Source organism: Choloepus didactylus, chromosome X (genome assembly GCF_015220235.1).
Source record: "Choloepus didactylus isolate mChoDid1 chromosome X, mChoDid1.pri, whole genome shotgun sequence".
Lineage (NCBI taxonomy): Eukaryota > Metazoa > Chordata > Mammalia > Pilosa > Megalonychidae > Choloepus > Choloepus didactylus.
Window position 1 is genome coordinate 173,573,850 of NC_051334.1, and position 72,089 is coordinate 173,645,938.

The 72,089-nt window shown below is 38.4% G+C and overlaps 1 pseudogene; it reads left to right on the top strand.

Moving 5' to 3' along the window:
* The first annotated feature begins 15,713 nt into the window (after window positions 1-15,713).
* Window positions 15,714-56,006, top strand: LOC119522476 (annotated as a pseudogene).
* Window positions 56,007-72,089: the final 16,083 nt, after the last annotated feature.

Sequence of the window (72,089 nt, forward strand, 5' to 3'; positions counted from 1 at the left end):
ATTCTTTCTGGTAGAGGCCTGGGGGACTGAATCAGGATACTTAGGTTTGTGTATTTCTGTGTGTAGAAAGCAGCTCACAGAACTCTGTCAGAATGTTCTAGGAGAGTAGTTAAGTTGTGGCTATCTGGGTACATAACACTGCAGTGCATGCAACCCTATCCAGTAAATGTAGGGCCACATGTGTATGTCCAAGACAAAAAGCATGCACAGAAAGGATTAGGGTGGCCCCTAACTTTGGCCTTGAGCTCTTCTCTAAACTCATTGTGTGGATAAGTTCTGAAGGAACACTCATACCGGTCTATCTGCAAAGACTAAGAAAGGACCCCCTCTTTTTTTTTTAGCTCCTGGCATTAACACATGTCTCTGTGTCTAAATTCCAATGGTAACACATTAAAATATAATGTTCAGGTTTCAATAAAAGATTACAAAACATAAAAAGAAACAGGAAATTGGAGCCCAGGCAAAGGAGAAGATTAAAGCATTAGAAACCACCAATGAGGAGGATCGAACCTGGGACATTCCAGACAAAGACTTAAAACATCATCCTAAAATAGGCTAAGAGTGCAAAAGGAAAACATGGACAAAGAATGAAAGGAAATCAGGAAAATGATAGATGAACATAAAGAGAATATTCATAGAGAGATAGAAATTATGAAAGGAACCAAACGGAGCTGAAGACCACAGTAACAAAAATTAAAAATTCCTAGAAGCATTCATCAGTGGAGTTAAAAATAGTGAATTTGAAAATAAAACAATTGAAATTATCCAGTCTGAGGAGCAAAATGAAGAAACAATGAAAGTGAACAGAGCCTAAGGAAGCCTTGGGATACCATCAGGCATACTGTTCTGGTTTGCTAATGCTGCCATTTTGCAAAACAATAGAAATGGATTGACTTTTATAAAGGGGGTTTATTTGGCTACAAAGTTACAGCCTTAAGGCCATAAAGTGCCCAAGGTAAGGCATCAACAATAGGATACCTCCACTGGAGAAAGGCATCCGGAAAACCTCTATTAGCTTGGAAGGCACGTGGCTGGCATCCGCTTGCTCCCAGGTTGCATTTCAAATGGTTCTACAAAATGTCAGCATCAGCTTTCAATGCCCATCTTTAAAATGTCTCTCTAAGTTGTAGCAGCACTGAGCTCCTTCTGCCTGGGCTTTTTTAGGGCTCTGGTAAACTAATCAAGACCCAAGCTGAATGGGTGGGGCCACACTTCCATGGAAATAATCTAATCAAAACCATTACCCACAGTGGGGTGGGTCACATCTCCATGGAAACAACCTTATCCAAAGATTCCAACCTAATTGACACTAATATTTCTGCTCCCACAAGACTGCATTCAAGAACATGGCATTTTCGGGGACATAATACATCCAAACCAGCACACATACCAATACACACATTGTGGGAATTCCAGAAGAAGAAGAAAGAGAAAAGAGGGCAGAGAATAGTCAAATAAATAATGGCTGAAAACTTTCCAAATTTAACATAAGGCATGAATATACATATCCAAAATGTTCAACTAATTCCAAACAGTATAGACCCAAATAAACCCATAGTGCAACACATTGTCATCAAACTGTTGAATGCCAAAGATAAAGAGAGAATTCTGAAACCCACAAGAGAGAAACAGTGTATTATATACAAGGGAACCTCAATAAAATTAAGTGCCTATTTCTCATTGGGAACCACAGAGGCAAGAAGGCAGTAGGATGACATATTTAAAGTGCTGAAAGCAAAAATTGCCAACCCAGAAGTCTATGCCTGACAAAACTGTCTTTCAAAAATGTGGGAGAGATTAAGACATTCCCAGGTAAACAAAAGCTGAGGGAGTTTATCACTAGACCAGCCCTACAAGAGATGCTAAAATGAGTTCTGCAGGTTGAAAGGAAAGGATACAAGACAACTGAATGAAGCCACATGAGAAAAATAATGACATGAGCAAATATATAAATACCAGTACTGTTGAATATTAAATTTGTTAACTCCACTTTTTCCTTTCTTCAGGATGTAACAGACAAATGCATAAAATGTAATGATAAGTCAATAGTTTTGAACTCATAATGTATAAACTTTTCATTGTGACAAGAACTACATAAATGTGGGGGTATAGTAACATAGTTTCTGTGTAGTATTGAAGCTAAGTTGGTATCTAAGCAGATGAGATTGTTATAGATTTAGGATGTTAGATTTAAGCCCTATGGTACTACAAAGAAAATACAGTTATCCCTTCCACATCATGACTTTCCCCATTGCAGTTTTGATATGTGGGTCAGCATAAGAAACTAAATGGAAAATTTTGGGGAGTTCTACAGAAGTCGCAAAATGGTACTGTGGTTGGCCCCCATTATGGCATTAATGAATCAACCATAAGAGATATCAAGAAAAAAGAGAAGGAAATCCATGAAGCCATTGCTGCAACTATACCAACTGCAAAGCATTTACATAAACCACAAGATATCTGCATCTCATGTGTGTAGAAATTGCAATATTCTTTTTGTCAGGATTTTCATTTTAAAAGGCATTCTGGTTATACTCTTGCATCATATGAGAAAAGGCTAAGTCCTTATGTGATTCCCTAAAGGCAAATGAAGGTGAAGAAGGGTTGTACCCCTATGGATATTCAGGCCAGCAAAGGCTGGTTTGAAATTTTTTTTTAAAGATTTAACCTATGCAGTGTAAAAGTAATGGGAAAGGTAGTGTCTGTTGATCAAGAGGCAGCTAAGGAGTTTCCTGAAACCATGGATAAACTGAGGACTTCTCTGGTATGGAGGGAGGACCAAAAAATTTTACATGGATCTTCCAGATCATGGGTGCACTATGCCCCTAACTCCCATGATGTGGAAGGGATAACTCTATTGGAAAATATCCACACTCATATAAATAGAAACTAGGGTACAGTTTACCAGGGACAGGAGGCAGAGGGAATGAGGAGTAAATGGATAATGAGTGTAGGGTTTCAGTTTGGGGAGATGGGGAAGTTTTAGTAATGAAAAATAATGAGGATACCACATTATGAATATGATTAATCCCACTGAATGGTACACTTGGGAGTGGTTGAGATGGGAAAGTTTATGTTGTATAAACTCTTCCTACAACTATAAAAAAGAAAGACCAACTAAACAGACAATGACAATTAAATACAAAGTGTGATCCTAGACAGGATTTGACAAGGGAGGAGAAAAGGCTCAAAATGACATTATTGAGATATATTGAAAAAATTAGAATATAGAACATAATTTTATATCAATGTTAAAATTACTGAACTTGATAACTGCATTTAAGGTGATTACATAAGTGAATATATTTGTTTTTAGGAAATGTATATGCCAGTATTAAATGTTCAAGGTGCATAATGAATACAACCTTTACTCAAGTGTTCAGAAAATAGATTGATAAATAGGTAGACAGATAGATGAATTGATGGATAGATTGAATGATAAGGCAAATTTAGCAAAATGTTAACGTTGTGGGTATGAGTATCTAGGGCATATGGGTTTTTGGAGTTCTCTGTATGGGGTCTGTATTAATTTTTTAACTGTCCTGTAAGTTTGAAAGTATTTCAAAATAAAGTTTTTTAAAAGTTAAAAAAAAAAATCTAAAGGAACAGAATTTCAGGGACTAAATCCCAGAGTTAGCACTTTAAAATGTTGAAATGTACAGTGTAAAACAAAAATAACAAGACAAAGAAACAGGAAATGATGGCCCACTGAAAGGAGCAAGATAAAAATCCAGAAAACATCAATGAAGAAGACCAGGTTCCAGTTCTTTCCTCCAAACTTGGCTTCCTTCCACCCTCAGCCTCTTTGCCCACTAATAAAACTTGTGACGGAGGCGGGGCAAGATGGCAGACTGGTGAGCTGTAAGTTTTAGTTACTCCTCCAGGAAAGTAGGTAAAAAGCCAGGAACTGCGTGGACTGGACACCACAGAGCAATCTGACTTTGGGCATACTTCATACAACACTCATGAAAATGTCGAACTGCTGAGATCAGCGAAATCTGTAAGTTTTTGCGGCCAGGGGACCCGCGCCCCTCTCTGCCAGGCTCAGTCCCGTGGGAGGAGGGGCTGCCAGCTCCGGGAAGGAGAAGGGAGAACTGCAGTGGTAGCCCTTCTCGGAAACCCATTCTACTGATTCATACTCCAACCATAGATAGACTGAGACCAGACACAAGAGAATCTGAGAGCTGCCAGCCCAGCAGAAAGGAGACAGGCATAGAAAAAAAAAAATGACGCGAAAAACTCCAAAATAAAAGCAGAGGATTTTTGGAGTTCTGGTGAACACAGAAAGGGGAAGGGCGGAGATCAGGCCTTGAGGCGCATATGCAAATCCCAAAGAAAAGCTGATCTCTCTGCCCTGTGGACCTTTCCTTAATGGCCCTGGTTGCTTTGTCTATTAGCATTTCAATAACCCATTAGATCTCTGAGGAAGGAACTTTTTTTTTTTTTCCTTTTTTTTTTTTTTTTTAATCCTTTTTTCTTTTTCTAAAACAATTACTCTAAGAAGCCCAATACAGAAAGCTTCAAAGAATTGCAATTTGGGCACGTCAAGTCAAGAGCAGAACTAAGAGAGCTCTGAGACAAAAGGCAATAATCCAGTGGCTGAGAAAATTCACTAAACACCACAACTTCCCAAGAAAAGGGGGGTGTCTGCTCACAGCCACCATCCTGGTGGACAGGAAACACTCCTGTCCATCGCCAGCCCCACAGCCCAGAGCCGCCCCAGACAACCCAGTGTGATGGAAGTGCTTCAAATAACAGGCACACACCACAAAACTGGGCGTGGACATTAGCCTTCCCTGCAACCTCAGCTGATTGTCCCAGAGCTGGGAAGGTGGAGCAGTGTGAATTAACAAAGCCCCATTCAGCCATCATTTGAGCAGACTGGGAGCCTCCCTACACAGCCCAGCAGCCCAGAACTGCCCTGGGGGGACGGCACTCACCTGTGACATAGCACAGTCATCCCTCAACAGAGGACCCGGGGTGCACAGCCTGGAAGAGGGGCCCACTTGCAAGTCTCAGGAGCCATACGCCAATACCAAAGACTTGTGGGTCAGTGGCAGAGACAAACTGTGGCAGGAATGAACTGAAGGATTAGACTATTGCAGCAGCTTTAAAACTCTAGGATCATCAGGGAGATTTGATTGTTAGGGCCACCCCCACTCCCCGACTGCCCAGAAACACGCCCCACATACAGGGCAGGCAACACCAACTACACACGCAAGCTTGGTACACCAATTGAGCCCCACAAGACTCACTCCCCCACTCACCAAAAAGGCTAAGCAGGGGAGAACTGGCTTGTGGAGAACAGGTGGCTCGAGGACGCCACCTGCTGGTTAGTTAGAGAAAGTGCACTCCACGAAGCTGTAGATCTGATAAATTAGAGATAAGGACTTCAATAGGTCTACAAACCCTAAAAGAACCCTATCAAGTTCAGCAAATGCCACGAGGCCAAAAACAACAGAAAATTATAAAGCATATGAAAAAACTAGACGATATGGATAACCCAAGCCCAAGCACCCAAATCAAAAGACCAGAAGAGACACAGCACCTAGAGCAGCTACTCAAAGAACTAAAGATGAACAATGAGACCATAGTACGGGATATGAAGGAAATCAAGAAGACTCTAGAAGAGCATAAAGAAGACATTGCAAGACTAAATAAAAAAATGGATGATCTTATGGAAATTAAAGAAACTTTTGACCAAATTAAAAAGATTCTGGACACTCATAGTACAAGACTAGAGGAAGTTGAACAATGAATCAGTGACCTGGAAGATGACAGAATGGAAAATGAAAGCATAAAAGAAAGAATGGGGAAAAAAATTGAAAAAATCGAAATGGACCTCAGGGATATGATAGATAATATGAAACATCCAAATATAAGACTCATTGGTGTCCCAGAAGGGGAAGAAAAGGGTAAAGGTCTAGGAAGAGTATTCAAAGAAATTGTTGGGGAAAACTTCCCAAATCTTCTAAACAACATAAATACACAAATCATAAATGCTCAGCGAACTCCAAATAGAATAAATCCAAATAAACCCACTCCGAGACATATTCTGATCACACTGTCAAACACAGAAGAGAAGCAGCAAGTTCTGAAAGCAGCAAGAGAAAAGCAATTCACCACATACAAAGGAAACAGCATAAGACTAAGTAGTGACTACTCAGCAGCCACCATGGAGGCAAGAAGGCAGTGGCACGATATATTTAAAATTCTGAGTGAGAAAAATTTCCAGCCAAGAATACTTTATCCAGCAAAGCTCTCCTTCAAATTTGAGGGAGAGCTTAAATTTTTCACAGACAAACAAATGCTGAGAGAATTTGCTAACAAGAGACCTGCCCTACTGGAGATACTAAAGGGAGCCCTACAGACAGAGAAAAAAAGACAGGACAGAGAGACTTGGAGAAAGGTTCAGTACTAAAGAGATTCGGTATGGGTACAATAAAGGATATTAATAGAGAGAGGGAAAAATATGGCAAACATAAACCAAAGGATAAGATGGCTGATTCAAGAAATGCCTTCACGGTTATAACGTTGAATGTAAATGGATTAAACTCCCCAATTAAAAGATATAGATTCGCAGAATGGATCAAAAAAAATGAACCATCAATATGTTGCATACAAGAGACTCATCTTAGACACAGGGACACAAGGAAACTGAAAGTGAAAGGATGGAAAAAATATTTCATGCAAGCTACAGCCAAAAGAAAGCAGGTGTAGCAATATTAATCTCAGATAAAATAGACTTCAAATGCAGGGATGTTTTGAGAGACATAGAAGGCCACTACATACTAATAAAAGGGGCAATTCAGCAAGAAGAAATAACAATCGTAAATGTCTATGCACCCAATCAAGGTGCCACAAAATACATGAGAGAAACACTGGCAAAACTAAAGGAAGCAATTGATGTTTCCACAATAATTGTGGGAGACTTCAAAACATCACTCTCTCCTATAGATAGATCAACCACACAGAAGACCAATAAGGAAATTGAAAACCTAAACAATCTGATAAATGAATTAGATTTAACAGACATATACAGGACATTACATCCCAAATCACCAGGATACACATACTTTTCTAGTGCTCATGGAACTTTCTCCAGAATAGATCATATGCTGGGACATAAAACAAGCCTCAATAAATTTAAAAAGATTGAAATTATTCAAAGCACATTCTCTGACCACAATGGAATACAATTAGAAGTCAATAACCATCAGAGACTTAGAAAATTCACAAATACCTGGAGGTTAAACAACACACACCTAAACAATCAGTGGGTTAAAGAAGAAATAGCAAGAGAAATTGCTAAATATATAGAGACGAATGAAAATGAGAACACAACATACCAAAACCTATGGGATGCAGCAAAAGCAGTGCTAAGGGGGAAATTTATAGCACTAAACGCATATATTAAAAAGGAAGAAAGAGCCAAAATCAAAGAACTAATCGATCAACTGAAGAAGCTAGAAAATGAACAGCAAACCAATCCTAAACCAAGTACAAGAAAAGAAATAACAAGGATTAAAGCAGAAATAAATGACATAGAGAAAAAAAAAACAATAGAGAGGATAAATATCACCAAAAGTTGGTTCTTTGAGAAGATCAACAAGATTGACAAGCCCCTAGCTAGACTGACAAAGTCAAAAAGAGAGAAGACCCATATAAACAAAATAATGAATGAAAAAGGTGACATAACTGCAGATCCTGAAGAAATTAAAAAAATTATAAGAGGATACTATGAACAACTGTATGGCAACAAACTGGATAATGTAGAGGAAATGGACAATTTCCTGGAAACATATGAACAACCTAGACTGACCAGAGAAGAAATAGAAGACCTCAACCAACCCATCACAAGCAAAGAGATCCAATCAGTCATCAAAAATCTTCCCACAATAAATGCCCAGGGCCAGATGGCTTCACAGGGGAATTCTACCAAACTTTCCAGAAAGAACTGACACCAATCTTACTCAAACTCTTTCAAAACATTGAAGAAAATGGAACACTACCTAACTCATTTTATGAAGCTAACATCAATCTAATACCAAAACCAGGCAAAGATGTTACAAAAAAGGAAAACTACCGGCCAATCTCCCTAATGAATATAGATGCAAAAATCCTCAACAAAATACTTGCAAATCGAATCCAAAGACACATTAAAAAAATCATACACCATGACCAAGTGGGGTTCATTCTAGGCATGCAAGGATGGTTCAACATAAGAAAAACAATCAATGTATTACAACACATTAAAAACTCGAAAGGGAAAAATCAATTGATCATCTCAATAGATGCTGAAAAAGCATTTTACAAAATCCAACATCCCTTTTTGATAAAAACACTTCAAAAGGTAGGAATTGAAGGAAACTTCCTCAACATGATAAAGAGCATATATGAAAAACCCACAGCCAGCATAGTACTCAATGGTGAGAGACTGAAAGCCTTCCCTCTAAGATCAGGAACAAGACAAGGATGCCCGCTGTCACCACTGTTATTCAACATTGTGCTGGAAGTGCTAGCCAGGGCAATCCGGCAAGACAAAGAAATAAAAGGCATCCAAATTGGAAAAGAAGAAGTAAAACTGTCATTGTTTGCAGACGATATGATCTTATATCTAGAAAACCATGAGAAATCAACGATACACCTACTAGAGCTAATAAACAAATTTAGCAAAGTAGCGGGATACAAGATTAATGCACATAAGTCAGTAATGTTTCTATATGCTAGAAATGAACAAACTGAAGAGACACTCAAGAAAAAGATACCATTTTCAATAGCAACTAAAAAAATCAAGTACCTAGGAATAAACTTAACCAAAGATGTAAAAGACCTATACAAAGAAAACTACATAACTCTACTAAAAGAAATAGAAGGGGACCTTAAAAGATGGAAAAATATTCCATGTTCATGGATAGGAAGGCTAAATGTCATTAAGATGTCAATTCTACCCAAACTCATCTACAGATTCAATGCAATCCCAATCAAAATTCCAACAACCTACTTTGCAGACTTGGAAAAGCTAGTTATCAAATTTATTTGGAAAGGGAAGATGCCTCGAATTGCTAAAGACACTCTAAAAAAGAAAAACGAAGTGGGAGGACTTACACTCCCTGACTTTGAAGCTTATTATAAAGCCACAGTTGCCAAAACAGCATGGTACTGGCACAAAGATAGACATATAGATCAATGGAATCGAATTGAGAATTCAGAGATAGACCCTCAGATCTATGGCCGACTGATCTTTGATAAGGCCCCCAAAGTCACCGAACTGAGCCATAATGGTCTTTTCAACAAATGGGGCTGGGAGAGTTGGATATCCATATCCAAAAGAATGAAAGAGGACCCCTACCTCACCCCCTACACAAAAATTAACTCAAAATGGACCAAAGATCTCAATATAAAAGAAAGTACCATAAAACTCCTAGAAGATAATGTAGGAAAACATCTTCAAGACCTTGTATTAGGCGGCCACTTCCTAGACTTTACACCCAAAGCACAAGCAACAAAAGAGAAAATAGATAAATGGGAGCTCCTCAAGCTGAGAAGTTTCTGCACCTCAAAGGAATTTCTCAAAAAGGTAAAGAGGCAGCCAACTCAATGGGAAAAAATTTTTGGAAACCATGTATCTGACAAAAGACTGATAGCTTACATATACAAAGAAATCCTACAACTCAATGACAATAGTACAGACAGCCCAATTATAAAATGGGCAAAAGATATGAAAAGACAGTTCTCTGAAGAGGAAATACAAATGGCCAAGAAACACATGAAAAAATGTTCAGCTTCACTAGCTATTAGAGAGATGCAAATTAAGACCACAATGAGATACCATCTAACACCGGTTAGAATGGCTGCCATTAAACAAACAGGAAACTACAAATGCTGGAGGGGATGTGGAGAAATTGGAACTCTTATTCATTGTTGGTGGGACTGTATAATGGTTCAGCCACTCTGGAAGTCAGTCTGGCAGTTCCTTAGAAAACTAGATATAGAGTTACCATTCGATCCAGCGATTGCACTTCTCGGTATATACCCGGAAGATCGGAAAGCAGTGACACAAACAGATATCTGCACGCCAATGTTCATAGCAGCATTATTCACAATTGCCAAGAGATGGAAACAACCCAAATGTCCTTCAACAGATGAGTGGATAAATAAAATGTGGTATATACACACGATGGAATACTACGCGGCAGTAAGAAGGAACGATCTGGTGAAACATATGACAACATGGATGAACCTTGAAGACATAATGCTGAGCGAAATAAGCCAGGCACAAAAAGAGAAATATTATATGCTACCACTAATGTGAACTTTCAAAAATGTAAAACAAATGGTTTATAATGTAGAATGTAGGGGAACTAGCAGTAGAGAGCAATTAAGGAAGGGGGAACAATAATCCAAGAAGAACAGATAAGCTATTTAACGTTCTGGGGATGCCCAGAAATGACTATGGTCTGTTAATTTCTGATGGATATAGTAGGAACAAGTTCACAGAAATGTTGCTATATTATGTAACTTTCTTGGGGTAAAGTAGGAACATGTTGGAAGTTAAGCAGTTATCTTAGGTTAGTTGTCTTTTTCTTACCCCTTTGTTATGGTCTCTTTGAAATGTTCTTTTATTGTATGTTTGTTTTCTTTTTAACTTTTTTTTCATACAGTTGATTTAAAAAAGAAGGGAAATTTAAAAAAAAAAAAAGAAAAAGAAAAACAAGGAAAAAAAAAAGATGTAGTGCCCCCTTGAGGAGCCTGTGGAGAATGCAGGGGTATTCGCCTACCCCACCTCCATGGTTGCTAACATCACCACAGACATAGGGGACTGGTGGTTTGATGGGTTGAGCCCTCTACCATAAGTTTTACCCTTGGGAAGACGGTTGCTGCAAAGGAGAGGCTAGGCCTCCCTATATTTATGCCTAAGAGTCTCCTCCTGAATGCCTCTTTGTTGCTCAGATGTGGCCCTCTCTCTCTGGCTAAGCCAACTTGAAAGGTGAAATCACTGCCCTCCCCCCTACGTGGGATCAGACACCCAGGGGTGTGAATCTCCCTGGCAACGTGGAATATGACTCCCGGGGAGGAATGTAGACCCGGCATCGTGGGACGGAGAACATCTTCTTGACCAAAAGGGGGATGTGAAAGGAAATGAAATAAGCTTCAGTGGCAGAGAGATTCCAAAACGAGCTGAGAGATCACTCTGGTGGGCACTCTTACGCACACTTTAGACAACCCTTTTTAGGTTCTAAAGAATTGGGGTAGCTGGTGGTGGATACCTGGAACTATCAAACTACAACCCAGAACCCATGAATCTCGAAGACAGTTGTATAAAAATGTAGCTTATGAGGGGTGACAGTGGGATTGGGAAAGCCATAAGGACCAAACTCCACTTTGTCTAGTTTATGGATGGATGTGTAGAAAAGTAGGGGAAGGAAACAAACAGACAAAGGTACCCAGTGTTCTTTTTTACTTCAATTGCTCTTTTTCACTTTAATTATTATTCTTGTTATTTTTGTGTGTGTGCTAATGAAGGTGTCAGGGATTGATTTAGGTGATGAATGTACAACTATGTAATGGTACTGTAAACAATCGAAAGTACGATTTGTTTTGTATGACTGCGTGGTATGTGAATATATCTCAATAAAATGATGATTAAAAAAAAAAAAAAGAAGACCAGATATTGAACATAATGGACAAAGGCTTTAAAGAAATTATTCTTAAAAAGATAAAAGAAAACACAGAGAAAGAACTAAACAATAACAGGAAAACAATGAAAGCACAATATGAGAATCTCAATAAAGTGATAGAAATTTTTTTAGAAAGTCAAACCGAAATACTGTAGTTGAAGACCACAATAACTGAAATAATATTCCCCTGCAGAAACTCCTAAAAGATTGCAATAGCAGATTGGACCTGAATAAGTAAACTCAAAGACAAGAAATTGAAATGATGCAGGCTAAAGAGCAGAAAGAATGAAGAATGAAAAAGTGAACAGGCACCTGTGGGACACCACTAAGCATGCAAATATATGCATTATATGAGTCTCAAAAGGAGAAAAAAGAGAGAACGGAGCAGATGGAATTTTCAAAGAAACAAGTGATATGAATATGCATATTCAAGAAGCCCAATAAACCCTAAATAAGATAAATTCAAAGAGAACCATGCTCAGTCACATAGTAATCTAACTGTCAATTGCCAAGGACAAGGATCAAGTACTGAAAGCTGCAAGAGAAAAGCAACATGTTATTTACAAGGGAATCCCAATAAGATTAAGTGCTAATTTCTCATCAGAAACCATGGAGACAAGAAGGCAGTGGGATGAAATATTTAAAGTGCTGAAAGAAAACAATTGCCAACCAAGAATTTTATATCTGGCATGGCTCTTTCAAAAATGAGGGAAAGATTAAGACATTCCCAGAAAAACAATAGCTGAGGGCATTCATCACCACTAGACCTGCCATAAAAGCAATGCTAAATGGAGTTCTTCTGACTGAAAGGAAAGGACACTAGAGAATGAATCAAAGTGGCAAAAAGAAATAACAACCTCCAATAAAGGTAACCATGTGGGTAATTAAAAGTGCCAGTACTATAAGGACAAATATTGCAGGGTCTCACTGATAGGAACTAATTATAATATGTAAACTCATAGACATGAAATATAAGTTACCAAGGTATAGAACAAGGCTAAAGAATGGGGAGCAGTTGCTTAATATGAGCAGAATGTTCAACTAGGATGAATTTAAATAGTTGGAAATGAACAGAGGTGATAGTAGCACATTGTGAGAATAACTAACAGTGCTGAATGGTGCGTGAATGTGGTGGAAAGGGGAAGCTCAGAGTCATTTTTGTCACCAGAAGGAAAGTTGGAGGTTAAAAATGGAAATGTATAAAACAGTAAACCTTGTGGTGGGCAATGTCCAAGATTAACTGTACAAATATTAGAAATCTCTAACATGAAGCAGAAAAAAATGTATGACACTACAACTAGAGGCTATTAATAGAGGGTTATATAGGAAAAAATATATACCTATTGCAAACTATATACTACAGTTAGTAGTATTTCAACATTCTTTCATAAACAGTAACAAATGTACTATACCAATACTATGAGTCAACAATGGAGGGAGGTTGGTTAGGGATATGGGAGGATTTGAGTTTCCTTTTCTTTTCTTTTTCTTTTTTTCTTCTTTGTCTTTATTTCTTTCCTGGAGTAATGAAAATGTTCTAAAGATTGAACAAAAATTAATTGTGGTGATGGATGCACAGCTGTATGATGGTACCAGGGGCAACTGACTGTACACTTTGGATCTTTGGATAATAGTATGGTATGTGAACAATCACAATAAAAAAAGTGCCAGTACTATTGTATTTTTTGGTATGTAACTCCTCTCTTCACTTCTTCCAGGTTTTAAAATGCAAGTGCATAAAGAGTAATGATAAATATATGGTTTGGGATATACAATATATAAAGATTTAATTTGTAACAAGTGCAACAAAAAAGTGGGGGTTAGAGGGATATAAGAGCTGTGTATGTGTATGTTATTGCTCCAACCCAGCTTAGCCCCAAGACCAGAGAACACACCAGGCACAGAGTTAGACATGACTTTAATAGGACTTGCTTATAGGAGATATGGTTCCAAAGCAGCGGCCAGCCAGGAAAGATGGAAGTTAGGGCTCTGCAAAAGGAGGGTGTGCCAGGGAGGTGGTTTATAAGGGTTAGGACAAGGAAAGGAGGATGTGAGAACAGAGTTTTGGCAGGATCTTGTGACACAAGGGTGTGGAGATTTGTTATTAACAGTGTTAGTGAAGGGGAGTTTCAGCGCTTTGTTTACAAAACATTTTTTCCTCCCTTGGGGAGGTCTGATGACTTTAAACATCTTTCCCAGTAAAGTATGCAGCTATGTGAAATCACTATGGAGGGGAGGGGGCCTGAGCCCTGGGTCCTCACAATCTGCCCTGAGGCAGCAGACTATATTGACTCTCAGGCAGACTTTGCATCCATAGACAACAGAACACTAGAAGTACTCCCCACAGAGATAACTTCACAAAGGGATGCTGCCATAGCCAAGAAAGGGAATTGAACCATTTAGACAAGGACTCTACTAATAATTGCTGAATTCTTCCAGGCTGGCAGTGTATTCCACACAGCCAAATTTGCAGAGGTCACAGTCCAAGGAAGACCAGTAGCTCCTGAAGATGGCAAATCCATGCATACCTAACACTGGGTTCAATTTTGGGCATGAGTTACACAAGCCCACCATAAGAAGGTGTTTGCTAGATGAAAAGAAAGATGTTTATGAGGAGCAATAAGGGGTAAATCCTGCTGATCTACCAATGTACATGCTAGAGTTCCATTAGTTGACAACAAGTTACCAGGCAGAGGAAGATTATGGGGAGGTTTTGAATACCAGACATTCTACCTCTGCAAATCTTGGAAGTTTTCTACCATTTCATTAATTGTTAATCTGGACATAAGTCCACATCATTATGCATAAGGTTCCCATGGGAATAGGAGGCCCCAGATTGGTGATAAAGATTTTAACAGGCATTTAAGTCTTATTACAATATTTTGGGTAACTCCTATTCCCCAGGAACTTATGATTCCTAAGCAATGCAGTTGCATAGGCCAGCACCAAGGCCAGTTGACTTCACTTTCCCCATTTTGTATGGCCTGAGGTGCAGATAACAAAAAATTATTACTACTTCCCCACTTAGGCTGTAAATCAGCTGGCCCTTTAACTTTGATTCTCAATGCTTGCATTGGTCCTGCCATTAGCATTTCAATAGGATCTGGGGCAGCAGCTTTCAGTGCAGAAGTCGAGCGGGCTAGGGCCCAATAAAACCTTTTTGCTGCAAAGATTTCATAGTCCATAGCCCATGCTTGGGTCACTTGTCCAGTGAAAGGGGTCTGTGGGTCCCCACAGTTATTGAAGTTAAGTTGGTATCATACCAACATAATTGGTATAGATTTAGAAAGTTAAATTTAACACCCATGGTAATTACAAAGAACATAAATGAAAAATACATGCAGAAAAAATTAGAAGAAGCACATGTTACATTACCTAAATGAAGAAAAAAACAAATAAATATGAAAGTAGGCATTAATGGAAGAATTAAGGGGCCAAAAAGGTATAAGACTTACAAAGACCAAATAGCAAAATGGCAAGAGAAAGTCATGCATCATCAGTAATTACTTTAAATGTAAATGGAATAAACTCTCCAGTCAAAAGGCAGAGATTGGAATAATGGATAAAAAACATGATCCAACTATATGTTGTTTAAAAAAGACTCACCTTAAATTCAAAGACACAAGAAGGATGAAAGTGAAAGGATATAAAAAATATGCCATGGAAATAGTAACCAAAAGATACTTGAGGTTGCTAATGACAGATAAAATAGAACACAGGGGACTTCCAGGAAGATGGCAGAATAGGTGAGACAAAGAAAATTCCTCCTCCATCAAAGAAACTAGAGAAGGACTGGAGGATGCACAGGACAGCAGCTTCAGGGTGCAAGCAGCCATAGACAGACTCCTACAATAAGTGGTGGGGACTGGGATGAAAAAGTGAAGAAACTGCATCTCAGAAGTCAGGGTGAGTTTATTCAGCTTGGACCACTGCCAGGGGCTAGTAGTGGCTAGAAGGTCACCAAGCAGAGGAGTGAGTAGCTCTCCAATCCCATGCACCCATATCAGCAATTATGTGGGGAGATAATCCTCCATGGTCACAGAGCCAGGAGCTCCCATGAGGGAACCCAGAAGGCAGGAGACCAGTGTTGACCACATTTACTCTCCCTCCATGGAAGACTGTGGTGTGCACAGGAAAGAGGTTGGGATAGGTGAGGGTGCCACATGGAAGCACTGGGAGCCCCTCCCACACCCCAGAGGCTCGTGGATGCATGGCAGGCAGGGAGCAGAGCATGTTTGAGATGGAGGATGAGAATGTGCAGCCCCCAGAGCCAAGAGTGACCCACTCAGAGACCCAGGAATCACCAGACCCATGGTGCCCATGAGCAGATGTTCTGGTTTGCTAATGTTGCCATTATGCAAAATACTAGAAAAGGATTGACTTTTACAAATGGGATTTATTAATTTACAGATTTACAGTCCTAGGACCATAAAAGTGTCCAAACTAAGGCATCAACAAGAGTATACCTTCATTGAAGAATGGCCAATGGCATCTGAAATACCTCTGTTGTCTGGGGAGGTACATGGCTGGCATCTGCTGGTCCTTGGCTCCTGAGTTTTGGTTTTAAAATGGCTTTCTCCAAAATGTCTCTGGGCTTCCTCTCTTAGCTTAGCATCTCCAAACACCCTTTGTCTGCATTTTCCAAGCATCTCCAAGCATCAGTGTCAGCATCTGTGTCAGCTCTTACCTCTCTTAAATGCTCCAATGAACTAATCAAGACCCACCCTAAATGGATGGGGTCCACACCTCCATGGAAATAATTTAATCAAAGGTTCTGCCCTAATCAACAGACTGATCAGTCTGCCCTCACAAGATTGCATTAAAGAATATGGCTTTTCTGGGGAGCCTAATATATCCAAACTGGCACAGTAGACTCCCTGCCAAACTGCACAAGGCCCACAACACACCTTTAGGACTGGCAGTCCCCAGTACACATGGAGAACTGGCTTGCTGATTGGATGCCCACCCAGTTGAGACACTGTCAAGTGTACAGGTGGAGTTGGGGGAAAGCTGGCTTGAGGGCAAGAGGTGGCTCAAGAGCATCATCTACTAGGAAGACAGGGAAAGTGCACTCCAGGAAGCTGTGGCTGACTATACCTATATCTATATCATCTATATAGATAAATAGATATATTGATATATACATTCAAATAATCCTGCATTTCCAAAAATAACCTTATCAAGTTAAGCAAATGTCCTGAAGCCAACAGAAAATCATAAAGCACATGAGGAAACAAGAAGATATGGACAAGCCAAACAACCAGATTAAAAAGCCAGAGCAGACAAAGAACTTGGAGCAATTAATCAAAGATGTACACACAAATCTCCAAAACATCTTCAATGAGTTGGCTAAAGATATAAAGGACATCAAGAAGACTCTAGAAGAGAAAAAAGAAGAATTTGAAAGAGTAAATTAAAAAGAGATTTTATGGAAATAAAAGATAATGTAGGTCAAATTTAAGATATACTAGAGACACACAACAGGAGACCTGAAGAGGCAGAAGAAAGAATAAGTGAATTAGAGGATAGGACAATTGAATGAAAAAGCAAAATAGAACAAACAGTGAAAAAATTAAAATATTTGAAATAGATCTCAGGGAAATCATACACAACATGAAGCACAAAAATATAAGAATCATTGGTGTTGCAGAAGGAAAAGAGAAGAGTAAAGGACTAGGAAGAGTATTTGAAGACATAGTTGGGGAAAACATCCCAAAACTTCTAAATGAAATAAATATGTGAAAAAAGATGCCCAACAAACTCCAAATAGCATAAATCCAAATAAACCCACTGCAAGACATATACTAATCAGATTGCCAAATGCAAGATAGCAGCAAGATAGGAGCAATTCACAACATACAAGGGAAACTGCATAAGACTAAGTACTGACTACTCAGTGGGCACCATGGATGTGAGAAGGCAGTGGTATGGCATGTTTAATATTCTGAAAGAGAAAAATTGCCAGCCAAGAATCCTTTATCCAGCAAAGCTCTCCTTCAAAATTGAGAGAGAGAGTTTAAAATCTTCACAGACAAACAAAAGCTGAGAGAATTTGTTAACAAAACACTTGACCTGCAAGAAACATTAAAGGGATTTCTACCAGCTGAGAAAAAAAAAAGAGAGATGTCTGGAGGGGGAAACAGAACTGAAGAGTATTAATAAGGGTAACTTAAAGGAAAAAAAAGAGTGACGGGAGAAAAATAGACCTGACAAACAAAAATCAAAGGATAAGATGATTGTTTCAAGAATAGCATCCATAGTAATAACATTGAATGTGAATGGATTAAGCCCCCCAATCAAAAGAAACAGAATGGCCGAATGGATAAAATGCTATGATACATCAGGGCAGGGCAAGATGGCAGAATAGTGAGGTGTGTAATTTAGTTACACCACTAGGGCAGCTGGTAAATAGCCAGGAACTGCATGAAACAGAGTTTCCCGGGTCATCAGTGACCAGTCACACATCATACACACTAGTCTGCAACAGGTGGAATGGCTGAGATCACAATGAAACTTGTATGTATCCCCAGACAGGGGGCTGTTGCACCTTACCCTGGACATGGTGGGCTGTCTTGGATCTGGCTCCCTGAGGGAAAAAGAAACAGTCTTTGCTAGGAGCAAGATGGGGGGCTCAACCCAGCCTCAATTGCAGAATTAGTTAACAAATTAATTAAACTTTTCGAGTTGGGCAGGTTCAGGTTGCTGGAGAATGGCTGGGCTCTGGGAAAGGGGGCTGGGGCACATACAAGTGAGCACCAAATCAAGAAGCAATATTAATCTCAGATAAAATAGACTTTAAATACAAGAATGTTATAAGAGACAAAGAATGTCACTATATACTAATAAAAGGGACAATTCAACAAACAGCAATAATCATAAATGTCTATGCACCCAATCCAGGTGCCCCAAAATACATGAGACAAACATTGGCAAAACTGAAGAAAGAAATACATGTTTACACAATAACTGTGGGAGACTTCAATACATCACTGTCTCCTAGAGATAGATCAACAAGACAGAGGACCAATAAGGAAATTGAAAACCTAAAAATCTAATAAATGAATTTGACTTAACAGACATATGTAGAACGTTACATGCCAAATCACCAAGATACACATTCTTCTCTAGTGCTCAGGAACTTTCTCCAGAATAGACCATATGCTGGGCCATAAAACAAGCCTCAATAAATTTAAAAACATTGAAATTATTCAAAGAACATTCTTGATCACAATGGAACACAATTAAAAGTCAATAACCATCAGAGACTTAGAAAATTCCCAAATATCTGGAGGTTAAACAACACACTCCCAAACAATCAGTGGGTTAAACAAGAATTAGCAAGAGAAATTGCTAAATATATAGAGACAAATGAAAATGAGAACACACCATATCAAAACTTATGGGATGCATCAAAGGTGGTATTTAGGGGGAAATTTATAGCTCTAAATTCATGTATTAAAAGAGAAGGAGCTAAAATCAAAGAACTAATGGAACAACTGAAGAAGCTAGAAAATGAACAGCAAACTAATCCTAAACCAAGTAGAAGAAAATAAATAACAAGGGTTAAAGCAGATATAAATGACATAGAGAACAAAAAAACAATATAGAGAAAAAATAACACCAAAAGTTGGCACTTTGAGAGGATCAACAAGATTGACAATCCCCTGGCTAGACTGACAAAATCAAAAAGAGACTAGACCCCAAAAAAACAAAATAATAAATGAGAGAGGCAACATCACTGCTGATCCCAACGAAATTAGAAAAAATTATAAGGGGATATTATGAACAATTGTATGCCAACAAAGTAGGTAATGTAGAGGAAATGGACAATTTCCTGGAAACACATAACAACCTAGACTGACCAGAAAAGAAATAGAAGACCTCAACCATCCAATCACAAACAAAGAGATCCAATCAGTCATCAAAAAATTTCCCACAAATATATGCCCTGGGCCAGATGGCTTCACAGGGGAATTCTACCAAATTTTCCAAAAAGCACTGACAGCAATCTTACTTAAACTCTTTCAAAACATCAAAGAAAATGGAGCACTACTTAGCTCATTTTATGAAGCTAACATCACTGTAATACCAAAAGCAGGTAAAGATGCTGCAAGAAAGGAAAACTATAGTCCAATCTCCTTAATCAATATAGATGCAAAAATTCTCAAAATACTTGCAAATTGAATCCAAAGACACATTAAAAAAATCATACACCATGAACAAGTGGGGTTCATTCCAGGCATGCAGGGATGTTTCAACAGAAGAAAATCAATCAATGTAATACAACACATTAACAAATCAAAAGGGAAAAATCAAATGATCATCTCAATAGATGCTGAAAAAGCATTTGACAAAATCCAGCATGCTTTTTTGATAAAAACACTTTTTATCAAAAAAAACTTCGTCAATATGATAAAGGGCACATATGAAAAACCCACAACCAGCATAGTAATCAATGGGAAGAGACTGAAAGCCTTCCCTCTAAGATCAGGAATGAGAAAAGGATGCCCACTGTGCCAGATCAATGTACTATGTCCCCCAAAATGCCATTATCTCTGATGCAATCTTGTGTGGGCAGACATATTGGTGTTGATTAGATTTTGGAATCCTTTGGGTGTTTCCATGGAGATGTGATTCAGTCAACTGTGGACAAGGCCTTTGGTTGGATAGTTTCCATGGAGGTGTTGCCCCACCCATTCAGGGTGGGTCTGAATTAAATTACTGGAGCACTAAGTAAGCTCAGGCAGAGGGAGCAAGCTTGCTACAGTGAAGAGGGACACTTTAAAGAATGCAATGGAACTGAGAGAGGAGCTTCAGCTTACAGAGACATTTTGGAGATGGCCTTTGAAAGCAGACTTTTGCTCTGGAGAAGCTAAGAGAGGATAAATGCCCCAAGAGCAACTAAGAGTGACATTTTTGAGGAGCTGAAGCCTAGAGAGGAATGTCCTGGGAGAAAGCCATTTTGAACCCAGAACTCTGGAGCAGACGCCGGCCACATGCCTTCCCAGCTAACAAAGGTTTTCTGGATGCCATTGGCCATCCTCCAGTGAAGGTACCCAATTGTTGCTGGGTTAACTTGGATACTTTATAGCCTTAAGACTGTAACTGTGTAACCAAATAAATCCCCTTTTATAAAAGCCAATCCATTTCTGGTGTTTTGCATTCCAGCAGCATTAGCAAACTAGAACACCCACTGTTACCACTGTTATTCAACATTGTGCTAGAAGTGCTAGCCAGAGCAATCCAGCAAGACAAAGAAATAAAAGGCATCCAAACTGGAAAGGAAGAAGCAAAACTGTAATTATTTGCAGATGATATGATCTTATATTTAGAAAGCCCTGAGAAATTGATGACACAGATACTTGGGCTAATAAACAAATTTAGCAAAGTAGCAAGATACAAGATTAATGTACATAAGTCAGTAATGGTCCTATATACCAGAAATGGCCTAACTGAAGAGACACTCAAGAAAAAGATACCATTCTCAATAGCAACTTAAAAAATCAAGTACCTAGGAATAAACTTATCCAAGGATGTAAACGACCTATATATAGAAAACTACATAACTTTTCTAAAAGAAATAGAAGGGGACCAAAAAAGATGGAAAAATATTCCTTGTTCATGGATAGGAAGGCTAAATGTCATTAAGTGTCAATTCTACCCAAACTCATCTACAGATTCAATGGAATTCCTATCAAAGTTCCAACAACATACTTTGCAGACTTGGAAAAGCTAGCTATCAAATTTATTTGGAAGGGGAAGATGCCTCAAATTGCTAAAAGAATTCTAAAAAAGAAAAACGAAGCAGGAGGACTTATACTCCCTGACTTTGAAGTTTATTATAAGGCCATAGTAGCCAAACCAGCATGGTACTGGCACAAAGATAGACATATTGATCAATGGAAACAAATTGAGAATTCAGAGATAGACCCCCTGATCTATGGTTGACTAATCTTTGAAAAGGTCCCCAAAATCACTGAACCGGGATGTAACAGTCTATTCAACAAATGGGACTGGGAGAGTTGGATATCCATATCCAAAAGAGTAAAAAGGACCCCTACTTCACACCCTACATAAAAATTAACTCAAAATGGATTAAAAACCTCAATATAAGAGACAGTACCATAAAAATCCTAGAAGATAATGTAGGGAAACATCTTCAAGATCTGAAATTAGGAGGTCATTTCCAAGACCTCACTCCCAAAGCACAAGCAACAAAAGAAAAACTAGATTAATGGGAACTCTTCAAACTTAAAAGATTCTGTACTTCAAAGGAATTTGTCAAAAAGGTGAAGAGGTAGCCAACTCATGGGAAAAATTATTTGGAAACCATGTATCTGACAAAATGCTGATATCTTGCATATATAAAGAAACCCTACAACTCAACGACAATAGTACAGACAGCCCAATTATAAAATGGGCAAAAGATATGAAAAGACAGTTCTCTGAAGAGGAAATACAAATGGCCAAAAAACATGAAAAAATGTTCAGCTTCACTAGCTATTACACAGATGCAAATTAAGACCACAATGAGATACCATCTCACACCAATTAGACTGACTGCCCTTAAACAGGAAACTACATATGCTGAAGAGGATGTGGAGAAATTGGAACTCACTCATTGTTGGTGGGACAGTATAATGGTACAGCCAGTCTGGAAGACAGTCTGGCAGTTCCTTAGAAAACTTGATATCAAGTTACCCTTTGATCCAGCAATTTCATTTCTCAGTATATACCTGGAAGATCTGAAAGCAGTGAAAATAACAGATATCTGCACGCCAATGTTCATAGCAGCAATATTCACAATTGATAAGAGATGGAAACAACCCAAATGTCCTCCAACAGATGAGTGGATAAACAAAATGTGGTATATATGCATGATGGAATACTCCACGGCAGTAAGAAGGAACGATGTCGTGAAACATGACAACATGGATGAATCTTGAAGACATAATGCTAAGCGAAATAAGCCAGGCACAAAAAGAGAAATATTGTATGTTACCACTAATGTGAACACTGTGAAAAATGTAAAATAAATGGTTTATATTGTAGAGTGTAGGGGACCTAGCAATAGACAGCAAATAATGAAGGGGGAATGATAATCCAATAAGAATGGGTAAGTTATGGAGGGTAAACTTAATGTTATGGGAACGCTTAGTGACAACTATGGTTTATTAATTGGGGGGTATGGTAGGAACAACTTCACAGAAATGTAGTTATTTTAGGTTATTTGTTTTTCTTATTCCTTTGTTTGGTTATAGTCTGTTTATTTCTTTGTGTTACGGAAGGAATATGTTGGAAGCAATGTAGTCATTTTAGGTTATTGGTTTTTTCTTATTCCTTTGTTTCAGTTTTGTTTGAAATGTTTTTTTATTGTTCATTTTTTTTAATTTTTTGATAGAGTTAAGAATAAAACAGACAGAAGGTCATAAAATTTACAAATCTATGGACACTAAAAAAACACTCCTAGAAAACCAGTAGGTAAAGGAAGAAATTACAAGAGAAATTATTAAATCCCTTGAGGCAAATGACAATGAAAACATAGCATATAAAAACTTATGGGGAGGCGGGGCAAGATGGCAGACTGGTGAGCTGTATGTTTTAGTTACTCCTCCAGGAAAGCAGGTAGAAAGCCAGGAACTGCGTGGACTGGACACCACAGAGCAATCTAACTTTGGGCATACTTCATACAACACTCATGAAAACGTGGAACTGCTGAGATCAGCGAAATCTGTAAGTTTTTGTGGCCAGGGGACCCGCGCCCCTCCCTGCCAGGCTCAGTCCCGTGGGAGGAGGGGCTGTCAGCTCCGGGAAGGAGAAGGGAGAACTGCAGTGGCAGCCCTTATCGGAAACTCATTCTACTGATCCAAACTCCAACCATAGATAGACTGAGACCAGACACCAGAGAATCTGAGAGCAGCCAGCCCAGCAGAGAGGAGACAGGCATAGAAAAAAAACAACACGAAAAACTCCAAAATAAAAGCGGAGGATTTTTGGAGTTCTGGTGAACATAGAAAGGGGAAGGGCCCTGAGGCGCACATGCAAATCCCGAAGAAAAGCTGATCTCTCTGCCCTGTGGACCTTTCCTTAATGGCCCTGGTTGTTTGTCTATTAGCATTTCAATAACCCATTAGATCTCTGAGGAGGGCCCTTTTTTTTTTTTTTTAATCCTTTTTTCTTTTTCTAAAACAATTACTCTAAGAAGCCCAATACAGAAAGCTTCAAAGACTTGCAATTTGGGCAGGTCAAGTCAAGAGCAGAACTAGGAGAGCTCTGAGACAAAACGCAATAATCCAGTGCCTGAGAAAATTCACTAAACACCACAACTTCTCAAGAAAAGGGGGGTGTCCGCTCACAGCCATCATCCTGGTGGACAGGAAACACTCCTGCCCATCGCCAGCCCCATAGCCCAGAACTGCCCCAGACAACCCAGTGTGATGGAAGTGCTTCAAATAACAGGCACACACCACAAAACTGGGCGTGGACATTAGCCTTCCCTGCAACCTCAGCTGATTGTCCCAGAGTTGGGAAGGTAGAGCAGTGTGAATTAACAAAGCCCCATTCAGCCATCATTTGAGCAGACTGGGAGCCTCCCTACACAGCCCAGCAGCCCAGAACTGCCCTGGGGGGACGGCACTCACCTGTGACATAGCACAGTCATCCCTCAACAGAGGACCCGGGGTGCACAGCCTGGAAGAGGGGCCCACTTGCAAGTCTCAGGAGCCATATGCCAATACCAAGGACTTGTGGGTCAGTGGCAGAGACAAACTGTGGCAGGACTGAACTGAAGGATTAGACTATTGCAGCAGCTTTAAAACTCTAGGATCACCAGGGAGATTTGATTGTTAGAGCCACCCCCCCTCCCTGACTGCCCAGAAACACGCCCCATATACAGGGCAGGCAACACCAAATACACACGCAAGCTTGGTACACCAATTGGACCCCACAAGACTCACTCCCCCACTCACCAAAAAGGCTAAGCAGGGGAGAACTGGCTTGTGGAGAACAGGTGGCTCGTGGACGCCACCTGCTGGTTAGTTAGAGAAAGTGTACTCCACGAAGCTGTAGATCTGATAAATTAGAGATAAGGACTTCAATTGGTCTACAAATCCTAAAAGAACCCTATCAAGTACAGCAAATGCCAAGAGGCCAAAAACGACAGAAAATTATAAAGCATATGAAAAAACCAGACGATATGGATAACCCAAGCCCAAGCACCCAAATCAAAATCTCAGAAGAGACACAGCACCTAGAGCAGCTACTCAAAGAACTAAAGATGAACAATGAGACCATAGTACGGGAGATAAAGGAAATCAAGAAGACCCTAGAAGAGCATAAAGAAGACATTGCAAGACAAAATAAAAAAAATGGATGATCTTATGGAAATTAAAGAAACTGTTGACCAAATTAAAAAGATTCTGGACACTCATAGTACAAGACTAGAGGAAGTTGAACAACAAATCAGTGACCTGGAAGATGACAGAATGGAAAATGAAAGCATAAAAGAAAGAATGGGGAAAAAATTGAAAAAATCGAAATGGACCTCATGGATATGATAGATAATACGAAACGTCCAAATATAAGACTCATTGGTGTCCCAGAAGGGGAAGAAAAGGGTAAAGGTCTAGGAAGAGTATTCAAAGAAATTGTTGGGGAAAACTTCCCAAATCTTCTAAACAACGTAAATACACAAATCATAAATGCTCAGCGAACCCCAAATAGAAAAAATCCAAATAAACCCACTCCGAGACATATACCGATCACACTGTCAAACACAGAAGAGAAGGAGCAAGTTCAGAAAGCAGCAAGAGAAAAGCAATTCACCACATACAAAGGAAACAGCATAAGACTAAGTAGTGACTACTCAGCAGCCACCATGGAGGCGAGAAGGCAGTGGCATGATATATTTAGAATTCTGAGTGAGAAAAATTTCCAGCCAAGAATACTTTATCCAGCAAAGCTCTCCTTCAAATTTGAGGGAGAGCTTAAATTTTTCACAGACAAACAAATGCTGAGAGAATTTGCTAACAAGAGACCTGCCCTACTGGAGATACTAAAGGGAGCCCTACAGACAGAGAAACAAAGAAAGAACAGAGAGACTTCGAGAAAGGTTCAGTACTAAAGAGATTCAGTATGGGTACAATAAAGGATATTAATAGACAGAGGGGAAAAATATGACAAACATAAACCAAAGGATAAGATGGCTGATTCAAGAAATGCCTTCACGGTTATAACGTTGAATGTAAATGGATTAAACTCCCGAATTAAAAGATATAGATTCGCAGAATGGATCAAAAAAAATGAACCATCAATATGTTGCATACAAGAGACTCATCTTAGACACAGGGACACAAAGAAACTGAAAGTGAAAGGATGGAAAAAAATATTTCATGCAAGCTACAGCCAAAAGAAAGCAGGTGTAGCAATATTAATCTCAGATAAAATAGACTTCAAATGCAGGGATGTTTTGAGGGACAAAGAAGGCCACTACGTACTAATAAAAGGGGCAATTCAGCAAGAAGAAATAACAATCGTAAATGTCTATGCGCCCAATCAAGGTGCCACAAAATACATGAGAGAAACACTGGCAAAACTAAAGGAAGCAATTGATGTTTCCACAATAATTGTGGGAGACTTCAACACATCACTCTCTCCTATAGATAGATCAACCACACAGAAGACCAATAAGGAAATTGAAAACCTAAACAATCTGATAAATGAATTAGATTTAACAGACATATACAAGACATTACATCCCAAATCACCAGGATACACATACTTTTGTAGTGCTCATGGAACTTTCTCCAGAATAGATCATATGCTGGGACATAAAGCAAGCCTCAATAAATTTAAAAAGATTGAAATTATTCAAAGCACATTCTCTGACCACAATGGAATACAATTAGAAGTCAATAACCATCAGAGACTTAGAAAATTCACAAATACCTGGAGGTTAAACAACACACTCCTAAACAATCAGTGGGTTAAAGAAGAAATAGCAAGAGAAATTGCTAAATATATAGAGACGAATGAAAATGAGAACACAACATACCAAAACCTATGGGATGCAGCAAAAGCAGTGCTAAGGGGGAAATTTATAGCACTAAATGCATATATTAAAAAGGAAGAAAGAGCCAAAATCAAAGAACTAATCGATCAACTGAAGAAGCTAGAAAATGAACAGCAAACCAATCCTAAACCAAGTAGAAGAAAAGAAATAACAAGGATTAAAGCAGAAATAAATGACATAGAGAAAAAAAAAATAGAGAGGATAAATATCACCAAAAGTTGGTTCTTTGAGAAGATCAACAAGATTGACAAGCCCCTAGCTAGACTGACAAAATCAAAAAGAGAGAAGACCCATATAAACAAAATAATGAATGAAAAAGGTGACATAACTGCAGATCCTGAAGAAATTAAAAAAATTATAAGAGGATACTATGAACAACTGTATGGCAACAAACTGGATAAGGTAGAGGAAATGGACAATTTCCTGGAAACATATGAACAACCTAGACTGACCAGAGAAGAAATAGAAGACCTCAACCAACCCATCACAAGCAAAGAGATCCAATCAGTCATCAAAAATCTTCCCACAAATAAATGCCCAGGGCCAGATGGCTTCACACAGGAATTCTACCAAACTTTCCAGAAAGAACTGACACCAATCTTACTCAAACTCTTTCAAAACATTGAAGAAAATGGAACACTACCTAACTCATTTTATGAAGCTAACATCAATCTAATACCAAAACCAGGCAAAGATGCTACAAAAAAGGAAAACTACCGGCCAATCTCCCTAATGAATATAGATGCAAAAATCCTCAACAAAATACTTGCAAATCGAATCCAAAGACACATTAAAAAAATCATACACCATGACCAAGTGGGGTTTATTCCAGGCATGCAAGGATGGTTCAACATAAGAAAATCAATCAATGTATTACAACACATTAACAAGTCAAAAGGGAAAAATCAATTGATCATCTCAATAGATGCTGAAAAAGCATTTCACAAAATCCAACATCCCTTTTTGATAAAAACACTTCAAAAGGTAGGAATTGAAGGAAACTTCCTCAACATGATAAAGAGCATATATGAAAAGCCCACAGCCAGCATAGTACTCAATGGTGAGAGACTGAAAGCCTTCCCTCTAAGATCAGGAACAAGACAAGGATGCCCGCTGTCACCACTGTTATTCAACATTGTGCTGGAAGTGCTAGCCAGGGCAATCCGGCAAGACAAAGAAATAAAAGGCATCCAAATTGGAAAAGAAGAAGTAAAACTGTCATTGTTTGAAGATGATATGATCTTATATCTAGAAAACCCTGAGAAATCGACGATACAGCTACTAGAGCTAATAAACAAATTTTGCAAAGTAGCGGGATACAAGGTTAATGCACATAAGTCAGTAATGTTTCTATATGCTAGAAATGAACAAACTGAATAGACACTCAAGAAAAAGATACCATTTTCAATAGCACCTAAAAAAATCAAGTACCTAGGAATAAACTTAACCAAAGATGTAAAAGACCTATACAAAGAAAACTACATAACTCTACTAAAAGAAATAGAAGGGGACCTTAAAAGATGGAAAAATATTCCATGTTCATGGATAGGAAGACTAAATGTCATTAAGATGTCAATTCTACCCAAACTCATCTACAGATTCAATGCAATCCCAATCAAAATTCCAACAACCTACTTTGCAGACTTGGAAAAGCTAGTTATCAAATTTATTTGGAAAGGGAAGATGCCTCGAATTGCTAAAGACACTCTAAAAAAGAAAAACGAAGTGGGAGGACTTACACTCCCTGACTTTGAAGCTTATTATAAAGCCACAGTTGCTAAAACAGCATGGTACTGGCACAAAGATAGACATATAGATCAATGGAATCGAATTGAGAATTCGGAGATAGACCCTCAGATCTATGGCCGACTGATCTTTGATAAGGCCCCCAAACTCACTGAACTGAGTCATAATGGTCTTTTCAACAAATGGGGCTGGGAGAGTTGGATATCCATGTCCAAAAGAATGAAAGAGGACCCCTACCTCACCCCCTACACAAAAATTAACTCAAAATGGACCAAAGATCTCAATATAAAAGAAAGTACCATAAAACTCCTAGAAGATAATGTAGGAAAACATCTTCAAGACCTTGTATTAGGCGGCCACTTCCTAGACTTTACACCCAAAGCACAAGCAACAAAAGATAAAATAGATAAATGGGAGCTCCTCAAGCTGAGAAGTTTCTGCACCTCAAAGGAATTTCTCAAAAAGGTAAAGAGGCAGCCAACTCAATGGGAAAAAATTTTTGGAAACCATGTATCTGACAAAAGACTGATATCTTGCATATATAAAGAAATCCTACAACTCAACGACAATAGTACAGTCGGCCCAATTATAAAATGGGCAAAAGATATGAAAAGACAGTTCTCTGAAGAGGAAATACAAATGGCCAAGAAACACATGAAAAAATGTTCAGCTTCACTAGCTATTAGAGAGATGCAAATTAAGACCACAATGAGATACCATCTAACACCGGTTAGAATGGCTGCCATTAAACAAACAGGAAACTACAAATGCTAGAGGGGATGTGGAGAAATTGGAACTCTTATTCACTGTTGGTGGGACTGTATAATGGTTCAGCCACTCTGGAAGTCAGTCTGGCAGTTCCTTAGAAAACTAGATACAGAGTTGCCATTCGATCCAACGATTGCACTTCTCGGTATATACCCAGAAGATCGGAAAGCAGTGACACGAACAGATATCTGCACGCCAATGTTCATAGCAGCATTATTCACAATTGCCAAGAGATGGAAACAACCCAAATGTCCTTCAACAGATGAGTGGATAAATAAAATGTGGTATATACACACGATGGAATACTACGCGGCAGTAAGAAGGAACGATCTCGTGAAACACATGACAACATGGATGAACCTTGAAGACATAATGCTGAGCGAAATAAGCCAGGCACAAAAAGAGAAATATTATATGCTACCACTAATGTGAACTTTGAAAAATGTAAAACAAATGGCTTATAATGTAGAATGTAGGGGAACTAGCAATAGAGAGCAATTAAGGAAGGGGGAAGAATAATCCAAGAACAGATAAGCTATTTGACGTTCTGGGGATGCCCAGGAATGACTATGGTCTGTTAATTTCTGATGGATATAGTAGGAGCAAGTTCACAGAAATGTTGCTATATTAGGTAACTTTCTTGGGGTAAAGTAGGAACATGTTGGAAGTTAAGCAGTTATCTTAGGTTAGTTGTCTTTTTCTTACTCCCTTGTTATGGTCTCTTTGAAATGTTCTTTTATTGTATGTTTGTTTTCTTTTTAACTTTTTTTTCATACAGTTGATTTAAAAAAGAAGGGAAAGTTAAAAAAAAAAAAAAGAAAAACAAGGAAAAAAAAAAGATGTAGTGCCCCCTTGAGGAGCCTGTGGAGAATGCAGGGGTATTCGCCTACCCCACCTCCATGGTTTCTAACATGACCACAGACATAGGGGACTGGTGGTTTGATGGGTTGAGCCCTCTACCACAGGTTTTACCCTTGGGAAGACGGTTGCTGCAAAGGAGAGGCTAGGCCTCCCTATGGTTGTGCCTAAGAGCCTCCTCCCGAATGCCTCTTTGTTGCTCAGATGTGGCCCTGTCTCTCTAGCTAAGCCAACTTGAAAGGTGAAATCACTGCCCTCCCCCCTACGTGGGATCAGACACCCAGGGGAGTGAATCTCCCTGGCAACGTGGAATATGACTCCCGGGGAGGAATGTAGACCTGGCATCGTGGGACGGAGAACATCTTCTTGACCAAAAGGGGGATGTGAAAGGAAATGAAATAAGCTTCAGTGGCAGAGAGATTCCAAAAGGAGCTGAGAGGTCACTCTGGTGGGCACTCTTATGCACACTTTAGACAACCCTTTTTAGGTTCTAAAGAATTGGGGTAGCTGGTGGTGGATACCTGAAACTATCAAACTACAACCCAGAACCCATGAGTCTCGAAGACAGTTGTATAAAAATGTAGCTTATGAGGGGTGACAATGGGATTGGGAAAGCCATAAGGACCACACTCCACTTTGTCTTGTTTATGGATGGATGAGTAGAAAAATAGGGGAAGGAAACAAACAGACAAAGGTACCCGGTGTTCTTTTTTATTTCACTTGCTCTTTTTCACTCTGATTATTATTCTTGTTATTTTTGTGTGTGTGCTAATGAAGGTGTCAGGGATTGATTTGGGTGATGAATGTACCACTATGTAATGGTACTGTAAACAATCGAAAGTACGATTTGTTTTGTATGACTGCGTGGTATGTGAATATATCTCAATAAAATGAAGATTAAAAAAAAAAAAAACTTATTGGATGCAGTAAAGGCAGTGTTGAGAGGGAAATTTATTGCCCTAAACACCTATATTAAAAGAGAAGAGAGAGCAAAAATTGAGGGATTAACTATTCACCTGAAGGAACTAGAGAAAAAACAGTAAACTAACCCCAAAGCAAACAGAAGGAAAGAAATAACAAAGATTACAGCAGAAATAAATGAAATTCAGAAGAGGAAAACAATAGAGAGAATCAACAAAACCAGAAGTTGGTTCTCAGAGAAAATCAAAAAAATTTATGGACACCTAGCTAGTCTAACAAAGAGAGAGAGTGGGGGAAGGAGGGGGAGGGGGAGAGAGAGAGAGAGAGAGAGAGAGAGAGAGAGAGAGAGAGAGAGAGAGAGAGAATGCAAATAAATACAATCAGAAATGGGAAAGGAGACATAATTACTGACCCTGTAGAAATAAAGGAGATAATGAGAAGATACCACAAGCAACTATATGCAAATAAACTAGACAACTCAGATGAAATGGACAACTTTCTAGAAAAGCATAAACCAACAACATTGACTCAAGAAGAAATAGACGACTTCAACAAACCAATCACAAGCAAAGATATTGATTCAGTCATCAAAAAGTTCCAAAAAAAGAAAAGCCCAGGACCAGATGGCTTCAAATGTGAATTCTGCATGCATTCAAGAAAGAATTAGTACCAATCCTGCTCAAACTCTTCAGAAAAATTGAAGAGGAGGGAAAGCTACCTCACTCATTCTATGAAGCCAACATCACCTAATACCAAACTCAGATAAAGATACTACAAAAAAATAAAACTATAGACCAATCTCTTTAAGGAATGTAGATGCAAAAATCCAAAACAAAGTATAGCAAATTGAATCCTGCAGCACATTAAAAGTATTATACACCATGACCCAATGGGATTTATTCCAGGTATGCAAGGTGTATCAATTAATGTAATACACCACATCAATAAATCAAAGCAGAAGAATCACATGATCATTTAGATAGATGCAGAAAAGGCATTTGACAAAATTCAATGTCCTTTCTCAATGAAAACACTTCAAAGGATAGGAATACATGGGGACTTTCTCCATATGATTAAGGCAATATATGAAAAACCCACAGTTAACATACACAATGGGGAAAGATTGAAAACTTTCCCTCTAAGATCAGGAACAAGACAGGGATGCCCACTGTCACCATTGTTATTCAATATTGTGCTGGAAGTTCTAGCTAGAGCATTTAGGCAAAAAAAAAAAAAAAAAAAAAAAAAAAAAGAAATAAAAGGCACACAAATTGGAGAGGAAGAAGTAAAACTTCCACTGTTTGCAGATGACATGACTCTAGATGTAGAATATCCAGAAAAGTTTACAACAAAGCTACTAGAACTAATCAATGAATACAGGAAAGTGGCAGGCTACAAGATCAACACACAAAATTATACAGGGTTCCTACACTCAAATAATGTGCAACAAGAGGAAGAAATCTAGAAAAAAATTCCATTTACAATAGCATCCAGAAGAATCAAGTATTTAGGAATAAACTTAAGAAAGGCAACAAAAGATCTATATAGAGAAAACTATAAGAAACTGCTAAAACAAATCAAACAGGACCTAAAAAATGGAAGAACATATCATGTTCATGGATTGGAAGAGTAAATATAGTTAAGATGTCAGTTCTACCTAAACTGATTTATAGATTCAGTGCAATACCAATTAAAATCCCAACAACTTACTTTTCAGAAATAGAAAAAACAGTAAGGATAGATACACCTACCAATGGAATTGAACTGAATGTTCAGAAATAGACCCTTGCTTCTTATGGACAATTGATCTTTGATAAGGCAGTCAAGCCAAAGCAACTGGGAAAGGGCAGCCTCTTCAATAAATGGTGTTTGGAGAACTGGATATCCATTTCCAAAAGAATGGAAGAGGACTCCTCTCTGCCTCCTTATACAAAAATTAACTAAAAATGGATCAAAGACCTAAACATTAGTGCTAAGAACATAAGAGTCTTAGAAGAAAATGTATGGCAATATCTTAAAGATCTTGTGTTAGGATGTGGTTTCCTAGACCTTACACCCAAAGCACAAGCAACCAAAGAAGAAATAGATAAATGGGATCTCCTCAAAATTAAAAACTTTTGTACATCAAAGGACTTTGTCAGAAAAGTAAAAAGGCAGCCTATGCAATGGGAGACAATATTTGGAAACCACAGTTCAATAACCTGAATATATAAAGAGATCCTACAACTCAACAACAGAAAGACAAACAACCCAATTTTAAAATGGGCAAAAGACATGGACAGACACTTTTCTGAAAGGAAATACAAATGGCTCAAAAACATATGAAAAAATGCTCAACTTCACTGGTTATTAGGGAAATGCAAATCAAAACCAAAATGAGGTATCGTCTCACACCTACCAGAATGGCCACTGTCAAAAAAAACAGAAAATTACAAGTGCTGGAGAGATGTGGAGAAAGAGGCACACTTATTCACTGTTGGTGGGAATGTAGAATGGTGCAACCACTCTGGAAGACAGTGTGACAGTTCCTCGAGAAGCTAAGTATAGATTTGCTATATGACCCAGCTATTCCATTACAAGGTATATACTCAGAAGAACTGAAAGTTAAGACATGAATGGACATTTGTAAACCAATGTTTATCATGGCATTATTCACAATAGCCAAGAGATGGAAACAGCCCAAATGTCCATCAATGGATGAGTAGATAAACTGTGGTACATACACACGATGGAATCAGCTGTATGACAGAACAAAGACATGGAACATATAATAATGTGGACAAACCTTGAGGATGTTATATTGAGTGAAGTTAGCAAGAAACAAAAGGACAAATACTGTATGGTCTCATTAATATGAAGTAACATTAATGAGCAAAATTTGAGAGTTAAAAGCTGATAACACAGGTTATCAGGAGATAGAAAGAGGGTTGAGATCAAGCATTTGATGCTGAAGGACCACAGAATGTTCAGCAGGATTGATTGTATAGATCCAGAAATAGATAGCATAATACTGTGTGACGGTAGCACAATATTGTAAGTACACCAAACAAAGATGTCTGTGAGTAAAGCTGAAAGAGGTGGGATAGGGGAATGTAAGACACCAGAGGTAAAGACAGACAATTGTTCTGGTTTCCTAATGCTGCCATAATGCAAAATACCAGGAATAAATTGGCTTTTATAAAGGGGGTTTATTTGGTTACAAAATTATGTTTTAAGGCCATAAAGTGTCCAAGGAAAGGCATCAACAATAGGGTACTTTCACTGAAGGAAGGCCAATAGCATTAAGAAAACCTCTGTTAGCTGGGAAGGTATGTGGCTGGCATCTGCTGATCCCGGATTGTGCTCCAGCTTCTCTCTCAACTCCTGCACACTCTTCAAAATGTTGCTCTTGTGGCATTTTGTCTTCTCCTAGCTTCTCTGGGGCAAAATTCTGCTTTCAAAATGTATTCAAAATGTCTCTCTAAGTTGCAGCTCCAAAATGTCACCTCTAGCTACTCTCCAAAAAGTCACTCTTAGCTGCTCTAAGTCTCTTCTATTTGTCAGCTCTTTTATATGGCTCCAGTGATTTAATTAAGTCTCACCCTGAATGGGTGAGGTAACACCTTCATGGAAGCTATCCAATCAAAGGTCCTGCCCACAGATGATTGAGTTTTATCTCCATGGAAACACTCAATCAATAGGTTCCAATCTAATCAACAGTAATACATCTGCCCCCACAAGATTGCTTCAAAGAATATGCCTTTTTCTAGGGGACAAAATATACAAACTGGAACAATGATTAAGACTGGAACTGTATAACTTGTACAGTGAGTTTATACAAACACCATAATTACATGGAACTTTTAATAAGAAGTGAGATCTGGTAGGTTTGTACACATTAGTGTGAAATAGCAATACATCCCAAAGTAATTTGGGCAGAGAATAAAAATGTATATGCAGGGCCACCCTAAGGAGCTGGGGGGAAATGCAGAAATCTTGGATTTCCCCACCTGGGTTGCTGCTGATGTTCTCACAAACATTGAGGACTGATGGTTTGGTATGCTGAGCCCTCTACCTTGGGGCTTGCCCTTGTGAAACTTGTTACTGTAAAGGAGAGGCTAAGCCTACTTATAATTGTGCCTAAGAGTCTCCCCAGAGTACCTCTTTGTCACTCAGATGTTGCACTCCCTCTCTAGCTAAGCCAACTTGGAAGGTGAACTCACTGCCCTCCCCCTTACATGGAACCTGACTCCCAGGGCTGTAAATCTCCCTGGCAATGCAGGATATGACTCCCAGGGATGAGCCTGGACCTGGCATCATGGGACTGAGAACATCTTTTTGACCAAAAGGGGGAAGAAAAAAGAAACAAAATAAAGTTTGACTGGCTGAGAGATTTCAAATGGAGTTGAGAGGTCACTCTGGTGGGCATTCTTATGCACTATATAGGTATCCCTATTTAGGTTTTAGTGTATTGGAATAGCTAGAAGTAAATACCTGAAACTATCAAACTGCAACCCAGTAGCCTTGATTCTTGAGGATGATTGTATAACTATGTAGCTTACATGGGGTAACAGTGTGATTGTGAAAACCTTGTGGATCTCACTCACTTTATCCAGTGTATGGATGGATGAGTAGAAAAATGGGGACACAAAGTAAATGAAAAATAGGTTGGGTTGGGGGGGAGAATTTGGGTGTTCTTTTTTACTTTTATTTTTTATTCTTATTTTTATTCTTTCTGTTGTAAGGAAAATGTTCAAAAACAGATTGTGTTGATGAAGGGACAACTATATGGTGGTATTCTGAACAGTTGATTGTACATCATGGAAAACTGTATGTTATGTGAATATGTCTCAATAAAACTGAATTTTTAAAAGTATGATATATCAATATGCTGTTTACAAGAGACTCATCTTAGACCCAGCAACACAAAAATATTGAAAGCAAAATGATGGAAAAATGTATTCCATGCAAGCTGCAGACAAAAGAAAGCAATGTTAGCAATACTGATATCAGACAAAATAGACCTTAAATGCAAAGAGACACAGAAGGACACTATTTATTAATAAAAGGGGCAATTCACCAAGAAGAAATAATCATAAATGTTTATACACCCAGTCAAGGTGCTCCAACGTACATGAGACAACATTGGCAAAACTGAAGGGAGCAATAGATGTTTCTACAATAATAGCCAGAGACTTCAATTCACCACTCTCTTCTATAGATAGAACAACCAGACAGAGTATCAATAAGGAAATTGAGAACCTAAACAATGTGATAAATGAACCAGACTTAACAGAAATATATAGTGTTACATCCCAAATTATCGGGATGTACATTCTTCTCTAGCACTCATGAAATGTTCTCCAGAACAGATCATATGCTGGGGCACAGAATAAGCCTCAATAAATTTAAAAATATTGAAATTAGTCAAAGCACATCCTCTGATCATAATGGAAAGCATCTAGAAATCAATAACCACCAAAGATCCAGAACATTCACAAATATGTGGAGGTTAAAAAACACACTCCTAACAATCAGTGGGTCAAAGAAGTAATTGCAATAGTAATCAGTAAATATCTAGAGAGGAATGAGATCAAGAACACAACATATCAAAACCTATGGGATGTGGTGAAGGTGGTGCTGAGGAGGAAATTTTAAGCTCTAAATGCACACAGTAAAAAGGAATAAAGAGATGAAATCAAAGACCTAAGTGAACAATTAAAGGAACTAGAGAATGACCAGCAAACTAACCATAAAGCAAGTAGAAGAAAAGAAATAACAAGGATTAAATCAGAAATAAATGACATGGAGATCAAAAAAACAATAGAATAAATAAAACCAAAAGTTGATTCCTTGAGGAGGGCAACAAGATTGAAAAGCTAAGACAAGTCAAGCTAAGAGCTAGACTGACTGTATTAGTTAGGGTTCTCTAGGGAAACAGAATCAACAAGAGATATCTAAAAATATAAGATTTATAAAAGTGTCTCATGCAACTGTGGGTATGCATGAGTCCAAATTCCATAGGGCAGGCACAGACTGGCAACTCCAATGAAGATGTTTGATGAACTCCTCAGGCAGCAAGCTGGCAATGCCGATGAATGTGTTCGATGAACTCCTCAGGCAATAAACTGGCAACTTTGATGAACTCCTCAGGAAACCCTTTGCTGGTCAGCCGAAGAAGAAGGTGGTCTCCCCAGTGTGTGAATATGTTGGATCACTCACCCCAGCATTTGGAGAGAAAAAGGCTGCTGCAAAGGCCCTTGGAAAGGGTTAGACTCCCATTCTCTCAAGCCCCAACGATAAAACATCATTGTATAAATGACTCTCAGACTTTGAAATCTAGTGAAGTTTGCCATACAGGTTTTAGGAACTGTTTTGGTCCCTTAAACCCTGTTTTCCTTTCTGCATCTCCTTATGGCAATGGGAATGGGAATGTTTATCCTATGATATCCTTTGTATATTGGAAGCAGATAACTTATTCTAAGTTTCACAGGTCCACAGCCAGAAGGGAATTTTGCTTTAGGACAGACCATGCCTGTAAACTGATTTTGATGGGATCTTATACTCAACTATTGTTACTGAAATGATTTAAGTTTTTGTGATATTGTGATGGGATGAATGTATTTTGTATATGGAAAGATTATGTCATTTTGGGTTCCAGGAGGTGGAATGTGCCAGTTTGGATGTATTATGTCCCTCAAAATGCCATTATCTTTGATGCAATTTTGTGGGGGCAAACGTATTAGTGTTCATTAGGTTGTAATCTTTGATTCTTTCCATGGAAATGTGGCTCAATCAACTGTGGGTGAGACTTTTGATTGGATAATTTCCATGGAGGCATTACCCCACCCATTCAGGGTGGATCTGAATCACATCACTGGATCCATATAAAACAGCTGACAAACAGAAGGAACTCAGAGCAGCTGCAGCTAAGAGAGGATAAAATGTCCCAAGAGCAACATTTTGGAGAATGCAACCTGGGAGCAAGCAGATGTCAGCCACGTGCCTTCTGAGCTAACAGAAGTTTTCCAGATGCCAATGGCCATCCTTCAGTGGAGGTACCCTATAGTTGATGTCTTACCTTGGACACTTTATGACCTTAAGACTGTAACTTTGTAACCAAATAAACTCCCTTTATAAAAGTCAATCCGTGTCTGGTATTTTGCAAAATGGCAGCATTAGCAAACTGGGACACTGACAAAGTTAAAAAGAGAGAAGACCCCAAAAAACAAAATCAGAAATGAGAAGGAGGACATTACTGTGGATCCCAAAGAAATTTAAGAAATCATAAGGGGATACTATGAACAACTGTGTACCAACAAACTAGACAATTTAGGGAAATGGATAAATTCCTGAAAACACATGAACAGCATAGACTGACCTTAGAATAAATAGAAGACCTCAATAAACCAATCACAAGTGAAAAGATTCAGTCAGTCATCAAAAAGCTTCCTGCCAATAAAAGCCAAGGGTCAGACAGCTTCACATAGGAATTTTACCAAACTTTTCAAAAAGACTTGATACCATTCCTGCTCAACCTCTTTCAAAAATTTGAAGAAAAAGGAACACTACCTAAGTCATTTTATGAAGCTTCTATCACTGTAATACCAAAACCAAAAAAAAAAAAAAAGATACTACAAGAAAGAAAAACAACAGGCCAATCTACCTAATGAATATAGATGCAAAAATTCTCAAAAAAATACATGCAAATTGAATCCAAAGACACATTAAAAGAATCATACACCATGACCAAGGGGGGTCAATTCCAGGCATGCAAGGGTGGCTCAACATAAGAAAATCAACCAATGTAATATAACACATTAACAAATCAAAAGGGAAAAATCAAATGATCATCTCAATAGATGCTGAAAAAGCATTTGAAAAAATTCAGCATCTTTTTTTTATAAAATCACTTCAAAAGGTATGAATTGAAGAAAACTTCCTCAGTATGATAAAGGGCATATATGAAAAACCCACAGCCAGCACAGTACTCAACAGTGAGAGACTGAAAGCCTTCCCCCTAAGATTGGGAACAAGGCAAGGATGCCCACTGTCACCTCTATTATTCAACATTGTGCTAGAAGTTCTAGCCAGAGCAATAGCAAGACCAAAAAAAGGTATTCAAATTCCAGAGGAAGAAGTAAAACTGTCATTATTTGCAGACGATATGATTGTATATTTGAAAAATCCTGAAAAACTGATGACAAAGCTACTTGAGCTAATAAAGAAATTCATCAAAGTGGTGGGATACAAGACTAATGTGTAAAAGTCAACAATGTTCCTATACACCAGAAATGACCTAACTGAAGAAATACTCAATAAAAAATTCCATTTACAATAGCAACTAAAAAAATCAAGTACCTAGGAATAAACTTGACCAAGGATGTAAAAGACTTCCACACAGAAAATTACAAAACTTAACTAAAAGAAATCAAAGAGGACCTAAATAGGTGGAAAGGTATTTCATGTTCATGGATAGGAAGGCTAAATGTCACTAAGATGTCAATTCTACCTAAACTGAGCTACAGATTCAACACAATTCCAATCAAAATTCCAACAAACTAGTTTGCAGACTTGGAAAAGCTAGTTATCAAATTTATTTGGATGGGAAAGGGACCTCTAATTGTGAAAAAATTCTACAAAGGAAGAACAAAGTGAGGGAACCTACAATTCCTGACTTTAAAGCCTACTATAAAGCCACAGTGGTCAAAACAGCATGGTACTGGCACAAAGATAGACATATTGATCAATGGAATCAAATTGAGAGTTTGGAAATAGACCCCCAGATCTACAGTTTACAGATTTTTGATATGACTCCCAAAACCACTGAACTAGGACAGAACAGTCTGTTCAAGAAACGGGGATGGGAGAACTGGATATCCATATCCAAAAGAATGAAAGAGGACCCCTACGTCACACCATATACAAAAATTAACTCAAAGTGGATCAAAGACCTCAATACAAAAGACAGTACCATAAAACACCTAGAAGATAATGTAGGGAAACATCTTTAAGATCTAGTATTAGGAGGTAGCTTCTTAGATCTTACACCCAAAGCACAATCAATGAAAGAAAAAATAGATAAATGGGAACTCCTCAAAATTGAAAGCTTCTGTGCCTCAAAGGACTTTGTCAAAAAGGTGAAGAGGCAGCCAACTCAATGGGAAAAAATATTTGGAAACCATGTATCTGACAAAAGACTGATATCTTATATACGTAAAGAAATCCTACAACTCAAGGACAATAGTACAAACAGCCCAATTAAATGGGCAAAAGGTATGAAAAGACATTTTTCCAAAGCAGAAATACAGATGGCTAAAAAACACATGAAAAATACATTTGTCTTCACTATCTATTAGGGAAATACAAATCAAACCACAATGAGATATCATCTCACACCAATAAGAATGGCTGCCATTAAACAAATAGGAAACTGCAAATGCTGGAGAGGATGTGGAGAAATTGGAACTCTTATTCATTGCTGGTGGGAATGTATAATGGTACAGCCACTGTGGAAATCAGTTTGGTGGTTCCTTAGAAAAGTAGATTTTGAGTTACCCTACAATCTGGCAATTTCACTTCTCAGTATATACCCAGAAGATCTGAAAGCAATGACAGACATTTGCACACCAATGTTCATAGTGGCATTGTTCATAATTGCCAAGAGGTGGAAACAACCTATGTCCTTCAACAGATGAGTGGATAAACAAAATGTGGTAAATGAATACAATGGAATACTATGCAGCAGTAAGCAGGAATAAGGTCCTGAAATCTATGAAAACATGGATGAACCTTGAAGACATAATGCTGAGAGAAATGTCAGACACAAAAGAAGAGATATTGTATTTTATCACTAATATGAACTCCTTGAACAATGAAAAAATAGTGTCTTATAATGCAGAATATAGGGGAAATAGACATAGTCAGAAGCTTGTGAAGGGGAAATGATTACCTAATATGTACAGATATGTTAATGAGGGTGAACTTAAACATATGGTAATATACAGATGCGATGATAGTTCATTAGTGGGATTATAAATATCAGTGATTCATTGAAGGGAAACATAATTGAAAGGGTTTGTTTAAAGGTTGTATTCTACAAGTGCTTGCATGATCTACTTCTAAGATATGACACTGGTACAAAGAGTTAACAGAATGGTATATGGGAAAAGCTACATATTGCATATTATAGACTATATTTAATGGGAATACTTTACCAGTACCACACTAATACTAGGGATAAATAACTAGGGACTGCTTAGTGCTTTGGGGTGTTTTGGGTTATGAAAATTATTTAAAATGTGAGAGTGATGATGGTACAACTAAGTGACGATAATATGAGACACTGATTATCTTGGACAGAACATATGCTATGAGAAGTTAGGAACCCCTACTTAATAAGCCAAGCCCTCAAACTTGAGGCTTTCTCTAGTGAAACTTATGGCTATAAAGGGGAGGTTAAGCCTACCTATCATTTTGCCTAGGAGAAACCTCCAGAGAACCTCTTTTGTTGCTTAGATGTAGCCTTTCTGTCTCTAAGCCCAACTCTGCAAGTAAATTCATTACCGTCCCCCCTAAATGGAACATGACTCCTAGGGGAGTGAATCTCCCTGGCAACATGGGACATGACTCCCAGGAATGAGTCTGACCTTGACATTGAAGGATTGAGAATGCATTTTTGACCAAAAGGGGGAAAAGAAAGATAACAAAGTTTCAGTGGCTAAGCGATTTCAAATAGAGCTGAGAATCTATCCTGAAGGTTAGTCTCATGCAAGCTCCAGCTAGATATTCCAAATTCCCAAAGTATGCCAAACCCTAACCAACAGTAGTCCCCAAAATACTAACGAATACCTAAGTCCATATCTGAGACTCTATAAAACTTTCACTCACTAAGTTTACTTTTCAGAAACTTAAATCCTCCAGAGTGTTCCTACACCAGATAAGTTCCAAAACCCAGAGGCAACAGCCTCTCCAAGAACATCAACCTGGGGCATCCCCCTTCCCCACAATGTTTACACCCCTTTTCAATATGAGCAAGTTAGGGTGATCACTGCCTAGACACCCCTGAAGATTGAGACAGTGATCAAATGAGAGAAAGGGGTGGCAACTGACAAGATAGGATTTAACAAAGGATTATAATACTGAATCTTTATATGAATGATCACTTTTTAGTTTCTAGGGTACTAGAATAGCTAGAAGGAAATAACTGACATGGTGGAACTGTAACATACAACATGCTTTGAAATTTGCTCTACAGCTACTTTTTAAATTACACTGTGAGAGTTATCACTTTTCTGTATATATGTTATATTTCACAATAAGGAAATAACTTAAATTGTGGAACTGTAACCCATAACATTCTTTGAAATTTGCTCTATAACTGCTTGCTAAATTGTACTTTGAAATTTATCACTTTTCTGTATATATTTTATATGTCACAATAAAATGTAAAAAAAAACTAAGGGAAAAAATAGAATATAAGATAAAAACTATTACAAGGGATGAAAAGGGTCACTGTATACTGACAAAGGGTATCATTCAAAAAGAGAAGAGGAGAATTATAAATACATATACATCTAATGGCAGAGTCCAAAATATATGAAACAAATATTGACAGATTTAAGGTGACAAATAGGCAGTTCTACATTATCAGTAGGGGACTTCAATTTGCCATTTTCAATAATGTACAAAACATCTAGACATAAGGTCAATAATGAAAGAGAAGATTTGAGCAATAATAAAAATGAACTAGACCTAATACACATATGTAGAACAGTTCACCCGACAAGAACAGAATACACATTATTCTCTAGTGCACATGGATCATTCTCCAGAACAGAGCATATGTCAGGTCACCAAACAAGTCTCAATATATTAAAAAATATTGAAATCATACAATGTATCTTCCCCAAACATAACAGAATGAACATAGAAATCAATTAAAAAGGGAGAACTGTAAAATTCACAAATATGTGGAAATTAAACAATACTCTTAAACAACCAATAGGTCAAAGAAGAAATCACAGGAGAAATTATGAAATATATTGAGGCAAATGACAATGAAAACACAACATATGGGAAGCAGCAGAGGCAATGCTGTGGAAATTTATTGCACCAAAAGTTTACAGTAAAAAAAGAAGAAAAATCTCAAATCAAAGACCTAACCTCACAACTGAAAGTTTTAGATAAAAGAAGAGCAAACTAAACCCAAAGTGAACAGAAAGAAAGAAATAGATTAGATGGGAGAGAAATGAAATAGGGAATTAAAAAACAGGTGAGAAAGAATTAAAAAAAAGTTGGTTCTTTGAAATGAACAATAAATTTGACAAAATTTTAGCTAGACTGACAAAGAAAAGAGAGGATGCACATAAATAAAATAAGAAATGAAGGGGGACATTACTATCGACCCCAAAGAAATAAAAAGTAGTATAATAGAACACTATAAACAACTGTACACCAACAAATTAGAAAACCAAGATGAAATGGAAAAATTACTGGAAATACACAAACTACCTATATTGACTCAAGAAGAAACAGGAAACTTTACTGCTGGCTACTATTCCTGTTGTCCCTGAATTCTTTCTTGGGAAAGGAAAACGAGCCTGCACCGGAGCTCATCTCGGGTTCTAACCGGGTCCAGCAACACCAGGACTATTTCTTCAGCCTTCTGTGTTTAAGTGGCAATTTGCCCTCCTACAGCTTCATATAAAAGTCTGCTGGTGGCAAGATGGTGGAGTGGTGAGGAGCAGAATTTCGTCTCTCCCCTAGAGCAGCTGGCAATTACCCAAGAACTATATGAAACAGTGTTTTCGGGGTCTCCAGTAACCAGTCACACATTGGACACAAGTTTGGAACTGGAGGAAAAGCTGAGATCGCAGCGAACATTGTAAGTTCCCTGGACCAGGGGTCTGGCGCCCCTCCCCACCCAGACCTCACAGACTGTCTTGCTGCCAGCTCCCTGAAAGGGGGGAAAAAAAAACAAAAAACAGCAATCTGCTGAGGGCAAGAAGGGAGGCTCAACCCAGCCTCAACTGCAGAATTAATTAACAAATTAATTAACTAATTTTGGGAGCTGGGGTGCTAAAGAAGGGCTGGGCTCCGAGAAGTGGGGGCACGTAAAAGCGGGCACCCATTCCCAGACTCCAAAAAAGCCAATTTTTTTCCCCCTACATTTTGTCCCTTCTGGCTTCTCACTGATCCCTTATCTTTTTCCATTTCAATAGCCCCCAGCAGGGGTGGAACTGAAGCTGTTGGAGAGTAATTATCAGACAATAGCCCAAAGCATATCTTTAAATGCTCTATTCTGACACTGACAAAACTTCCAGGCTGGGGAAAGACTTTTAAAAGAGACTCTTTTTTTTCCCCTTTTTTTTTTTTTTTCCTTTTTTCTTTTTCTTGATTTCTTTTCTTTTTTTTTTTTTTTTTAAATCTATAAGTAATATATGTGGTTATTTTCTATCGGAAAGGCCAGGTTGAGGGACTAGGCTGGGCTTGAGGGAGACAGAGTACCCACAGTGTCTTTGAATTCTGTATTCACTACTGAAGGCCTCCACCCCCGTCTTTAATTGGCAACTCAGGCTGACCAAGGAATCTACCTGGAGAGGCCCCAAAGAGGAGACAGGAGAAGGGAATAGTGCCCCTGAGAGACAACTGGAGTTCTGAGGATTGGGAGAGTGGAGGGAGGTCCAGCTCAACTGGCAGTCCTCCTTCTGGGAATTCAGACCCCAGGGGCTGGAATTCAGATTCCCGCTTCAGTCAGCCATGCCCCTGACAGGATCAGAGTCACCAGGAGAACTAAAGGCTCCATACCTCCTTACACTGGTGGGGGAGCTGCGGGCTGGCAAGCGCCACCTGCTGGACAGGAGAGGAAAAGCACCAATTCTAAAGACCTCATAGGAGGGTCTCATTCTCAGGAAAACTCCATACCCTCCCAATGAGACCTGGGCCTCACTAGACTGGGAAAATCTGACTAGGGTCAACCATATCTGAGGAGACCCACTCACAAAAAGGTTACATAGAGGCAGAGCAAGAAACAGAAAAAACAAGAGGGGAAAAATTCTGATCAACTAAATAGAACCTAAGTTAGAGGTCTAGAATAAGTTGAACTGAATAACAGAGGCCAGAAAACAAAGCCAACCAACAAGAAAACCACTAGGTAAAAGACAGAAAACAAGCTCCAAAATAAACTAATCAAGAGAATCAGATGCCTAGACAACTTAAGATAACAAGCCATACCAGGAAACATGAAAACATGGACCAGCCAAAGGAACAAACTAATAGCTCAGCTGAGACACAGGAGTGGAGGCAACTAATGCTAAATAAATTTGATGAAATGAAGGAAGATATAGCAAAAGAGCTGAAGGATATAAAGAAGACACTGGCTGATCATAAAGAAGAATTCATAAACTTAAAAAAAAAAATGGCAGAACTCATGGGAATGAAGGCCACAATGGAGGAGATGAAAAACACAATGGAGGGAAACAACAGTAGATTTGAACAGGCAGAAGAAAGGATCAGTGAACTGGAAGACAGGTCATTCGAATTCATACACACAAAAGAACAGATGGTGAAAAAAATGGAAAAATATGAGCAGGGTCTTAGGGAGCTGAGTGACAACATGAGACGCACAAATATACGTGTTATGGGTATCCCAGAAGGAGAAGAGAGGGGAAAAGGGGCAGAAAGAGTAATAGAAGACATATTCACTGAAAATTTCCCAACTCTTATAAAAGACAGAAAATTAGAGATTCAAGAAGTACAACGTACCCCAAATAGAATAGATCCCAATAGACCTACTCCAAGACACTTACTGGTCAGATTGTCCAATGTCAAAGACAAAGAGAGGATTCTGAAAGCAGCAAGAGAAAAGCTATCCATCACATACAAGGGAAGGTCAATAAGGCAATGTACAGACTTCTCTGCAGAAACCATGGAGGCAAGAAGACAGTGGCATGATATATTTAAGATACTGAAAGAGAAAAACTGCCAACCAAGAATTCTATATCCAGCAAAACTTTCCTTCAAAAATGAGGGAGAGATTAAAACATTTTCAGACAAACAGACACTGAGAGAGTTTGTGAATAAGAGACCGGCACTACAAGAAATACTAAAGGGAGTGCTACAGGCTGATAGAAAAAGACAGGCGAGAGAGAGTTGGAGAAGAGTGCAGAAATGAAGATTATCAGGAAAGGTAAAAGGAGAGGAAAAAATAAGATATGACATATAAATTCCAAAAAACAAAATGGTAGTAGAAAGTACTGCCCTTACAGTAATAACACTAAATGTAAATGGATTAAACACCCCAATAAAAAGACACAGACTGGCAGAATGGATTAAAAAACAGGACCCATCTATATGCTGTCTACAAGAAACTCACTTTAGACACAAGGACAAACATAGACTGAAAGTGAAAAGTTGGTGTGGTGGTTGGGTTCATGTGTCAACTTGGCTAGGTGGCCTAGCTGTCTGGTCAAGCGGGCACTGGCCTGACGATTGCTGTGAGGCTATTTGAGGCTGGTTAATAAACCACCGGGCTGGTTTGTCGGATCATCAGTCAATTGACTGCAGCTGACTGATGACTCATCAAGGGGCGTGCTTCCACAGTGAGAGAATGCAATTGGCTGGATTTGGTCTGGGTGATCAGTTGGAGGCTTATAAGCTGGACGGTTAGAGAAACCTTCACTTCTTCTTCAGCTGCTCAGTGAAGCATTTCCTGGGGAGCTCGTCGAAGTTGCCAGTTCGTTTCCTGAGGAGTTCGTCAAAGTTGCCGGTTCGTTTCCTGAGGAGTTCGTTAAAGTTGTTGGTTCATTTCCCGAGGAGTTCATCGGACGTCTTCCTTGGAGTTGACAGCTTGTTGACGGCTCTGCAGAATTTGGACTCGTGCACTCCCGCAGTTGCATGAGTCACTTTTACAATTTGATAATAAGAGACATCTCTCATTGATTCTGTTTCCAAGGAGAACCCTAACTAATACAGTTGGAAAAAGATATTTCATGCAAACAACAACCAGAAAAAAGCAGGAGTAGCTATATTAATATCAGACAAGTTAGACTTCAAAAGTGAAACAATTAAAAGAGACAAAGAAGGACACTATAAATTAATAAAAGGGTCAATTCATCAAGAAAACATAACAGTCATAAATATTTATGCACCAAACCAGAATGCCCCAAAATTCATGAGGCAAACACTGCAATCACTGAAAGGAGAAATAGATACCTCTACAATAATAGTTGGAGACTTCAATACACCACTCTCATCAATGGATAGAACATCTAGACAGAGGATCACTAAAGAAACAGAGATGTTGAATTGTATGATAAATGAACTAGACTTGACAGACATTTATAGAACACTACATCCAACAACAGCAGGATACACTTTTTTCTCAAGTGCTCATGGAACATTCTCTAGGATAGACCACATGTTGGGTCACAAAGCAAGTCTCAACAAATTTTAAAATATTGATATTATACAAAACACTTTCTCAGACCACAATAGAATGAAGTTGGAAATAAATAAAAGGCAGAAGGTCATAAAATTCACAAACATATGGAGGCTAAACAACACCCTCTTAGAAACCAGTGGGTAAAGGAAGAAATTACAAGAGAAATTAGTAAATACCTCGAGGCAAATGACAATGAAAACACAACTTATCAAAACTTATGGGATGCAGCAAAGGCGGTGCTGAGAGGGAAATTTATTGCCCTAAATGCCTATATTAAAAGAGAAGACAGAGCAAAAATTAAAGAGTTAACTGCTCACCTGGAGGAATTAGAGAAAGAACAGCAAACTAACCTCAAAGCAAGCAGAAGGGAAGAAATAACAAAGATTAGAGCAGAAATAAATGCAATTGAGAACAGGAAAACAATAGAGAGAATCAACAAAACCAGAAGTTGGTTCTTTGAGAAAATCAATAAAATTGATGGACCACTGGCTAAGCTAACAAAAAAAAAAGAGAGAGCAGATGCAAATAAATGCAATCAGAAATGGGAAAGGAAATATAACTACTGACCCTGCAGAAATTAAGGAGATAATGAGAAGATACTATGAGCAACTATATGCTAATAAACTAGACAACTTAGATGAAATGGACAACTTCCTAGAAAAGCATAAACAACCAACATTAACTCAAGAAGAAATAGATGACCTCAACAAACCAATCACAAGTAAAGAGATTGAGTCAGTCATCAAAAAGCTCCCAAAAAGGAAAAGCCCAGGACCAGATGGTTTCACATGTGAATTCTACCAAGCATTCAAGAACGAATTAGTACCAATCCTGCTCAATCTCTTCAAAAAAATTGAAGAAGAGGGAAAGCTACCTAACTCTTTCTATGAAGCCATCATCACCCTAATACCAAAACCAGGCAAAGATACTACAAAAAAAGAAAATTATAGACCAATATCTTTAATGAATATAGACGCAAAAATCTTCAACAAAATACTTGCAAATCGAATCCAGCAGCACATTAAAAGAATTATACACCACGACCATGTGGGATTTATTCCAGGTATGCAAGGCTGGTTCAACAAAAGAAAATCAATTAATGTAATACACCACATCAATAAATCAAAGCAGAAGAACCACATGATCATCTCGATTGATGCAGAAAAGGCATTTGACAAAATTCAACATCCTTTCCTGATGAAAACACTTCAAAGGATAGGAATAGAAGGGAACTTTTTCAATATGATGAAGGCAATATATGAAAAACCCACAGCTAACATCTTAATCAATGGGGAGAGACTGAAAACTTTTCCTCTAAGATCAGGAACAAGACAGGGATGCCCACTATCACCATTGTTATTCAACATTGTGCTGGAAGTTCTAGCTAGAGCAATTAGGCAAGAAAAAGAAATAAAAGGCATCCAAATTGGAGAGGAAGAAGTAAACTTTCACTATTTGCAGATGACATGATTCTATATGTAGGAAATCCAGAAAAATCTACAGCAAAGCTACTAGAACTAGTCAATGAATACAGCAAAGTAGCAGGCTACAAGATCAACACGCAAAAATCTGTAGTGTTCCTATACACAAGTAATGTGCAACAAGAGGAGGAAATCAAGAAAAAAATCCCGTTTACAATAGCAACCAAAAGAATCAAGTATTTAGGAATAAACTTAACCAAGGACACAAAAGACCTTTACATAGAAAACTATAAGAAACTGCTAAAAGAGATTGAACAAGACCTGAAAAAATGGAAGAACATACCATGTTCATGGATTGGAAGACTAAATATAGTTAAGATGGCAATTTTACCTAAACTAATTTACAGATTCAATGCAATACCAATTCAAATCCCAACAACTTACTTTACAGAAATAGAAAAACCAATAACTAAATTTATTTGGAAGGGTAAGGTGCCCCAAATAGCCAAAAATGTCTTGAGAAAGAGGAATGAAGTGGGAGGTCTCACACTACCTGACTTTGAAGCATATTACAAAGCTACAGTGCTCAAATCAGCATGGTACTGGCATAAGGACAGATATACTGATCAATGGAATCAAATTGAGTGTTCAGAAGTAGACCCTTACATCTATGGACAACTGATCTTTGATAAGGCAGTGAAGCCGAAGCAACTGGGAAAGAGCAGCCTGTTCAATAAATGGTGTTTGGAGAACTGGATATCCATTTCCAAAAGAATGAAAGAGGATGTCCATCTCACACCTTATACCAAAATTAACTCAAAGTGGATCAAAGACCTAAACATTAGCACCAAGACCATAAAACTCTTAGAAGAAAATGTAGGGCAATATCTTAAAGATCTTGTGAAAGGAGGTGGTTTCTTAGACCTCACACCCAAGGCACGAGCAACCAAAGAATAAATAGACAAATGGGATCTCCTCAAAATTAAACACTTTTGTACATCAAAGGACTTTGTCAGAAAAGTCAAAAGGCAACCTACACAATGGGAGATGATATTTGGAAACCATGTATCAGATAAGGGTTTAATATCCCGAATATATAAAGGAATCCTGCATCTCAATAACAGAAAGACAAACAATCCAATTAAAAAATGGGCAAAAGACATGAACAGACATTTTTCTGAAGAGGAAATACAAATGGCTCAAAAGCATATGAAAAAATGCTCAACTTCACTGGCTATTAAGGAAATGCAAATCAAAACCACAATGAGATATCATCTCACACCTACCAGAATGGCCATTATCCAAAAAACAGAAAATGACAAGTGCTGGAGAGGATGTGGAGAAAGAGGCACACTTATTCATTGTTGGTGGGAATGTAGAATGGTGCAACCACTCTGGAAGACAGTATGGAGGTTCCTCAGGAAGCTAAATATAGATTTGCCATATGACCCAGCTATTCCATTGCTGGGTATATACTCAGAGGAACTGAAACTTAAGACACAAACAGACATTTGTAAACCGATGTTTATTGCAGCATTATTCACAATTGGCAAGAGATGGAAACAGCCCAAATGTCCATCAAAGGACGAGTGGATAAACAAACTGTGGTATATACACATGATGGAATATTATGCAGCTGTAAGACAGAACAAAGACATGGATCATGTAATAATGTGGATGAACCTTGAGGACATTATGTTGAGTGAAGTTAGCCAGAAACAAAAGGACAGATTCTGCATGGTCTCACTAATATGAACAGACATTAATGAACAAACTTTGGGAGTTAAAAGCTGACAACACAGGTGACCAGGAGATAGAAAGAGGGCAGAGATCAGCCATTTGATGCTGAAGGACTACAGAATGTTTAGGATTGATTGCATAGATCCAGAAATAGATAGCATAATACTGTGTGATGGTAGCATGGTATTGTAAGTACACTGAACAAAGATGCCTGTGAGTAAAGCTGAAAGAGGTGGGATAGGAGAATGTATGACACCAGAGGTAAAGATAGATGATAAAGACTGGGACTGTATAACATGGCAAAAACTGGAGTGGCCAATGACTGTTACTAAATATACAAATATAAAAAGGTTTTTGCATGTGGGAAAGCAAATGAATGTCAACCACGTAGAAATTTGAAAAAGGGATGGTATTCAGGAAAAAACATAATCAAAGCAAACTGGAGTCTATGGTCAACAGTAACATTGTAATATACCTCCATTAAATGTAACAAAGGCAATATGCCAATGCTAAATGTATATGAGAGGGGGATATAGGGGAGTAATATGGGATTCTTGGTAGTGGTGTTATTTGCTGTCCTTAGTAGTATATTGTACTGTATGACATGTTATTTTTCTTTTTATCATTTTTTCTTATTGCTAAAAAAAAAACAAAAAACAATTTTTCTTGTAGTAATCAGTATGTTCAAGTGCTGATTGTGGTGATAAATGTACAACTTTATGATGATACCATGAACAACTGATTGTACACTGTGGATAAATGTATGGTATGTGAATATAACTCTATAAAATTGTAGGAAAATATATACATAGGAGTAAAAGTGTTGGAGAAAACATGGTGAGAGGGATGATGCCTCACCAATATGGACTAACTACAATGTGTAAACTCAGAATTGAATCTTAGAACATAGCCTAACGTGGACACAATAATTGTAATAGTCCCTAGATTGTAAGCTCTTACAGCAGTTAACTCTATCCCTGAATTGTAAGGCCTATCTCTAAACTTTGAGATGCTGATCCCCTAGCGTATAACCTGATTGGTCTCTAGAACAATGCATATCTCTGAGACACTTGAAACTCAGAGCTAGAGCTCAGCAGATATGAATGTCAGTATTAGTGCATACAGCCACTGTCAAAAAAAAAGCTGAAAAAGAGCCCAGACTTCAATTAGTGATATGAATGAAGCAGGTCTGGTTAAGACCAGGGCAAGCCAGGCCAAAGGATAAAGGTTGAAACTGATTGTGTTTTAAAACTTCAACTTTCATATGAGACCAAGGGAATAGATATCTATTTGGTACAGGATCTAAATTTTCTAAACGGTACAACTCTACAGTCGATTTGTTCAAACACCACAATTGCATGGAACTTTGAATAGGAAGTGAGATACGGTAGGTTAGTATAGGCTGGAGTGAAATAGTGACACATCCCAGAGTAATTTGGGCAGATAATAAAAAATATATTTACAGCCTCCCCCTCCCCAGCCCCAAGGATCTGGGGGAAGGTGCGGATGTGTTGGACATCCTCACCTGGACTGGTGTTGATGTTGTCACAAACATTGGGACTGGCGGTTTGATGTGCTGAGCCCTCGAGCATGGGACTTGCTCTTATGAAGCTCATTACCACAAAGAGAGTCTAAAGTTGTATGCAATGGTGCCTAAGAGTCTCCCCCTGAGTACCTCTTTGTTGCTCAGATGTGGCCCTCTCTCTCTCTAACTGAGCCATCTCAACAGGTGAACTTGCTGCCCTCCCCGCTACGTGGGACCCGACTCCCAGGGGTGTAAATCTCCCTGGCAACGCAGAGTATGACTCCCGGGGATGAATGTGGACCTGGCATCGTGGGACTGAGAGTATCTTCTTGACCAAAAGGGGGATGCAAAATGAGACGAAATAGTTTCAGTGGCTGAGAGATTCCAAATGGAGTCGAGAGGTCACTCTGGTGGACATTCTTATGCACTATATAGATAACACCTCTTAGGCTTTAATGTATTGGAATAGCTAGAAGTAAATACCTGAAACTACCAAACTCCAACCCAGCAGTCTGGACTCCTGAAGACAATTATATAATAATGTAGATTACAAGGGGTGACAGTGTGATTGTGAAGACCTTGTGGATCACACCCCCTTTATCTAGTGTATGGATGAGTGGAGGAATGGGGATAAAAACTAAAGGACAAATGGGGTGGGATGGGGGATGATTTGGGTGTTCTTTTTTCACTTTTATTTTTTATTCTTGTTCTGGTTCTTTCTGATGTAAGGAAAATGTTCAGAGATAGATTGTGGTGATGAACACATAACTATGTTATCATACTGTGGACAGTGGATTGTATATCATGGACGATTGTATGGTGTGTGAATGTATTTCAATAAAACTGAATTTAATTAAAAAAAAAGAAGAAGAAACAGAAGATCTCAATAGACAAATGACAAACAGAGTTTGAATACATAATCAAAAACCTTCCAAAAAAAGAAAAGTTCAGAACCATATGGCTTAACTAGTGAATTTTGTCAAATATTCCAAGAAGAACTAACCTTAATCTTGCTCAAACTCCTTCAAAAATTAGAGGAGAGAGCACTTCCCAACTCATTCTATGAAGCTATCATCACCGTAATAGCACAGCCAGATAAAACACCAAAAAAAAAGAGAAGAAAAATTATATACCAATATCCCTTATGAATACAGATGCAAAAATCCTCAAAAAAATACTGACAAACATAATCCAACAGCATATTACATGAATTATATATAATACCCATGTGGGATATAGTGCATGAATGCAAGAGTGGTTCAGCATAAGAAAATCAATTAATGTAATATACCACATTAATAGAACAAAGGAAAAAATACATAATCTTTTCAATTGATGCGGAAAAGGTCTTTGACAATCTCTGGCACCTTTCTTGAAACAAAGAAAAAAAACATTTAAAAAACTAGGAATAGAAGTAAACTTCCTCAACATGATAAAGAACATATAGGAAAAACCCTCTGCTAACCTGAGACTCAATGGTGAAAGGTCAAAAGCTTTCCCTCCAAGATCTAGAACAAGACAAGAATGCACACTGACAACACTGTCATTCAACATTGTGCTGAACTTTTAGCCAGAGTAATTAGGAAAGAAAAAGAAATAAAAAGCATCCAAATTGGAAAGGAATACTGAAGAAACCACAACAAAGCTACTGGAATTCAGCAAAGTAGTATAGTACAAGATTTGTTGCTAAAATTAATTATAACTGAAAAGAATTTCTTGCTGGAACAAATTCAGCAAAGTGGCAGTGCATAAGATCAACACAAAAAGTCAGTAATATTTCTATACAATCTGAAGTAATTAACTATCTTAAGAGGAAACCAAGAAAAAAAACCTACTGACAAGTGCACCTAAAAAAATCAAATATCTAGGAATATATTTAACCAAGGACATAAAGGACTCATACATAGAAAACTAGAAAACATTGCTATAACAAGTCCAAAAAGACCTTAATAAATGGAAGGACATTCCATCTTCACATATGGGAAGTCCAAATATGTTAACATGACAATTCTCCCCAAAACAACTTACAAACTCAATGCAATTCCAATCAAAATTACAACAGCCTTCTTTGCAGAAATGGAAAAGCCACTCATCAAATTTACCTAGAAATTAAAGCAGTTATTTTAGGTTAGTTGTCTTTTTCTGACTCCCTTGTTATGGTTTGTTTGAAATGTTTTTTCATTGTATGTTTGTTTTTTTAATTTTTTTGATATAGTTAATAGTTAATTTTTAAAAAAGAGTTAACTTAAAAAACAAAAAGCAAAAAAAAAAATGAAAAAAAGTATGCAGAGCCCCCTTGAGGAGCTGGTGGAGAATGCAGGGGTGTTGGGCTTCCCCACCTCGATGGTTGCTGATGTGCTCACAGACATAGGGGACTGGTGGTTTGACGGGCTGAGCCCTCTATCATGGGACTTGCCCTTGGGAAGATTGTTGCTGCAAAGGAGAGGCTAGGCCTGCCTATAATTGTGCCTAAGAGTCTCCTCCTGAATGCCTCTTTGTTGCTCAGATGTGGCCCTCTAGCTAAGCCAACTTGGCAGGTGAAATCACTGCCCTCCCCACTATGTGGGATCTGACACCCAGGGGAGTGAATCTCCCTGGCAACGTGGAATATGACTCCTGGGGAGGAATCTAGACCTGGCATCATGGGATGGAGAACATGTTCTTAACCAAAAGGTGGATGTGAAAGGAAATGAAATAAGCTTCAGTGGCTGAGACACTCCAAAAGGAGCCAAGAGGTCACTCTGGTGGGCACTCTTACACACAATATAGACAACCCTTTTTAGGTTCTAATGAATTGGAATAGCTAGCAGTAAATATCTGAAACTATCAAACTACAACCCAGAACCCTTGAATCTTGAAGACGGTTATATAAAAATGTAACTTATGAGGGGTGACAACGTGATCGGGAAAGCCATATGGACCACACTCCCCTTTGTCTAGTTTATGGATGGATGAGTAGAAAAATGGGGGAAGGGAAACAAGCAAACAAACAAACAAATACTTTAATTGTTCTTTTTCACTTTAATTTTTATTTTTATTATTGTGTGTGTGTGGTAATGAAAATGTTCAATAATTAATTTTGGTGAAGGACGCACAGCTATATGGTGGTGCTATGAATAATTAATTGTACGCTTTGTATGACTGCATGATATGTGAATATACCTCAATAAAATTGAATTTAAAAAAAAAGCACCCAGCAATCTTTTTTACTTTAATTGTTCTTTTTCACTTTAATTTTTATTCTTACTACTTTTGTGTGTGTGGTAATGAAAATGTTCAAAAATTAATTTTGGTGATGGATGCACAACTATATGGTGGTACTGTGAACAATTGATTGTACGCTTTGTATGACTGTATGGTATGTGAATATATCTCAATAAAATTGAACTATTAAAAAAAAACAGCATGGTGAGAGCGTCCTTTGTGTGAGTCAGCAACATTGTGGATCGGCTCACACCAGCTGCAAGATGCAGTAAATTCGCTTGCAGATCAGTTTTGTAATACCATTGGAGTGTTGCAGCAGTGTGGTCCTCCTGCCTCTTTTAGTAATATTTAGACAGCAGTCAACAGAGATCAGCCAGCTAATCCTACAGAAGAGTATGCCCAGCTTTTTGCAGCACTGAATGAACAGCAAAAGACATTGATGTTTTGATAGATTCTTTACCCAGTGAAGAATCTGCAGCTGCTTTACAGCCTAGAAGAAGTAAACCATGAAGCTGCTACATGTCTGGAAGATGTGGTTTATCGAGGGGATATGCTTCTGGAAAAGATACGAAGTGCACTTGTTGATATTGCACAATCACAGCTGAAAACAAGAAGTAATACCCATAGCCGATCTCTTCCAGACTCATAGTACCATTGAATATGATGTGGCTGAGAAAAAAACTATTTCAATGGAACTAAGAATTTCACATCAAATTCAGATGTAAGCCTTACCAACATCTTGTAAGCCTTACAGAAACATTAAGCACTATAATGTGTTACCTTTTTAACTATTTTTATAGTGTTCCATTTTCACTCAATAATAAGCTTGTAAAATTGTGATTGAACCAGTTTTAAACCATCATTATGCCATCATCTTTTATTTGAATGAAGTTATTGAGGCATTTATTGCATTCATGGTCATAATATAATTAAACAGATTGCTATAAAATCCTATTGTGACATAATTTCTATTTTATTTGTCATATTTCTACAGTCCTTTTACAAATCAAAACATCCTCAAGCTAGAGGAGTGGTGGTAAGTGCAGAGATATGGGGCATTTCAATTTAGGTTAGTATCCTTCTGTCTCATTAGAGGTGGTACTGTGTAAATTTGGAAATTTGAGTGGGAAAAGTTTCTGAAACTTGCTTTTAAGAAGCTGAAAGGATTAGTGTGTCTGGAGGGATCCAGAGATTAGGTCACTGTTATGCAAACCTTTTCTTCCAGACTCTCATACTCATCTTAGTTCATCTCCACATTTGTATCTGCATAAGAATCCTCTTCTGTGTTAGCGAAATTCCCTGCTATTGTGATAAAATCTTTCTTAATCCTGAACTATTTTTCCCATATCTTTTCACCGTCTTACATTTTCTCATCCTTTTCCTTAATTTGTTTGTCATAGTGAAGTGTATTTCCTGAATCATCTAATCCTTCTCATTCCCTTTATCTCAGTGTACTGTCTTCTGATCTTATTAATCACTCAACCTTTATTGGTATATTCTAATCAGACCAGAACATACTTCCACTACATCATTTACTGCAACATTTTCTCCATCCTACCTCAGCTTGCTATTGTTAACATTTGTGTCAACATTATCAACTATTATTATTCATCTAACTCTTGGATCTCCTTGAATCCACTAATTGTCTCCATTGGCAAATGAGTTGAGAATGTATTCCACATTGTAACTGGTTCTCCTGAGGCTGCATGTTTAAAAACACCCTGAGCTACATTTTGCTGTCATCTGTTGCTATTGAGAGTTAAAGTTTCTTGTGTAAGTTCAAGAACAGGAACATTCTGCCTGTTATTTCCATCACGCTTTTCCACAATTCTTGAAGAACACTGTTTCATAGTTCAGCATTAACTCCCAAAGCTGTAGCAATTTATCGGCTTGTTATAGAAATTTCTAGAACTTATAATTTTTTGTGTATATTATCATTGCAGTTTAACAAAAAGTACTTAACTATTATAGTCATTTGGCATGAATCTCTACACTTTATTATCTCATTGAGGGAGAGAAGATACCATCAAAAAATTATTTTCAGAGTAAATAAGTGTTATATAGGAGTCAAGAAGGTTCTATGAAAAGAAAAAGCCATTTTTAGCTAGTAGAATCAAGGAAGACTTAGTAAAAAGAAGTTCAAAAGTCTGAGGGAAGGGAATCTTCCTCTCCATTGGGAGGAGTTGTGTAGCAAAAGGAAAGCTCTTTTGCTTTTTTTCACTCTATGCCCTCCTGTTGCTTCCCACAGTTGTGGGAAGTATGCAGCAGAGAGTGGGGTAACTAAAGCCCCAGCTTTTTGTCCGGAGGACCACAAAAGCGAGCCCCAGGGAACAAGAAAGTACAAACAGATAGTGGGCAGGGAGGAGCTTGGGAAATCAATCCCTTAAACTAAACTTGCTTATGAGTACCTGCTCACTCTCAAGCTGCACAGATGTGTATGTGACTAAACAGCATCTGTGGATTTTTGAGAAATGAACTGCAGGAGAGATTACTGGCCAAGTCCGAAATTGGTCACTGGGTGGTGTGCACAAAAGACAGATCCCAGTAATACTGTGAATGCTGTAAAACTGAACTGACACGAATCAACTCACAATAGGCTGGTTGGAATTTGTGGCCTGTGCCCAACTGGCTTGATTGCCAGCTAAAACAAAACAAAATCAAAATTCTACATAAGATTTAAATGAGTCAGAGACTCTTACATTCAAAATATCCAGGATACAATCAAAAATTGCTTGGCATGCAAATAACTGGGAAAATCTCATTTTGCCTAGGAAAGACAATCAACAAATGCCAAGAAGACATAGATGTTGGAAGTATCTGACAAAGACTTTAAAGCAGCTATTAGAAAAACATTTCAAAGATAGGAGTGAATATCCTTGAAATGTATGGAAAGATTAAAAAGTCTCAGCAAAGAAATAGAAGATGTAAAGAAAAACATGGAATATTTTAGAATTGAAATTGAAATTAAAACAACAGGGTGGGCTCAATAGCAGAATGGAGATGAAGAGGAAAGAGTCAGTGTATTTGAAATAGGTGAATAAAAATTATCCAGTCTGAACAATAGAAAATAAATTGGAAAAAAAGGAACAAATTCTAAGGAACCTATGGGGCAAGAAGAAAATATCTAATATTCGTGTGAGGAGAGGTGAAAGTACAGTGTTGAAAAATCTGAAGAATAAATTTGGTGAAAGATGTAAGCCTATAGATTCAAGAAGCTCAGCAATCTCCAAACAGAAAAATTCCAAAGAAATCCACACTGAGACATTCCATAAATAAATTCGTGAAAGTAAATATAAAGGAAAAATATTGAAAGCAGCCATTGAGAAAAGACACATTACTGTCATCTGAAGTACCTTTCTCATCAGAAACCATAGAGGCCAGAAGGAAGTGGCATAACATTTTTCAAGTGATGAAAGAAAATAACTGTCAACCTATAATCCTATAATCCAGTGAAAATATCCTTCAGAAATGAAGAAATCAAGACATTTTCAGTTGAAGGAAAACTAGCAGTATTTATCACCAGCAGACCAGCGCTAAAAGAATTCCAAAGGAAACATTTCAGAAAGAAGGGATATGATGCCAGAAGGAAACTTGAAACAGCAGGGATGAAGAAAGCACAAAGGAAAGGGTATCTGGCTAAATAGTAGACTATTCTCAAGTTTTTACAAGTTAAATTTGATGGTTGAAAGAAAAAAAAATTGACATTGTCTCGTGATTCTCAGTGTATGTAGAAGAAACATTAAAGTACCTTATATCATAAAGGCTGGAGAATAAAGGGACTTAAATGATAGTGAGGTTTCTACATTCCAGTTACCTTGGACACGGGAACATGAGAAAATGTTGCATCAGGAATCAATTGACTTCAAAATTTCTTGATATGTTCTATAAAGTATGCATATGTTCTGAGAGGTAACTACCCAGGTTTTTATTCTTTATCTTCAAACCATTCTGATTTGTTTCATATACTATTTTTATATAGATTTCACAATAAAATGACTGAAAATTGAAAAAAAGCAGCATGGTACTGGCACGAGGACAGATATATAAACAATGGAATTGAATTGTGAGTTCAGGGAAAAACCCTCACATCTATGGTCAATTGATTTTTTTCTTGCAATTTTATTGAGATATGGTCACATACCATACAGTCATCCAAAAGGTACAATCAATTGTTCACAGTATCATCACCACAATTTTTGAACATTTTCATTACTCCAAAAAAATAATAAAAATAAAAACAAGAATAAAAATAAAAGTAAAAGAGAACACCCAAAAAACCCCATCTCCTCCAGCCCCCCTAGGTCAATTCATTTTTGACAAGGAAGTAAAGTCCACTCAATGGGGAAAGAACAATCTCTTCAACAAATGGTGCTGGGAAAACTGAGTATCCATATGCAAAAGAATGAAGGTGGACCACTATCTCACACCATATTTAAAAATTAACTCAAAATGGATCAAAGACTTAAATATAAGAACAAAATTACAAAACTCCTAAAAGAAAACATAAGGAAGGATTCAGAATCTTGTGTTAGGCAATGGTTTCTTAGACTTTACACCAAAAGCCCAAGCAACAAAAGAAAAAAACAAATAAATGGGACTTCATCAACATTTAAAATGTTTGTGCAACAAAGAACTTTGTCAGAATGGGAGAAAATATTTGGAAACCACATATCTTATATGGATTTAATATCCAGATAAAGAAATCCTATACTTCTTTTTTTTTTTTTAATCATCATTTTATTGAGATATATTCACATACCACGCAGTCATACAAAACAAATTGTACTTTCGATTGTTTACAGTACCATTACATAGTTGTACATTCATCACCTAAATCAATCCCTGACACCTTCATTAGCACACACACAAAAATAACAAGAATAATAATTAGAGTGAAAAAGAGCAATTGAAGTAAAAAAGAACACTAGGTACCTTTGTCTGTTTGTTTGCTTCCCCTACTTTTCTACACATCCATCCATAAACTAGACAAAGTGGAGTTTGGTCCTTATGGCATTCCCAATCCCACTGTCACCCCTCATAAGCTACATTTTTATACAACTGTCTTCGAGATTCATGGGTTCTGGGTTGTAGTTTAATAGTTTCAGGTATCCACCACCAGCTACCCCAATTCTTTAGAACCTAAAAAAGGTTGTCTAAAGTGTGCGTAAGAGTGCCCGCCAGAGTGATCTCTCGGCTCGTTTTGGAATCTCTCTGCCACTGAAGCTTATTTCATTTCCTTTCACATCCCCCTTTTGGTCAAGAAGATGTTCTCCATCCCACGATGCCGGGTCTACATTCCTCCCCGGGAGTCATATTCCACGTTGCCAGGGAGATTCACTTCCCTGGGTGTCTGATCCCACGTAGGGGGGAGGGCAGTGATTTCACCTTTCAAGTTGGCTTAGCCAGAGAGAGAGGGCCACATCTGAGCAACAAAGAGGCATTCAGGAGGAGACTCTTAGGCACAAATACAGGGAGGCCTAGCCTCTCCTTGCAGCAACCGTCTTCCCAAGGGTAAAACTTATGGTAGAGGGCTCAACCCATCAAACCACCAGTCCCCTATGTCTGTGGTCATGTTAGCAACCATGGAGGTGGGGTAGGCGAATACCCCTGCATTCTCCACAGGCTCCTCAAGGGGGCACTACATCTTTTTTTTTTTTTTCCTTGTTTGTCTTTTTTCTTTTCTTTTTTTTTTTTTAACTTTCCCTTCTTTTTTCAAATCAACTGTATGAAAAAAAAAGTTAAAAAGAAAACAAACATACAATAAAAGAACATTTCAAAGAGACCATAGCAAGGGAGTAAGAAAAAGACAACTAACCTAAGATAACTGCTTAACTTCCAACATGTTCCTACTTTACCCCAAGAAAGTTACATAATATAGCAACATTTCAGTGAACTTGTTCCTACTACATCCATCAGAAATTAACAGACCATAGTCATTTCTGGGCATCCCCAGAACGTGAAACAGCTTATCTGTTCTTCTTGGATTATTGTTCCCCCTTCCTTAATTGCTCTCTACTGCTAGTTCCCCTACATTCTACATTAAAAACTATTTGTTTTACATTTTTCAAAGTTCACATTAGTGGTAGCATATAATATTTCTCTTTTTGTGCCTGGCTTATTTCGCTCAGCATTATGTCTTCAAGGTTCATCCATGTTGTCATATGTTTCACCAGATCGTTCCTTCTTACTGCCGCGTAGTATTCCATCGTGTGTATATACCACATTTTATTTATCCACTCATCTGTTGAAGGACATTTGGGTTGTTTCCATCTCTTGGCAATTGTGAATAATGCTGCTATGAACATTGGCGTGCAGATATCTGTTCGTGTCACTGCTTTCCGATCTTCCGGGTATATACCGAGAAGTGCAATCGCTGGATCGAATGGTAGCTCTATATCTAGTTTTCTAAGGAACTGCCAGACTGACTTCCAGAGTGGCTGAACCATTATACAGTCCCACCAACAATGAATAAGAGTTCCAATTTCTCCACATCCCCTCCAGCATTTGTAGTTTCTTGTTTGTTTAATGGCAGCCATTCTAACCGGTGTTAGATGGTATCTCATTGTGGTCTTAATTTGCATCTCTCTAATAGCTAGTGAAGCTGAACATTTTTTCATGTGTTTCTTGGCCATTTGTATTTCCTCTTCAGAGAACTGTCTTTTCATATCTTTTGCCCATTTTATAATTGGGCTGTCTGTACTATTGTCATTGAGTTGTAGGATTTCTTTGTATATGCAAGATATCAGTCTTTTGTCAGATACATGGTTTCCAAAAATTTTTTCCCATTGAGTTGGCTGCCTCTTTACCTTTTTGAGAAATTCCTTTGAGGTGCAGAAACTTCTAAGCTTGAGGAGTTCCCATTTATCTATTTTCTCTTTTGTTGCTTGTGCTTTGGGTGTAAAGTCTAGGAAGTGGCCTCCTAATACAAGGTCTTGAAGATGTTTTCCTACATTATCTTCTAGGAGTTTTATGGTACTTTCTTTTATATTGAGATCTTTGGTCCATTTTGAGTTAATTTTTGTGTAGGGGGTGAGGTAGGGGTCCTCTTTCATTCTTTTGGATATGGATATCCAACTCTCCCAGCCCCATTTGTTGAAAAGACCATTATGGCTCAGTTCGGTGACTTTGGGGGCCTTATCAAAGATCAGTCGGCCATAGATCTGAGGGTCTATCTCTGAATTCTCAGTTCGATTCCACTGATCTATATGTCTATCTTTGTGCCAGTACCATGCTGTTTTGACTACTGTGGCTTTATAATAAGCTTCAAAGTCAGGGAGTGTAAGTCCTCCCACTTCGTTTTTCTTTTTTAGAGTGTCTTTAGCAATTCGAGGCATCTTCCCTTTCCAAATAAATTTGATAACTAGCTTTTCCAAGTCTGCAAAGTAGGTTGTTGGAATTTTGATTGGGATTGCATTGAATCTGTAGATGAGTTTGGGTAGAATTGACATCTTAATGACATTTAGCCTTCCTATCCATGAACATGGAATATTTTTCCATCTTTTAAGGTCCCCTTCTATTTCTTTTAGTAGAGTTATGTAGTTTTCTTTGTATAGGTCTTTTACATCTTTGGTTAAGTTGATTCCTAGGTACTTGATTTTTTTAGTTGCTATTGAAAATGGTATCTTTTTCTTGAGTGTCTCTTCAGTTTGTTCATTTCTAGCATATAGAAACATTACTGACTTATGTGCATTAATCTTCTATCCCGCTACTTTGCTAAATTTGTTTATTAGCTCTAGTAGGTGTATCGTTGATTTCTCAGGGTTTTCTAGATATAAGATCATATCATCTGCAAACAATGACAGTTTTACTTCTTCTTTTCCAATTTGGATGCCTTTTATTTCTTTGTCTTGCCGGATTGCCCTGGCTAGCACTTCCAGCACAATGTTGAATAACAGTGGTGACAGCGGGCATCCTTGTCTTGTTCCTGATCTTAGAGGGAAGGCTTTCAGTCTCTCACCATTGAGTACTATGCTGGCTGTGGGTTTTTCATATATGCTCTTTATCATGTTGAGGAAGTTTCCTTCAATTCCTACCTTTTGAAGTGTTTTTATCAAAAAGGGATGTTGGATTTTGTCAAATGCTTTTTCAGCATCTATTGAGATGATCAATTGATTTTTCCCTTTCGAGTTTTTAATGTGTTGTAATACATTGATTGTTTTTCTTATGTTGAACCATCCTTGCATGCCTGGAATGAACCCCACTTGGTCATGGTGTATGATTTTTTTAATGTGTCTTTGGATTCGATTTGCAAGTATTTTGTTGAGGATTTTTGCATCTATATTCATTAGGGAGATTGGCCGGTAGTTTTCCTTTTTTGTAGCATCTTTGCCTGGTTTTGGTATTAGATTGATGTTAGCTTCATAAAATGAGTTAGGTAGTGTTCCATTTTTTTCAATGTTTTGAAAGAGTTTGAGTAAGATTGGTGTCAGTTCTTTCTGGAAAGTTTGGTAGAATTCCCCTGTGAAGCCATCTGGCCCTGGGCATTTATTTGTGGGAAGATTTTTGATGACTGATTGGATCTCTTTGCTTGTGATGGGTTGGTTGAGGTCTTCTATTTCTTCTCTGGTCAGTCTAGGTTGTTCATATGTTTCCAGGAAATTGTCCATTTCTTCTACATTATCCAGTTTGTTGCCATACAGTTGTTCATAATATCCTCTTATAATTTTTTTAATTTCTTCAGGATCTGCAGTTATGTCACCTTTTTCATTCATTATTTTGTTTATATGGGTCTTCTCTCTTTTTGATTTTGTCAGTCTAGCTAGGGGCTTGTCAATCTTGTTGATCTTCTCAAAGAACCAACTTTTGGTGATATTTATCCTGTCTATTGTTTTTTTGTTCTCTATGTCATTTATTTCTGCTTTAATCCTTGTTATTTCTTTTCTTGTACTTGGTTTAGGATTGGTTTGCTGTTCATTTTCTAGCTTCTTCAGTTGATCCATTAGTTCTTTGATTTTGGCTCTTTCTTCTTTTTTAATATATGCGTTTAGTGCTATAAATTTCCCCCTTAGCACTGCTTTTGCTGCATCCCATAGGTTTTGGTATGTTGTGTTCTCATTTTCATTCGTCTCTATATATTTAGCAATTTCTCTTGCTATTTCTTCTTTAACCCACTGATTGTTTAGGAGTGTGTTGTTTAACCTCCAGGTATTTGTGAATTTTCTAAGTCTCTGATGGTTATTGACTTCTAATTGTATTCCATTGTGGTCAGAGAATGTGCTTTGAATAATTTCAATCTTTTTAAATTTATTGAGGCTTGTTTTATGTCCCAGCATATGATCTATTCTGGAGAAAGTTCCGTGAGCACTAGAAAAGTATGTGTATCCTGGTGATTTGGGATGTAATGTCCTGTAGATGTCTGTTAAATCTAATTCATTTATCAGATTGTTTAGGTTTTCAATTTCCTTATTGGTCTTCTGTCTGGTTGATCTATCTATAGGAGAGAGTGATGTGTTGAAGTCTCCCACAATTATTGTGGAAACATAAATTGCTTCCTTTAGTTCTGCCAATGTTTCTCTCATGTATTTTGTGGCACCTTGATTGGGTGCATAGACATTTACGATTGTTATTTCTTCTTGCTGAATTGCCCCTTTTATTAGTATGTAGTGGCCTTCTTTGTCTCTCAAAACATCCCTGCATTTGAAGTCTATTTTATCTGAGATTAATATTGCTACACCTGCTTTCTTTTGGCTGTAGCTTGCATGAAATATTTTTTTCCATCCTTTCACTTTCAGTTTCTTTGTGTCCCTGTGTCTAAGATGAGTCTCTTGTATGCAACATATTGATGGTTCATTTTTTTTGATCCATTCTGCGAATCTATATCTTTTAATTGGGGAGTTTAATCCATTTACATTCAACGTTAAAACCGTGAAGGCATTTCTTGAATCGGCCATCTTATCCTTTGGATTATGTTTGCCATATTTTTCCCTCTCTCTATTAATATCCTTTATTGTACCCATACCGAATCTCTTTAGTACTGAACCTTTCTCCAAGTCTCTCTGTCCTGTCCTTGTTTCTCTGTCTGTAGGGCTCCCTTTAGTATCTCCAGTAGGGCACGTCTCTTGTTAGCAAATTCTCTCAGCATTTCTTTGTCTGTGAAAAATTTAAGCTCTCCCTCAAATTTGAAGGAGAGCTTTCCTGGATAAAGTATTCTTGGCTGGAAATTCCTCTCACTCAGAATTTTAAATATATCGTGCCACTGCCTTCTCGCCTCCATGGTGGCTGCTGAGTAGTCACTACTTAGTCTTACGCTGTTTCCTTTGTATGTGGTGAATTGCTTTTCTCTTGCTGCTTTCAGAACTTGCTCCTTCTCTTCTATGTTTGACAGTGTGATCAGTATATGTCTCGGAGTGGGTTTTTTTGGATTTATTCTATTTGGAGTTCGCTGAGCATTTATGATTTGTGTATTTATGTTGTTTAGAAGATTTGGGAAGTTTTCCCCAACAATTTCTTTGAATACTCTTCCTAGACCTTTACCCTTTTCTTCCCCTTCTGGGACACCAATGAGTCTTATATTCGGACGTTTCATATTATCTATCATATCCCTGAGGTCCATTTCGAGTTTTTCAATTTTTTTCCCCATTCTTTCTTTTATGCTTTCATTTTCCATTCTGTCATCTTCCAGGTCACTGATTCGTTGTTCAACTTCCTCTAGTCTTGTACTATGAGTGTCCAGAATCTTTTTAATTTGGTCAACAGTTTCTTTAATTTCCATAAGGTCATCCATTTTTTTATTTAGTCTTGCAATGTCTTCTTTATGCTCTTCTAGGGTCTTCTTGATTTCCTTCATATCCCGTACTATGGTCTCATTGTTCATCTTTAGTTCTTTGAGTAGCTGCTCTAGGTGTGTCTCTTCTGGTCTTTTGATTTGGGTGCTTGGGCTTGGGTTATCCATATCGTCTGGTTTTTTCATATGCTTTATAATTTTCTGTTGTTTTTGGCCTCGTGGCATTTGCTGAACTTGATAGGGTTCTTTTAGGGTTTGTAGACCAGTTGAAGTCCTTATCTCTAATTTATCAGATCTACAGCTTCGTGGAGTACACTTTCTCTAACTAACCAGCAGGTGGCGTCCACGAGCCACCTGTTCTCCACAAGCCAGATCTCCCCTGCTTAGCCTTTTTGGTGAGTGGGGGAGTGAGTCTTGTGGGGCTCAATTGGTGTACCAAGCTTGCGTGTGTAGTTGGTGTTGCCTGCCCTGTATGTGGGGCATGTTTCTGGGCAGTCGGGGAGGGGGGGTGGCCCTAACAATCAAATCTCCCTGATGATCCTAGAGTTTTAAAGCTACTGCAATAGTCTAATCCTTCAGTTCAGTCCTGCCACAGTTTGTCTCTGCTACTGACCCACAAGTCTTTGGTATTGGCGTATGGCTCCTGAGACTTGCAAGTGGGCCCCTCTTCCAGGCTGTGCACCCCGGGTCCTCTGTTGAGGGATGACTGTGCTATGTCACAGGTGAGTGCCGTCCCCCCAGGGCAGTTCTGGGCTGCTGGGCTGTGTTGGGAGGCTCCCAGTCTGCTCAAATGATGGCTGAATGGGGCTCTGTTAATTCACACTGCTCCCCCTTCCCAGCTCTGGGACATTCAGCTGAGGTTGCAGGGAAGGCTAATGTCCACGCCCAGTTTTGTGGTGTGTGCCTGTTATTTGAAGCACTTCCGTCACACTGGGTTGTCTGGGGCAGCTCTGGGCTATGGGGCTGGCGATGGGCAGGAGTGTTTCCTGTCCACCAGGATGGTGGCTGTGAGCGGACACCCCCCTTTTCTTGGGAAGTTGTGTTGTTTAGTGAATTTTCTCAGCCACTGGATTATTGCCTTTTGTCTCAGAGCTCTCTTAGTTCTGCTCTTGACTTGACGTGCCCAAATTTCAATTCTTTGAAGCTTTCTGTATTGAGCTTCTTAGAGTAATTGTTTTAGAAAAAGCAAAAAGGATTTAAAAAAAAAAAAAAAAAAAAAAAAAAAACGGCCCTCCTCAGAGATCTAATGGGTTATTGAAATGCTAATAGACAAAGCAACCAGGGCCATTAAGGAAAGGTGCACAGGGCAGAGAGATCAGCCTTGCTTCGGGATTTGCATATGCGCCTCAAGGCCTGATCTCCGCCCTTCCCCTTTCTGTGTTCACCAGAACTCCAAAAATCCTCTGCTTTTATTTTGGAGTTTTTCGTGTTGTTTTTTTTCTATGCCTGTCTCCTCTCTGCTGGGCTGGCTGCTCTCAGAGTCTCTGGTGTCTGGTCTCAGTCTATCTATGGTTGGAGTTTGAATCAGTAGAATGAGTTTCCGATAAGAGCAGCCACTGCAATTCTCCCTTCTCCTTCCTGGAGCTGACAGCCCCTCCTCCCCCGGGAGTGAGCCTGGCAGGGAGGGGCGCGGGTCCCCTGGCCGCAAAAACTTACAGATTTCGCTGATCTCAGCAGTTCCACGTTTTCATGAGTGTTGTATGAAGTATGCCCAACGACAGATTGCTCTGTGGTGTCCAGTCCACGCAGTTCCTGGCTTTTTACCTACTTTCCTGGAGGAGTAACTAAAACATACAGCTCACCAGTCTGCCATCTTGCCCCGCCTCAGAAATCCTATACTTCTATGACAAAAAGACAAATGGCCAAATTTAAAAATGGGCAGAAGGCTTGAACAGACATTTACCAAAGAAGATATACAAATGGCCAATAAAGGCATGAAAAGATGTTCATCATTAGCCATTAGGGAAAAGCACATCAAAACCTCAATGAGCTCTCATTTCATACCCACTATAATGGCTACTATGTTTTTAAAAACCGGATAGTAACAAGTGTTGGAGAGGTTGTCAAGAAATGTGAGAACTCATTCTTTGTTGGTGGGAATGTAAAATAATGCAGCCACTGTGGAAAACAGTTTGGCAGCTCCTCAGAAAGTTATGTATAGAATTATCATATGCCCCTGCAATCCCACTTCCAGGTATATACCTAAAAGAATTGAAAGCAGGGATTCAAACATATATTTTCACATTTGCCAAAAGATGGAAACAACCCAAGTGTCCATCAACTGATAAATGGATAAACAAAATGTGGTAGATACATTCAAAGGAATATTATCCAGCCATAAAAAGGAATAAAGTTCTGACACATGAGACAACATAGATGAATCTTTAAGACAACATGTTGAGTGAAATAAGCAAGAAACAAAAAGAGACATATTGTTTGAGCTCACTGATAGGAAATAATTAGAATAAGCAAATTCATAGGGTCTGAAATTAAAATACAGGTTACTGAGGCTGGTGTAAAGGTAGGAAATGGGGAGTTAATGTTTAATTGGTGCATAGTTTCTGTTTGGGGTGATGGAAAAGTTTTGGTAATGGATGGTGGTTATAGTAGCAAAACATTGTGAATGCCATTAACACCATTGAATTATATATTTGAATGTTTTATATATCTTACTAGAATATTTTTTAAAGAAAACCTTAGGACTTTACAACACAAAGAATGAACCCTAATGTAAACCATGGTCTATAATTAATAGTATAATTATAACAATATTGTTCATCAATTATAACAAGTTACCACATTATTGCAAAGTGTTAATAATAGGGAAAACTGTGAGGGAGAAGGGATGTGTAGAAACTATATTTTCTGCATTATTTTTCTGTAAACCTAAGTCTTCTCTAATTAAATATATATATATATATGGAGCAAAGGGCATTTAGGCTGTGAAAGTATTCTTTATGATACCATAAGAGTAGATACATTATGCATTTATCAAAACTCAGAGATCTGTACCACACAGAGTAGGTCCTAATGGAAACTATGGACAGAATGTACTAATAATCAATCGATATTGGTTAATCAATTGCAACAAATGTAACACACAAATGAGAGATGTTAATAGTGGAAACTAATGTGTGTTTGCATATGTACGTGTGGGGGCGGAGATGAGTTATGGTACTTCCTGTACAATTTTTCTATAAACCTAAAACTTCTCTAAAAATAGTTTTTTATTTAAAAAATAAAATTCAAATGAGAAGTGCAGATCCACAAGGACAAAGCAGGTGAGGAAGGGTCTGGGTCTAAGTAATGCCATTCTAACAAATCAGTAAATTTACCTTATCTGTCCCCTCTTGCTAATTGACTCATAACCCTTAATACATATCACCCCAGGCAGGGCTTAGAAGATGTTGGGGAAGGTCATCTCCCCACATCTTTAATTTTGGATGCTATAGAGGAACCTAAGATGGTGGCTAGGTGACACAGAGAAAAAAACACCTTCGTGGAAAACACTAGATAAAAAACAAGAAAGTTACCCGGAACACCACTTCCAGAGTAGCACCAGCTGGACAAGTTCTGCTAAAGCCACAGGGACCATGCGTTTGGTGAAACCAGGAGTCTGCATTCTGAAACGAGTGAGTGAGTCAGCTGAATCCCTTGGCCACGCTGCGGTGTGGGGAAACAGTGGGTTGGTGTTTTCAAAAAAAAAACGGGAATGGCTGCAGATAAGACGGGAGCGGTCTGGACTAACGCCTCGGTGTCTGGGGTGGAGGATACCCCTTCCCACACCCACTGCTGATTGTCTCGGGTCCAGGGGATCAAAGGGGAGACGCACAACTTGCAGCCGTCTCCCCAGCGGGTGGGGCTACTCCAGCCCGGGCCGAACACACAGCACAGAGCCAAGCCAAGAAACCCAGCCTGACAGGGAGTCTTTCCCACAGCACTGCTCACACGACACAATATTAGCTGTGGACAGTGGCCTTGAATACACCCACATCTGATTGTCCCGGAGCTGGGAGGGTGGAGCCATGCGAAAAGGGGGAAGTTAACGCGTCCCATTCAACCATCTTTGAAGTGGGCAGGGAATGCCCCTACACAGCCCGGGGGCCCAGGGCTTCCCTGGAGGCCGGCGCTCACTTGTGACGTGGCACGGCCCTCCCCCCCTCAGCAGAGGTCCTGGAAAAGCACAGCAGGGAGGGGGGAACTGCTTGGAAATCCCAGGGAACCTACGCCAATACCAAGGACTTTTGGGTCAGTGGCAGAGAACAGCCTTAAATCTCCGGGAACACCTGGGAGGTTTGATTATTAAACCTGCCCTTCCTCCCTAACTGCTCAGGCACACACCCCTCATTGAGGGCAGACAGCACCGACAACACACCCAAATTAAGTGCACCAATTGGACCCCAAAAGAATCAGATCCCCACACACCACAAAGTTGGGGAGAACTGACTTGAGGGGAATAAGTGACTCACGGACGCCATCTGCTGGTTAGTTAGAGAAAGTGTATGTCACCAAGCTGCAATTCTAACAAATTAAAGATCAAGTAAAGCAAATGCCAAGAGGCCAAAAACAACAGAAAATCTTAAAGCATATAATAAAACCAGACGATATGGAGAACCCGAATCCAAACACTCAAATCAAAAGATGCGAAGACACACAGTTCCCGGCAGAATTAATCAAAGAACTACAGACAGGCAATGAGAGCATGGCACGGGATATAAAAGACTTGAAGAAGAGCATGGCATAGAATATAAAAGACATAAAGAAGACCCTAGAAGAGCATAAAGAAGATATTGCAAGAGTAAATAAAAAAATAGAAGAGCCTATGGAAATTAAAGAAACTGTAGCCAAATTAAAAAGACTCTGGATACTCATAATACAAGATTAGAGGAAGTTGAACAACTCAGCCTCCTCGAGGAGCACAGAACAGAAAATGAAAGAACAAAAGAAAGAATGGGGAAAAAATTGAAAAAAATGAAATGGATCTCAGGGATATGATAGATAAAATAAAACATCCAAATTTAAGACTCATTGGTGTCCCAGAAGGGGAAGAGAAGGGTAAAGGTCTAGAAAGAGTATTCAAAGAAATTGTTGGGGAAAACTTCCCAAACCTTCTACACAATATAAATACACAAAGCATAAATGCCCAGCAAACTCCAAATAGAATAAATTCAAACAAACCCACTCCAAGACATATTCTGATCAGCCTCTCAAATACTGAAGAGAAGGAGCAAGTTCTGAAAGCAGCAAGAGAAAAGCAATTCACCACATACAAAGGAAACAACATAAGACTAAGTAATGACTACTCAGTGGCCACCATGGAGGCCAGAAGGCAGTGGCATGACATATTTAAAATTCTGAAAGAGAAAAATTTCCAACCAAGAATACTTTATCCAGCAAAACTCTCCTTCAAATTTGAGGGAGAGCATAAATTTTTCACAGACAAACAAATGCTGAGAGAGTTTGCTAATAAAAGACCTGCCCTACTTCAGATACTAAAGCGAGCCCTACTGACAGAGAAACAAAGAAATGAGAGAGAGATATAGAGACTTTTAAGAGACATATATAGAATATTACATCCCAGGTCACTGGGACACACGTTCTTCACTAGTGATCACGGATCTTTCTCCAGAATGGACTGTATGCGGGGACATAAAAACAAGCCTCAATAAAATAAAAAATAAAAAAATGAATTTGTTCAAAGCACATTCTCTGACCACAATGGAATACAAATAGAAGTCGATAACCATCAGAGACTTGGAGAATTCACAAACACCTGAAGGATAAAAATGAGGGGGAGATGAAAACATTCCTGGACAATCAAAAGCTGAGGGACTTCGTCACCAGTAGATCAGTCCTAAGCAGGCTGAAAGGAAGGGACACTAAACAATTGACTGAAACCACATGAAGAAATAAAGATTTCCAGTAAAGATCACATGGTAAATATAAAGACCAATACTACTGTATTGTTGATTTATAACTCCATTATTTACTTCCTACAGGATCTAAAAT